The 72,089-nt window shown below is 40.2% G+C and overlaps 1 protein-coding gene across 2 annotated transcripts; it reads left to right on the plus strand.

Annotated features, from left to right (window-relative positions):
- The first annotated feature begins 532 nt into the window (after positions 1-532).
- LOC455885 (zinc finger protein 486) lies at positions 533-33,218 on the plus strand. 2 transcript variants are annotated; one of them, XM_512535.9, is made up of 4 exons: positions 533-765; positions 17,113-17,239; positions 18,739-18,834; positions 29,657-33,218. In XM_512535.9, exons 1-4 carry the CDS (start codon positions 736-738, stop codon positions 30,793-30,795), a joined length of 1,392 nt encoding a protein of 463 aa, XP_512535.5. In that variant the 5' UTR covers positions 533-735; the 3' UTR covers positions 30,796-33,218. The 2 variants fall into 2 exon arrangements, with proteins under 2 accessions (XP_512535.5, XP_024207560.2); XM_024351792.3 differs by lacking the exon at positions 533-765 and adding an exon at positions 2,816-2,967 and having other exon boundaries at positions 29,657-30,895.
- The last annotated feature ends 38,871 nt before the right edge of the window (positions 33,219-72,089 follow it).

Genomic DNA, 72,089 nt, shown 5'->3' on the forward strand with positions numbered 1-72,089 from the left:
CAAGTTATCTGCCCACCTTGGCCTCCCAAAGTGCTGGAATTAGAGGCGTGAGCCACTGCGCCTGGTTCTAAATTATTTCTATTTCCTGTAACAATTTGAAATTACTTAAAGGTTGTTTCAAATTGAAAAAAAGAATGTAGATAAAATATAAAAAGTTAACAAAATTACAAGTGATTATGAAATATATGTGTAAATCTTGAGAGATCAAAAGTGACAAATCTGATTTATATATAAGGTTTTATTAAAATTAGCTTTAGTATTGATAATACACTATTACCAAAGTAAAAGTTGATTTTCTAACAAAAATTTTATGTATTATTAATACGACAGCAAAATACTTCTGTTTACCTTTTGAATACATGCAAAAAAGAGAGAATTTTCCCATGCTCTAGGGTGGGCCTGGCTCAGCTCAGGGAGGAAGCCCTGCCTGAAAACGCTGCAGCTTAGGCTGTTACTCTTTCATCACTCAGCCCAGCATCTGATCACATCCTCTGTCACTCAGGGGCTGAGTGGGCGGGGCCTTAAGCATTATCCAATCAGAGACGCTGGGCTGGAAACCGTCCAATCAGGCAGGCAGCTGGAGCAAAGAGGACGGCTTCCGGGTTTGGCGCGGCCTTTGTCTCTCGCTGCATCTGGAGCTCTAGTTCGCCTCTTCGCTACTCTGTGTCCTCTGCTCCTAGAGGCCCACCCTGTGTGGCCCTGTGTCCTGTAGGTATTGGGAGATCCACAGCCAAGATGCCGGGACCCCTTAGAAGCCTAGAAATGGTGAGAGTGCCCGTTGGACATCCTGAGAGAGGGGAGGGACTGGTTGATGGGAAGTGGCTATGGAGGGACTCAGGCCTCCCCGTAGTCAGCTCCACAATCTGCATCCGGAGTTCTCCTTACCCAGCTCGGCCTCAGTCCCCTTCAGCCATAAGATGGTGGCTGCGCTGACAGCCGGTCCCGGGGAGTCCTGTCTCTTCACTGCGCAGTGACCGTGCCCTGGCCTGGCGCCCTCTCTGTGCAGCAGCTCTGCACCCGCAGCTTCGGGTCTCTCCCAGATGGTGCGGGAACCACGAGAAGGTCATCAGGGGAGAATCTTGACTCGGGGTGCGGGTTCACGATTCGGAAGAGCTTTGGTCCGTGGGGTTCACAGTTTCTCTTTTCTTCTGTTAAAAATTTATGGGGCCGGGCGCGGTGGTTGACGCCTGTAATCCCAGCATTTTGGGAGGCGAAGGCCGGCGGATCACTTGAGGTGAAGGGTTGCTAGGACAACTAAATTCCTCTTCAAAGACTCAACTTCCTGGTCAGAAGTTGTAAAAGTTGTAAAACAACCCTACCCCTTTTTCTCCCTTTTCCTTTTCTCGCAAATCGCGCGTTTATCCTATTTGGAAAAAGTTTGGGTCTAAGCCAACCGGGATCAGCTTAGATTGTGCGGTCTGACCCCAGCCAATAGGGGAAGGACACAAAAACAAAAACTACGTTGGGGTTAAAAACCCCTTCCTGGTCGGGCGCGGTGGCTCACGCCTGTAATCCCAGCATTTTGAGAGGCCTAGGCGGGAGGATCTTGTGGTCAGGAGTTCTAGACCATCCTGGCCAACACGGTGAACCCCATCTCTACTAAAAATACAAAAATTAGCCAGGTGTGGTGGCAGGCGCCTGTAATCCCAGCTACTTGGGAGGCTGAGGCATGAGAATTGGTTGAACCCAGGAGGCGGAGGTTGCAGTGAGCTGAGATCGCGCCATCGTACTTAAGTGTGCGCGACAGAGCAAGACTCCTTCACACACACAAAAAAAGGGCCGGGTGCAGTGGCTCACGCCTGTAATCCCAGCACTTTGGGAAGCCAAGGCAGGCGGATCATCTGAGGTCGGGAGTTCGAGACCGGCCTGACTAACATGGAGAAACCCTGTCTCTATTAAAAATACAAAATTAGCTGGGCATGGTGGCGCATGCCTGTAATCCCAGCTACTCGGGAGGCTGAGGCAGGAGAGTTGCTTGAACCTGGGAGGAGGAGGTTGCGGTGAGCCGAGATCGCGCCATTGCACTCCAGCCTGGGCAACAACAGCGAAACTCCGTCTCAAAAAAAAAAAAAAAAAAAAAAAAAAAAAAAAAAAAAAAGAATCTTAAAATTTTCTTCCTTTATGTAAACACTGAGTAATTTCACTGGATTTTTCAAACACTTAGTTTCAAAAACCAAGTGAATAACACTGACATGGAAATTAAAGCTTGAACCTAGTAATTCCAAGCTAAGGCTAATATGAAGTCTGCAAAAGGAGGAAGGGGTTAAAAAAAAATTTTTTTTTGAGACAGTCTTGCTTTGTGGCCCAGGCTGGAGTGCAGTGGCGCGATCTCGGCTCACTGCAACCTCCGCCTCCGGGGTTCGAGCAATTCTTCTGCCTCAGCCTCCCAAGTAGCTGGGACTACAGGCACTCGCCACCACGCCCGGCTAATTTTTATATTTTTAGTAGAGACGGGGTTTCACCATATTGGCCAGGCTGGTGTCGAACTCCTGACCTTGTGATCCGCCTACCTCAGCCTCCCGAAGTGCTGGGGTTACTACATTTTTTTAATTTTGACATGGAGTTTAGCTCTTATTGCCCAGTCTGGAGTGCAATGGCATAATATCGGCTCACCGCATCCTCTACCTCCTGGGTTCAAGGGATTTTCCTACCTCAGCCTCTGGAGTTACTGGGATTGCAGGCACGCGCCGTCACGCCCGGCTAATTATGTGTGTTTACTAGGGGTTTCTCCATGTTGGTCAGGCTGGTCTCTAACTCCCAACCTCAGGTGATCCATCCGCCTTGGCCTCCCAAAGTGCTGGGATTACATGCTTGCGCCACCGCGCCCGGCCAACAGGTTATTAAAGGCCTAGTTAGTTTTTTCTGGGGAGCCTCGCCTGCAGATGTCCCAGCCTGCTCACCCCACCCATGGAAGGAGCCTTTATCCTGAGAGAAGCTACGGAGCCCTGGAAAGCTGGAGCCCCACAGGTAGTTAAGATTAAGGTGAAAGGAAACTGGGAGGGTCTTACTGATAATAAAGCTATTGTTTTGAGGCACTTTTTAGACTTTTTAAGATAAAAACGTTAGATTTATGTAAAAAAATGAATTAGTATTGGAACAGGAGAAAGTACCAACTAATTATAAGGTCTCTGTGGCTTGCAAAAATGTAGGCAGAAAAGGGCTTTTTTCCTAGGGAGGAGCAAACGAGATTAGAAAAAAGGTGGGAGGGGAATGACAAATGGAGGGTGAAAAAGTCAGATTTTAGCTCAGAGAATGTCTTACCCTGAAATCACCGTGTTCTTAGAAGGGATGTAAAGTGGGGTTGTATTTTTTTTTTTTTTTTTTTTTGAGACAGTCTCATTCCGTCGCCCAGGCTGGAGTGCAGTGGCGCGATCTCGGCTCACTGCAAGCTCCGCCTCCCGGGTTCACGCCATTCTCCTGCCTCAGCCTCCCGAGTAGCTGGGACTACAGGCGCCCGCCACCACGCCTGGCTAATTTGTTTTTTGTATTTTTAGTAGAGACGGGTTTCACCGTGTTAGCCAGGATGGTCTGGATCTCCTGACCTCTGACCTTGTGATCCGCCCACCTCGGCCTCCCAAAGTGCTGGGATTACAGGCGTGAGCCACCGCGCCCGGCCAAAATGGGGTGTATGTTGACTCAGACTGAGGGTAGCTCAAAATTCAGGAGCCTGAGGGAGGGAGATAAATAAAGTTTGATTAAGAAATATTTTATTTTAGGCCAGGCGCGATGGCTCACGCTTGTAATCCTAGCACCTTGTGAGGCTGAGGCAGGCCGAACACCTGAGGTCACAGCCTGGCCAACACGGTGAAAACATGGTGTCTACTAAAAATACAAAAATTAGCCAAGCGTCTTGGCAGGTACATGTAATGCCAGCTACTTGGGAGGCTGAGGCAGGAGAATTGCTTGAACCTGGGAGGTGAAGGTTTCAGTGAGCAGTGAGTCAAGATGGTGCCACTGCACTCCAGCCTGGGCAGCAGAGTGAGACTTCATCACAAGAAAAAAAAAAAAGAAATTTGACCACTGAAGACATATTCAGCTGATTTTTCTAATGAGAAAAAGGAGAAAATGTGCAGAGTGTATGTCTGGCTGTGTGACAGGTAAGAAAAGAGAGCACCATCTAAGTCATAATGGGAAGGGTGTTTCTGTCCATCAGCTTTTTCTGGAGTACACAACAAATGGAGAATTTTATTAATCACAAATGTTTTCCATGATTATCTATGTGTTTCATCTTTCCTCATGTCTTTTCTTTGTTGTATGCATTTCTTCCATTTGGCTTTTCCTGGGCTGTATCTTATATATTAAACCAGTAAACATAACTACAGTGTTTTGTTCAGTTCTATGAATAGCTCTACCAAATTATTGAACTTCAGGGAGGTTTCAGGAGTCCCGAGTTTTCAAACATTAGTTCAAAAGAATAGATGGGCCCATAGGGTTTGTGACTGGCATCTGCAGTGAGGACAATGTTGTGGGACCGAGGGTCTATGCTGACTTTAGGTGCTGTCAGAATTCAAATATTAGGCAATAAGTTTGTGTTGGAGAAATGTTTGATGTTCAGCAAACTCTACAGATATGGTGCCAGTAAAAAGATATTACAGAGGCCTGGCCTGGAACAAAGCTCTGGGTGTTTGGGATTGGGAGGCTCCACTCTCCTGTACACAGGCTGTCACACTGCCCATTGTCCTGTGATTCCAGGTCTTCTCCCAGGGTGACAGAGGACTGAAAACTTAGAGAAAAGGAGCTCTGATTACAGACCCCCTTTTATTGCAGCTATCACCACAGTGTTCCCACCCACTCACAAACACACACACTAGACATTAACGTGTCCACACTCCTCCCAGGACTAGGCATCACCCTCAGAAACTTCACCACGGCATTTTTGATCCTAGTGTTTCTTGTGTTTCTTGTCAAGAACCCACAAGTCTCTACAAGTCTACTGGCATGTCTCCACCCCAGACGCTGAATCTGCAGCAGCAACCTGTTTTCTCCACCATCCTAGGATCTGGGCCACATGTTTATAATTTCATCTGCCTACATGCACAAAGAAATAAATCAGAGTACAGCCCCACCTGGGCCACTATCTGTAGTGAAAATCAGTCCATTCATCTACATTGCACTCTCTCCCACCCAGGAATTATTTTTTTTCTTTTAGCTTTTATTTTTGGTTCGATGTACACATGTGGGTTTGTTATACAGTTAAAATTATGTCATGGGGATTTGGTATGCAGATTATTTTGTCACTGAGGTACTACCCATAGTACCAAACAGGTATGTTTTCTGATCCTCTTAGTCCTCACACCCTCCACCCTCAACTAGGCCTCAGTGTCTGTTGTTCTCCTCTTTGTGTTCATGTGTTCTTATTATTTAGCTCTTAATAACATGCATTTGGTTTTCTGTTTCTACGTTAGTTTCCTTTTTTTTTTTTCCTTTCATTTTGTTTTGTCTTTTGAGCTGGACTTTTGCTCTTGTTGCCCAGGCTGGAGTGCAATGGTGCAACCTCGGCTCACCGCAACCTCAACTTCCTGGTTCAAGTGATTCTCCTGCCTCAGCCTCCCAAGTAGCTGGGATTACAAGCATGCACCACCATGTCTAGCTAATTTTGTACTTTTAGTAGAGACAGGATTTCTCCACGTGGGTCAGGCTGATCATAAAGTCCCAACCTCTGGTGATTACCCGGCCTCAGCCTCCCAAAGTGTTGGGATTACAGGTGTGAGCCACTGCACCTAGCTTTTGCCTACTTTTTTTTTTTTGAGAGAGAGTTTTGCTCTTGTTGCCCAGACTGGATTGCAATAGCGTAATCTTGACCAACTGCAACCTTCACCTTCGAGTGATTCTCCTGCCTCAGCCTCCTGAGTAGCTGGGATTACAGGCACCTGTACCACTCCCAGCTAATTTTTTGTATTTTTAGTAGAAAGGGGGTTTCACCATGTTGGCCAGGCTGGTTTTGAACTCCTGTCCTCAAGTGTTCTGCCTGCCTTGGCTTTCCAAAGTGCTGGGATTACATGCAGGAGCCGCCATGCCCGGCCTGCCTACTTTTTAATGAGGTTGTTTGTTTTTTTCTTGTAAACTTGTTTAAGTTCTTTTTTTTTTTTTTTTGTGAGATGGAGTCTCACTCTGTCGCTTAGACTGGAGTGCAGTGGCACTATCTCGGCTCACTGCAACCTCTGCCTCCTGAGTTCAAGTGATTCTCCTGCCTCAGCCTTCTGAGTAGCTGGGATTACAGACGTGCCACCACCATACCCTGCTAATTTTTGTATTTTTAGTAGAGACGAGGTTTCACCCTGTTGGTCAGGCTGGTCTTGAACTCCTGACCTCGTGATACACCCGCCTTGGCCTCCCAAAGTGCTGGGATTACAGTCATGAGTCACCACGCCCAGCCAAGTTCTTAATAAATTCTGGATATTAGGCCTTTGTCAGAGGCAAAGTTTGTAAATATTTTTGTTTATTTTGTAGATTGTTTACTCTGTTGATAGTTTCCTTTGCTGTAAAGAAGCTCTGAAGTTCAAATAGGTCTCATTTGTCAATTTTTGCTTTTGTTGCAGTTGCTTTTGGTAGCTTCCTCATGAAGTCTTTGCCAGTTTCTGTGTCTAGAATGGTATTTCCTAGGTTATCTTGCAGGGTTTCTCATAATTTTGTTTTACATTTAAGTCTTTAATTTATCTTGAGTTGATTTTTGCATATGGTGTAACGAAGGGGTCCAGCTTTAGTCTTCTAAAAAATGCTAGCTAGTTATTCTAGCACCATTTATTAAAGAGAGAATCCTTCCCACATTTCTCTTGTCAGCTTTGTCAAAAATCTGATGATTATAGGAGGGTGACATTATTTCTGGGCTCTCTATTCTATTTCATTGGTCTTGTGCACTCATGGATTTTATATAACATCTTTCTCTCTTCTGGTTTTAACCCCAATAACATTCTTTCAAGCGCATACAGTATGCAAAACTCAGGTGTCCAAGAGTTCAAAACTCCTTAAAAACTTCCAAAAAAAGGCCAGGTGTGGTGGCTCATGCCTGTAATCCCAGCACTTTTGGAGGCTGAGGTGGGTGGATCACGAGGTCAGGAGATAGAGATCATCCTGGCTAACATGGTGAAACCCGGTCTCTACTAAAAATACAAAAAAAAAATTAGCCAGGCGTGGTGGCGGGCGCCTGTAGTCCCAGCTACTTGGGAGGCTGAGGCAGGAGAATGGCGTGAACACGGGAGGCGGGGCTTGCAGTGAGCTGAGATAGTGCCATTGCACTCCAGCCTGGGTGACAGAGCGAGACTCCGTCTCAAAAAAAAAAAAAACTTACAAAAAATTTTTGCCATTGTCTCATTTCTTAAGGGATTTAGATTATATATAGTTATTTTTCTCTGATTTTTAAAAATATATGTAAATTATATTAATAGCTAAATACCTTTTGTCTTTTTTTCTGACTCCAGATTATCTAGAACTTCAGATTTATTGCTTTGTTTTTGGTTCCAAAAAGTTTATTTTTTAAATTTTTAGTCCTTTAAATAGACACAGATTTATTTAGATAAAAGCTAATTTTAAGGGCACACAGAAGCTTAGCACAAAGATAGGATCAAATTTAGCAATACATAATGGTAAACACTAAAAGATACTATGTTTCTTTGACAGAAACCAGATTATCCAAGGAAATTATCCAATATTTGCAGGCTGAAGTACTTACACTGCAAAAACAAGAACAGTTCAGTGTGTAAACTGAACAGTGGAGTTTGTAGTTGTGCTTGGCTTTCTATTTATTACTTCAGAATAATTAGCATAGTTATGTGTAATGTTTGTAGACAACCTGCATTTATATACATTTAACAGTATTTTGTGTTTCTTTCTTTCTTTCTTCTTTTTTTTTTTTTTTTTTGAGAGAGTCTCTGTTGCCCAGGCTGCAGTGCAGTGGCATGATCTCATCTCACTGCAACTGCTGCCTCCCAGGTTCAAGCGATTCTCCTGCCTCAGCCTTCCGAGTAGCTGGGATTACAGGCATGCATCACCGTTCCTGGCTAAGTTTTTGTATTTATAGTAGAGATGGTTGTCACCATGTTCGCCAGTTTGATCTTGAACTTTTCACCTCAGGTGATCCACCCATTTCAGCTTCCCATAGTGCTAAGATTACAGGTGTGAGCCATAAACAGTATTTTCTACAATAATATGAATATAAAGCCACAATACTTACTTTGAATGAATCACTTAAATGGTTATTTTAATATTGTAATTTATACTTTTGAAATATAGTGTTTTGGCTGAAGTATAGTTTTAATTATTAAAAATGCTACATATATTATGACTAGTGAGTAAACACAATTTTAGTGTCTTTTATTTCATTAAATTGGTATGCTGCTATTACAGGACAAATAAAGACATGTGATGTGGCCACCCAAAAACCATAATAGCTCTTCAGTTTGCTATGTTGCAAGTTCTAATATATTCCACTATATCAACATAGTCAGATTCTATTTCTTCATCAAAAAGTGTTGTTGGAAGTTGTCAGATGTATTTCAATATAGAACCTCCATTCAATGGCTAGGAGATGAGGGAACAGCAGAGATGGGAAAGAAACTTTATAAAATTCTTCTGAAAATCTGCTACCTTTCTTCATAATGCTCATGTTTCTCTTGCTGAGAGTAGCTGTGCGCTTTGGGTGTTTAGAGAGAAATTGCATTTAGGAGAATATTTTCTGGCAGACATGATCAATTTTATATCTAATCTGAGCTTTTTCTTAATATCATTTTAACTTTTTTCTCTCCAGTGCTTTGGGTGTCTGTTTCAGAAGCCCTATTAATTTTTTTTTTTTTTTTTTAATCGATCATTCTTGGGTGTTTCTCGCAGAGGGGGATTTGGCAGGGTCATAGGACAATAGTGGAGGGAAGGTCAGCAGATAAACAAGTGAACAAAGGTCTCTGGTTTTCCTAGGCAGAGGACCCTGCGGCCTTCCGCAGTGTTTGTGTCCCTGGGTACTTGAGATTAGGGAGTGGTGATGACTCTTAACGAGCATGCTGCCTTCAAGCATCTGTTTAACAAAGCACATCTTGCACCGCCCTTAATCCATTTAACCCTGAGTGGACACAGCACATGTTTCAGAGAGCACAGGGTTGGGGGTAAGGTCAGAGATCAACAGGATCCCAAGGCAGAAGAATTTTTCTTAGTATAGAACAAAATGAAAAGTCTCCCATGTCTACTTCTTTCCACACAGACACGGCAACCATCTGATTTCTCAATCTTTTCCCCACCTTTCCCCCCTTTCTATTCCACAAAACCGCCATTGTCATCATGGCCCGTTCTCAATGAGCTGTTGGGTACACCTCCCAGATGGGGCGGTGGCCGGGCAGAGGGGCTCCTCACTTCCCAGTAGGGGCGGCTGGGCAGAGGCGCCCCTCACCTCCCGGATGGGGCGGCTGGCCGGGTGGGGGGCTGACCCCCCCACCTCCCTCCCGGACGGGGCAGCGGGCCGGGAGGGGGGGCTGGCCCCCCCACCTCCCTCCTGGACGGGGTGGCTGCCAGGCGGAGACGCTCCTCACTTCCCAGACGGGGCGGCTGCCAGGCAGAGGGTCTCCTCACCTCCCAGATGGGGTCGCGGCCGGGCAGAGGCGCTCCTCACATCCCAGACGGGGCAGCGGGGCAGAGGCGCTCCCCACATCTCAGACGATGGGCGGCCGGGCAGAGACGCTCCTCGCTTCCTAGATGGGATGGCGGCCGGGAAGAGGCGCTCGTCACTTCCTAGATGGGATGGTGGCCGGGCAGAGACCCTCCTCACTTTCTAGACTGGGCTGCCAGGCAGAGGGGCTCCTCACATCCCAGACGATGGGCGGCCAGGCAGAGACGCTCCTCACTTCCCAGACGGGGTGGCGGCCGGGCAGAGGCTGCAATCTCGGTACTTTGGGAGGCCAAGGCAGGCGGCTGGGAGGTGGAGGTTGTAGCCAGCTGAGATCACGCCACTGCACTCCAGCCTGGGCACCATTGAGCACTGAGTGAACGAGACTCTGTCTGCAATCCCGGCACCTCAGGAGGCCAAGGCTGGCGGATCACTCGCGGTTAGGAGCTGGAGACCAGCCTGGCCAACACAGCGAAACCCCGTCTTCACCAAAAAAACACGAAAACCAGTCAGGCATGGCGGCACGCACCTGCAATTGCAGGCACTGGGCAGGCTGAGGCAGGAGAATCAGGCAGGGAGGTTGCAGTGAGCCGAGATGGCAGCAGTACAGTCCAGCTTCGGCTCGGCATCAGAGGGAGACCGTGGAAAGAGAGGGAGAGGGAGAGGGACAGGGAGGGGGAGAGGCGAAGCCCTATTAATTAATCCCATGATTTCTGATTAAGCTGGGCTGTCAAAGTGAGAACTTTTGGAGCTATCTCTATCTGGACTCATGCTGGAAATTCAGCAGTATTTTTTCCTTGTCACCATTATAAGTAGAAACTGAGGTTGAAACACTGCTCTCATTTTCATTATTGTGAATGTGTAATTCTACCCAGGAGGCCTGCAGCCTCTCCTCCTGCAGCTCAGGCCTCACTCTCTGATGTAACACTAGAGTGCTACTGTGGCAAATGGGGTTCATATAAAATGTGAGCTGTGCTGTTGGCTGTGCCTCAGTGGCAGATGGTAGAGGTCAAGAGAGCATACTAGCAACCAGGAGAAAGCAAGCAGGAGTGCTGTAGCCCACTGCCAGTGAGTACAGAGCCACTCCTCTAAACTGTAACTAGCCAAAATATAGAACCCTATTCAACCATTTTTGTAGCAGAGTGAAATCTTAGCTTCAGCAGGTACCTGACTTCAAGCTGCTAAAATACCTCCTGTTATGAAGATGTGAAAAGTTTATTTGTCATTGAATATAAGCAATTAGCGTACACAGATGGCCTCTTCAATTTCCAGGTAGATTTAAGATGAACGATGTATGACATGGTGCTTTAAATTCTTCTACTTATGGACTAATTATGTTGACCATCTTTCTGTCATTGCAGTCTCTTAAGCAGATAGACTATGATGCATGTCACATTCAAGTTTAATTGTAAAATAAAAACGTTTGTTTTTTGAGACGGAGTTTCACTCTTATTGCCCAGGCTGGAGTGCAATGGTGCGATCTCAGCTCACTAACCCCGCCTCCCAGGTTAAAGTGATTCTCCTGCCTTAGCCTCCCTAGTAGCTGGGATTGCAGGCATGTGCCACCATGCCTGGTTAATTTTTGTATTTTTTAGTAGAGAGGGGGTTTGTCAGTGTTGGCCAGGCTGGTCTCAAACTCCCGACCTCAGGTGATCCGCCCGCCTCGGCCTCCCAAAGTGCTGGGATTACAGGTGTGAGCCACCGCGCCTGGCCAAAGAAAATTGTTCTTCTAATTATTGTTTCCAAACACTGTCTAGAATTACCAGACATGATATAAACACATAAGGTGCCAACCAGAATTTAGCAAGGACTTTCCCTGTCAGGCTTCCAGTCAATTCACACTTGTGCAGCAAAGTGCATGCTGTCCCCTGAATATGCAGGCAGAATTGTGTCTCTATTTGTTATCTATAGTCCTGTACATTCACTTCTAGAGAGGCTAGATCAGATTTTTACAAATTTCATAGGGCAGCAATCAATCATTTTATCTCTTTCAATGACTCCTGTATCTTCAGACTTGAAACAGATTCAGAGACCATGGGGCCCACAAACCCAGTTAGAGTAACATGTGTGCATTGAGTAGACATGTTGACAAGAGAATCTCCACTTTCACCTTCCTCCTCTTGCTAAAATGCTCACAAATGTGCAGGTAACACCTGCTGCTCCTCCTGCCATTCAGGCCCTAAATCTACAGCTCTATATTTTGAATCCAGATCTTGAGATTTGGGAAATAAAAAACTTTTGTCTAAATAAAGCAGGTTATTTTGGTTATCAAACTCAGAGATATGTTAAAATGAAAGTGCAGTTATGTCTTTCTCCCACTTTGAACGATGTATTCATCTATTGAAACTGTTCACTATTGGCACAAGTGACTATAAATTAAACTAATAATGCCACACTGGACACTATCCCATACCCTAAAACATAATGATAGATATCTAATCAATAATCAATGTTATTTAAGTAAATAAATAAAAACTTGACAAACAACTCTGCATCAGCCCACTTTCTGTCCCTGTCTTGTCTTGACATATCTTCCTGTAAATACTACTAATCGAAGTGTAGATTCCAGGCAACTTGAATCTTTGCTCCCAGGTTATAACCCTTAAGCTTGACCCAAATAAACTGTCTACTTATATTCATGTTATGTCACCTTTTTTTAAAATGTAGACTTATTATTTAGAATGTGTTAGAGCAGCCTCTATGAGATCTCTCTTTTGACTGTACTCCACTTGGTGTAACACAAAAGGATGCAGAGCCAAGTTGATCCTACCTAGAATTTGCAGATAAGGTCTGCCCTCTGCCTGGGATTTTTAAAAAAATGCCAGACTTTGGATAGAGAATGTACAGAAAATTAACAAAAGTCATTTTCTGCATTGTAAGTTGTCAAGATAGATATCTTACAGGCCCCATTTGGGAGTGTGGCATTTTGAGATTTTTCACATCTTGTTCATTGACCTGCTACAGTGATGTGAGAGGCTCCAGGAGGAAATAGAATCTGATGGCAGAATCTGTAAGTGTAAATAATCATCTTAGGAGTGAGAGATCAAGGCCACAAAGTATCCAGAGCCATGATCACAACTATAATTACCTGTAAAATGTGATACTGGAGTAGAGTATTTTTGTTTCTTTCTCTTATCCAAGAGCTAGCAAATCAGGACAGATGATCTAGGTTCTGGAGCTCCACCAAGGCAGTTCTGTTTTCTATTCAGAATCAGCCTGAGTTTCTCCAGATGGCTTATCATTGGGCCAACAGCCCTGGTTCACCAGGAATTCCCTCACAATCACCTAGGTGTCTTTGAGGCATTTGAGGATGTCCAGAGCAGAATTGTGTTAGGCTGACAAGAGTGGTTAATTCTGCTTCTGTCTCAGTGTAAGAGAAATGAGTCATCCTGTGTTCATTCATGCCCTCATACAAGAGGTGCCTTTTTTGGTACCCAGATCAGAGTTTCTCCAGTTTCCTGGTACTTGGATGATAAACAAGGAGGAGATCTGGAGACCCAAATAGATAAACTAGTTGCTTCCATTTCATATAGCCATTAAAAAAATACGTGAAGCAGTCATGTTTCCTACAATCCAGAAACTTTTAGTCTAGACCAGCAACTGGATAAATAATTGAATTATGCAACATATGGTTGGCACAATATATAGATGTGTCCAAAACCTTGGGTTTTATTTAGGCCACTTTATGCTGTTACGACTTCTGAATTGTACACCTGAAGGGATATTTATGAATAGAATAATTGTTATTATAATTTTTTTCTTTAGTCAGAATCTCACTGTGTTACCCAGGCATGAGTGCAGTGACATGATCTTGGCTCACCGCAATTTCTGCCATTTGGGTTCAAGCGATTCTCCTGCCTCAGCCTCCAAAGTAGCTGGGATTGCTGGCCCCAGCCACTGTGGTCAGGCTGGTCTTGAACTCCTGACCTCGTGATCCACCCACCTTGGCCTCACCAAGTGTTGGGATTACAGCTGTAAGGCAGCGCACCCAGCTGTATAATTTCTTTTTTTTACCTTCTAAAGTGTACATATTGATTTTCTAATAAAATTACCCTAGAAAACCTTAAGGGATTTGTTTAAATTGTGTATTAGTATATAGTATAAAGTTGACAGGGCAGTGGCTAGAAAAATTAAAATTACAGGAACTCTGGGATTTAAGTTTCTTTTAGGTAAGCTTAGAAAAAACAAAACTGGAAGTACCCCAGTGGCATAGAGAACAGAATTCTACATAAGTCCTCACACTGCCTGAGACCTGATCAGATTCATGCTTTTTGGAGGCTTTATTTAGGTCTGACCCTACCCTGGAGTCTTGCCTCACAGGACTGATTAGTAGAGATCAGAGTTTTGGCTGGTGAATCCTGCTGCCTTTCTAGAGCTGGTGCTCACAATTCCCTGAATCCCAAAAGCAGATGAAAGGGAAAAATAGGCCGGGCGCGGTGGCTCACGCCTGTAATCCCAGCACTTTGGGAGGCCGAGGCGGGCAGATCATGAGGTCAGGAAATCGAGACCATCCTGGCTAACACGGTGAAACCCCACCTCTACTAAAAATACAAAAAATTAGCTGGGTGTGGTGGTGGGCGCCTGTAGTCCCAGCTACTGAGGAGGCTGAGGCAGGAGAATGGCGTGAACCCGGGAGGCGGAGCTTGCAGTGAGCCCAGATCGCGCCACTGCACTCCAGCCTGGGTGGCAGCGAGACTCCATCTCAAAAAACAAAAAAAAAAAGGGAAAAATAAAGTACGTATTTTAGGGTCTTAGTTTTTAAATTTTCTGTTAAAGCCAGTGTTTGCAGAGACATTCTATTTAGCAACTTGTTTTCTATTCTTGCAGATCCAGTAGTTGCTCCACAAGTCACAGAAAAGTAAATATGAACAGAATAAAATTTTCTCTAAATTACATTAAACTCTTCCTTTCTATCACTTTCATCTGTCTATATTTTGCTTTTACAGTGTTTTAAAAAAATTCATGACAGAGAAACAGAAGAAGAAATAAAAATGCCGCACCCTTTACCTAAATCCTAAAGTTTATTAAACACTTAGTACCAGCTTTCAGGGTGTTATGAGAATTAAATCACAGAATGTGTTATGCCCAGCACAGTGTTCTGTATCATTCTCTTGAGCACAAAGTACCTGCTTAATAAACATTGCATTAGTACTTGTGTACATGTTATTTTTTAAATACAGACTTACTCTGACATTGCTGCCTTCAGTTTCCTCTATAAACTTTAAAGAGCCGGCAAAGCATATAAAACTTTAGGGTAGAGATGCGTTGTCCCTATTTGTATCAGAAGTATTTGGTTGTGAAAAGAGTGCTAAATGTAAGGGACCCTGTGCTGTTCCTGCTTTCTCTAACTAATGCTAATAATGAGCCAAGGGGAAGCAACTTCAGCATTGACAGGGGACTTGTTTAAAACACCCATTCATGGACCCTTTTCAAGCCTCCAGAATCACATTACATAAAGTGGAGCCAAAATTACCAAGTGATTTATAAGCCCATTAAAGCTTGAGAGGCAATGCTTAGCTTAGTGATGATCAGCCCAGGCTTCTCATTAGGATCACATGGCCAATTGGCAGAAACCTCTTGTGCCCTCCCCACAGCTTCTGTTTGTTCTGCATGGAAGCACTTATGTTGTTTTAATGAAGGGTCTCATGTGACTCTAAGGTGAGGCCAGAATCAAGTATGAGCACTTCAAAATACAATCATGAGAGTTAAGTTCCACCTTTGCACTAAAGGGTGGTCACAGGGCCTGTTCTGTTTGGGTTTGGTACAGACAGGTCAGTGTGGTGCATAATTCCATTACTGGAAATTGCTGGTGTCTGTGGCAGGGAGGGCACCTGAGGACAGGAAATGAGAAACTTATATTTCTATCTTCATGGAGCAGTTCATTGTTCCCTGAATCTCTTCTGTTTCAAAGGACAGAAATAGGTGGGCTTTTTCTGTCATTTTGCCAGTTGATGTCATGCCAGCAGGTAATCCTGTGCTACTGATACCTTTAAAGGCATGTTCTCAAGATGCAGGTGTAATTTTTCCAGAGAATCTCATCTGAGAAGGAATTCCAGAGGAGGAGGAGGAGAAAAAAAAGTGGCTCTTCTTAAGGTAAACGTGTCTCAGATGAAGAGCTGTGTCCACTCTGCCTCCTGGACCCCCATGAGTTTAGTACTCACAAACCTTTACTTCTCTACTTGTGTTTTCCCTCCCTGAGTTTGGTTTTATTACTTAAAATTCTTATGATAGTCAAGGGTCTCTGAAAAATATTTCTTTCCTATATCCCAGAGCTTTCTCTGCATTCTCTATGTCATAGCTTCTTACATGCCATGCAGAATTCTCAGCAAGAATTTGTAATCTGCAATATTAAAAATGTTCCCTTTGTGGCTGTTGAACATGGAAAGATGTGGATACTCAAGATTTCTGTTGGGGAAAATTGTGGTCCTTAGTATAGATGAAGAACATGTAATGTTGAGGCTTCATCTGTATGTTCCATTAGCTCTATGCAGAACAGGATTAAGAAAATGCTTTTTTTATATGGAATGGCATTTATTATCCAGAAAGTTCTGAAAAAAATTATTAGGAGATACCTGCTCTCTTGGGTGCTAAATGAAGCCTACTTAAAATTACTACTAAAAATTACAGAACATAGGAGTTATCAAAAACTTTGAAGTTAGCATAAAACATGTTTCTTTATGGTTAAATTCAGATTTTATTTACTTTCTTTGGGAGGAATATTTCAACAGTGATGCTGTGTTCTTCTGTGTGAATTAGGACATCATAAAAATTTATCATAGTGCAGTTAATGGTTAATGATTCAGTTGGTGAAATAGCTCTCTGACAGATTTTTTTCACTATAGAGATAATTATTTTTCTATTCATTATTAATTATGTTTATGCAGCTGATATGCATAAACCTCACATTAAATCTGGCAGCTTTCTTTTTTAAACATATTTTTCTTTGGGAAATGAAGGCTCTTATCTTTGTTTACAGGCTAGAAAATCTGAAAAAAACACAGGCTCTTGCACTTACTGCATTTGACAAAATATCGTTTTTGGGACAAAAACATTAACATTATTGGTGAGCTTGTAAGAAATTCAAGAAATCAGACTTTATGCGAGATCTTTTGGAAAAAAAAAATCCTGCATAAGAAGGTCTTCAGCTTATTGTACATGTTAAAATTGGAGAGATGACTTCTAACTCAACATGTCTTTTCTGTCTGAAAAATATTCATAACTGATTCTGTATGATGTAAATATAGCACTCAAAAATGTACATGTTCATGTTCATGCCCTTAATTTTATACTTTATTATCTAGAAAAATATCATTATATGAACTAATGTTGTGGATCTTAGGCTGCTCTTTTTTTTCAGAGATAGAGAATACATTAGAAAATATTTCTGTATTAAAAATTATTTTATTGGATAATTTTAGTCAATCCTATAAGTAAGAATCAGTTCTCTTACTCTCTCATTTCACCTTAAATTAAAAATTCCACCAACGGCGACTTGGTAAAAATGTGTGTGTTTGTGTGTTTTTCAGGAATCATTGCAATTTAGAGATGTGGCTGTAGAATTCTCTCTGGAAGAGTGGCATTGCCTGGACACTGCACAGCGGAATTTATATAGGGATGTGATGTTAGAGAACTACAGACACCTGGTCTTCCTTGGTGAGGATAACTTAAATACATAATTCATAAAAAACCCCAAAAGTTTTATTTCTCTTTTTTGCGGAATGATTTTAGTAATTTATCCTTTGCATAAAAGAGTTCCAGATGTCCTTTTTCCAGAAAATCTTCAGAATTTGTTTATTTAGAAAAGAATTTCTTCAAGATGTTTCATCTTAATCCAAACTTTCCACATTGCTGAGTTGAGCTTTATTCTTCACTCTAAATTAGTGGTAATTTCAGAAATTTAGTGGCATAAAATAGTGTTGCCCTCAGCTGAAAATCTCATTGCCACCATCAGTTTTTGATTCAGTAGTATCAGGTAGTAAATTTAAAAAGCCTTCATGCAGGGCCAGGCGCAGTGGCTCATACCTGTAATTCCAGCACTTTGGGAGGCTGAGATGGGCAGATCACCTGAAGTTGGGAGTTTGAGACCAGCCTGACCAACATGGAGAAACCCCGTCTATACTAAAAATACAAAATTAGTCGTTTATGGTGGCATAGTCCTGTAATCCCAGCTACTCCGGAGGCTGAGGCAGGAGATTCCCCTGAACACAGGAGGCAGAGGTTTTGGTGAGCCGAGACTGAGCCATTGCACTCTAGCCTGGGCAAGAAGAGCAAATACCACTCTAATTTTGATAGGAAGTTTATTGAATCTATAGATCACTTTGGATAATGTGGCAATTTGAAAATCTATTTGGATCTTCTCTTCATAGTTTTTTTATTGTAAAGATTTTTTACCTTCTTAGTAATTTTTTAAAGAAATTTATTATTTAATGGTATAGTAAATAAGATTTTTTCTTTCTCTATTTTATCAGATAGTTTAAGTGTTTGAGACCATACATATACTTGTATGTTAATTTTATGTTTTGCTAATTTGCTGAGTGTATTTGTCAGTTTAGAAAGGTTTTAAGGTATTGTTTATGTTTTTTTTTTTTTTTTGAGATGGAGTCTCGCTCTGTTGCCCAGGCTGGAGTGCAATGGCATGATCTCAGCTCACTGCAACCTCTGCCTCCTGGGTTCAAGCAATTCTCCTGTCTGAGCCTCCTGAGTAGCTGGGACTACTACAGGCGCGTGCCGCTGCACCCAGCTTTTTGTATTTTAGTAGAGATGGGGTTTCACGATGTTGGCCAGGCTGGTCTCAAACTCCTGACCTTGTGATCCACCCATCTTGGACTCCCAGAGTGCTAGGATTAGAGGTGTGAGCCACTGCAACTGGCCCTATTTATGGTTTTTAAAGTACTGCTTATGGTTTTTTAAATATAAGATTGTAGGATCTATAAACAGCAACTTTTTACTTATTTTACTCCATCTCCAAAAAAAAAAAAAAAAGAAACCTTAAAGTTGAAAGTATTTTCTAAATATTTAGAAATTTGTTATGAATTAGTATTTTGGTATTAATTTACTAGAATATTTTATTACATTCTTTCTGCTGAGCACATTACTAGCTTGTAATTGAGAAATATAAGCAAGATTAATGCTATTTATTTTTAATGAAACAGGTATTATTGTCTCTAAGCCAGACCTGATCACCTGTCTGGAACAAGGAATAAAACCTCTGACTATGAAGAGACATGAGATGATTGCCAAACCCCCAGGTAGGTGCGAATGAAAATGAACACAACAGACAATGCAGATAAGAGGTCCCAAGGTCAAAAAGAAAGCCAGTCCTTAAAATGTGATCTGGGAAGCTGTGTTCCAAAGGAAATAGTTCCTAGGCAGCTGTTTTATTTATTTATTTATTTATTTAATTTTTCTCTCACAAAGGGACATCTGTCTCATGCTTTTAAATTCTCTAAGGATTCTACTATTCTTTCGGTGAGCTTCCTTCAAGTTCACAGTGAGAGCGAAATTCCTCTTTATGGCATATAAGTGATTGCACAATCTGGCTGCTTTTCCGTTGCCTTGGGGACACACAGATATCTGCGTGATTTTGAGAAACTAAAACCCTTTTTTAAGTTGTCTTTTTGCTTCAGATCTGAAATGTGTGACAGTATTAGTTTTTGTTGCATTTTTTGTTCATTTTTTCTGCACAGTCCATTCTGTTTTTATTACTATATAGTCTTGAAATATAGTTTGAAATTATAAGTATGATATCCTTCTGCTTTGATCTTTTTCCTCAAGATTGCTTTGGCTATCAAAGTTATCTTAGTATCACATAACTTTTAGAAATGTATTTTCCATTACTATGAAAAAAATACCACTGCAATTTTGATAGGAAGTTTATTGAATCTATAGATCACTCTGGTTAATATGGCAATTTTAAAATTTATTTGGATCTTCTCTAATATTTTCATAGGTTTTTTTTTTTTTTTTTTTTTTTTTTGAGAAGGAGTCTTGCTCTGTTGCCCAGGCTGGAGTGCAGTGGTGTGATCTTGGTTCACTGCAAACTCTGCCTTCTGGGTTCAAGCAATTCTCTGCCTCAGCCTCCTGTGTAGCTGAGATTACAGGTGCATACAACCATGCCTGGCTAATTTTTTTTGTATTTTTTGTAGAGAGGGGTTTCACCATGTTGGCCAGGCTGGTCTTGAACTCCTGACCTTGTGATCCACCCACCTCAGCCTCCCAAAGTGCTGGGATTACAGGCATGAGCCACCCCACCCGGCCCATAGTTTTTTTATTGTAAAGATTTTTTTACCTCCTTGGTTTTTTTCTAAGAAGTTTATTACTTAATGCTATAGTAAATAAGATTTTTTTCTTCCTCTATTTTATCAGATAGTTTGTTTTAAGTGTATGAGACCATACATACACTTGTATGTTAATTTTATATTTTGCTAATTTACTGAGTGTATTTATCACTTTAGACAGGTTTTAATGTACTATTTATTGATTTTTAAATACAAGATTATACGATCTACAAACAGCGACTTTTTACTTATTTTTCTTTAATTTCAACGGTTTTTTTTATTTCTTTGACTAATTCTTCTGCCACATGCTTCCAGTGCTACATTAAAATAGAAGCATTGACAATGGGCACAATATAGTTTTGTATTGGTGCCTAAATTTGATGGAGCAAACACCTCTTCAAGTTTTTTTTTGTTTGTTTGTTTGTTTGTTTTTTTTTGAAAGAGTCTCACTCTGTTGCCCAGGCTGCAGTGCAGTGGTGCAGTCTCAGCTCACTGCAACCTCCACCTCCTGGGTTCACGCCATTCTCCTGCCTCAGCCTCCCGAGTAGCTGGGACTACAGGTGCCCACCACCACACCCGGCTAATTTTTTTTTAATTTTTATTAGAGACAGGGTTTCACCGTGTTAGCCAGGATGGTCTCGATCTCCTAGCCTCGTGATCCATCTGCCTCGGCCTCCCAAAGTGCTGGGATTACAGGTGTGAGCCACCGCGCCCGGCCTTCAAGTTTTTATAAACTGATTTTAGAAGGTAAAGATCTTTTGTTGGGCCCTTAGGGTGATGAGATGCCCTCTGAATTTGTAGTGGAGAGGGGGTGTAGCTTGGTGACAAGGCTGCTGGGTCTGCACTAGGGTCCACCTTTAGTTGGCTTGTTACAGGGGCTTGGGTAGTTGTAATTCTCATTTTATTTTTGGACAGACTGCATATCCTTCAGGGCTTTGCTCCGTAGTTAAGACACTAGGTATGTTTTTGTAGTCAGGTCTGCATATGGTGGGCCTTATATCTGGATATTGATGAGTATGGCTTTTATTGAGTATCAGAGAGCATTCCCTCAGATAACTGTGGGTTTCTATATAGGCAGAACTGACCATAAACTATCTTGTTTAAGTGAGTAGTCATGGAGATAGTCTTTTTTTTCACCATGTGTTTAATGATGAATATATATTTCCTTTTGTGAGAGAAATACTTGTTTGATTTGAAGGTAATTTTCAAAAAGATTTATAATTCTGGATTTTTTTTCAGTTTTTCTTTAAAAAAATTGTTTTAAAAACACATAACATAAAATTTACCATCTTAATTCAAGTGTACATTTTCAGGGCCAGGCATGGTTGTGGCTCCCGTCTGTAATCCCAGGATTTTGGGAGGCCAACACAGGAGGATCCCTGGAGCCCAAAAGTTTGAGACCAGCCTGGGAAAGATATGGAGACCCCTCTTTATAAAAATAATTTAATAATTGCCAGGCATGGTGGTATGCAGCTGTGGTACCTGCTACTTGGGAGATTGAGGGGGAGTCAAAATTGTGCCACTACACTCCAGCTTGAATGACAGAGTGAGACCCTGTCTCCAAAAAAACAAAAAAAAAAGCTGTTCATTTCAGGCATGTTAAGTATATTCTCATTGTTATGTAAAATACTTCTAGACACTTTACATCTTGTAAAACTAAAACTCAATACCCATTAAATAACAACTGCTCATTTTACCCTCTCTCACCCTCGACAGACAAACCTTCCACTTTCTGTTTTATGATTTGACTACTTAAGATATCCATAATTTTGTTACTGGATTAATTCATGTGACATAATATTCTCAATGTTCATCTTAAAATGTGACAAGATTGTTCTTTTTAAGATGGAATAATATTCCATTGTATGTATATGTTACATATTTTGATGTGTTTATAAATCAAGAGACATCTGGGTTGCTTCAACCTTTTGGCTTTTGTGAATACTGGTGCAATAAACATGGATTTTCAAATATGTCTTCCAGGTCCTGTGTTGCTTTTCTTTTTTTCTAGAGATGGATTCTCACTCTGTCACCCAGGCTGAAGTGCAGTGGTGTGATATCAGCTCACTGAAACCTCTGCCTCCTGGGTTCAAGCAATTCTGCTTCAGCCTCCCAAGTAGCTGTGATTACAGGTGCCCACCAACACACCCAGCTAATTTTTTGTATTTTTAGTATTATGGGGTTTATTATGTTGGCCAGGCTGGTCTCAAACTCCTGATCTCAGGTAATCACCCACCTTGGCCTCCCAAAGTGCTAGGATTACAGGCTTGAGCACCTGGGCCTGGCCTGTGTTACGTATTTTGTAAATAGATATAATAAGTGAGGAACATTTATAACATTTTAAAATAATGGCTGCATCTTTGTTTTCCAGCAAGAAGCAACATGGGTTTCATTTTTATTGCAACATCAACAGATTGGGTGTTTTTAAAAAAATTTACAGTGGCCATTCTAATGGATATGAGGTGATTTTGTTTGTCATTGTGTTTTTTTAATTTCTCTACAAATCAGTAATTTTGTGCATTCTTTCAAATGCTTTTTCCCATTTGTGTAGTTTTTTGATGAAAATTTTTTTGTTCATTTTTAAATCAAGTTATTCAACTTTATTGATTAGTTTTAAGAGTTTTTATTTATTTTGAACATTAACTTCCTTCACATGAAATCTGCAAATGTTTTCATCCATTTTCTAAGGGATGTTGCCACTTTTGAATTTTCTTTCGATGTACAGAAATTTTGATGTCTAGTGTAGTTAAACTTTTCTTGTATTTGTTGCTTATGCATTTAATGTCGTATTTAAGAAAATGGTGGCAAGACCAATGTAATGTCCTTTTCCTGTATTTTTTCTAATAGATTTGTTAGTTTCTTTATGTCTAAGTATTTTGTTTAAAATATATTTTTGTATCGTTCAAGGAAATAACCCAATTTTATTTTATCAGTGTTGATATTCAGTTTTCAACATCATTTTTTGAAGATATTACTTTTCTCTATTTTGTACTCATAGCAACTTTTTGAAAGACCATTGGATCGTATATAGAAGGGTTCATTTCTGAGCTCTCTATTCTGGTCTTTCACCTGTTTATCTTTGTGTCAGTATCACATTGTTTATGTTACTGTAGCCTTTAACTGTAGGTTGTATTGACATCTGTGAAGAATAAAATTTTTTAACCCCTGAGCAAGAATATGTTGAATCAGAGTGTTTTATATTCACATATTTTTGAATTTGCCAATTTACCTTTTGCTTTTAATTCCTAGTGTCATTCAGCTTTTGTTAGAAAACACACAATGTATAATTTTAGTGTTTTTAAATTGATTTGTTTTTTTTTAAGACAACATCTTACCAACACCAAGGCTGTAGTGCTGTGGCATAATTTTGGCTCACTATAGCCTCAGCCTCCTGGGCTCAAGTGATCCTTTCACCTCTGTTTTCTGACCAGCTTGGACTACAGACATGTACTACCATGTCTGCCTAATTGTTTGCTTGTTTGCAGTGTTAGGATCTCATTATGTTGTCCAGGCTGGTCTCAAACTTTTGGCCCTAATGGATCCTCTTACCTAGGTCTCCCAAAGTGTTAGGATTATAGGCAAGAGCCACTGCACCCAGTCAGTACTTGTGTCTGTGAAGCCTAGTTGGTCTATAATATGGTTTCCATGTTCATGTTCTCCAGACCTCATGCTGCAAAATAAATCTTCCATGTTGGATGTGGGACCTGGTGGGACATGTTTGTGTCATGGAGGCAAATTTCTCATGAATGGCATGGTACATCCTCTTGGTAACCAAAACTTTACACTCTATTAATTCAAATGAGAGCTGGTTCATTAAAAGAACCTGGATCCTTCACCTCACACTTGCTCTGTTTCATTAACATATAGTATGTCCAATTACTCTTTACCTTCCACCATGATTGTAAGTTTCCTGAGATCCTCACCAGAAGCAGATGCTAGCACACACTTCTTATAGTCTGTCAAACTGTGAGCCACATAAATTATTTTTCTTTAAAAATTATGCACTTGGCTGGGCACGGTGGCTCATGCCTGTAATCCCTGCACTTTGGGAGGCCGAGGCAGGTGGATCATGAGGTCAGGAGATCGAGACCATCCTGGCTAACATGGTGAAACCCCGTCTCTACCAAAAATACAAAAAGCCAGGCGTGCTGGTGGGCACCTGTAGTCCCAGCTACTTGGGAGGCTGAGGCAGGAGAGTGGCGTGAATCTGGGAGGCGGAGCTTGCAGTGAGCTGAGATTGCTCTACTGCACTCCAGCCTGGGCGACAGCGAGATTGCTTCAAAAAAAAAAAAAAAAAAATTATGCACTCGGCTGGGGGCGGTGGCTCACACCTGTAATCCCAGCATTTTGGGAGGCCCAGGTGGGTGGATCACGAGGTCAGGAGATCGAGACTATCCTGGCTAAGACGGTGAAACCCCGTCTCTATTAAAAATATAAAAAAATTAGCCGGGCATGGTGGTGGGCGCCTGTAGTCCCAGCTACTCGGGAGGCTGAGGCAGGAGAATGGCATGAACCTGGGAGGCGGAGCTTGTAGTGAGCTGAGATTGCGCCACTGTACTCCAGCCTGGGCAACAGAGCAGGACTCTGTCTCAAAAACAAAGAAAAAAAGAAAAAGAAATTATGCAGTCTCAAGTATTCCTCTGTATGCAAAATAATATGGTCTATAATGTTGCATAAGTTGTCTGTTTCTCATTTTTTCTCTGAATTTTCTATTTATTATTGCAAATGGGGTCTTGATGTCTACAGTTTTTATGTTGCTATGTATGTCTTGCTTCACTTTTGTCAATATTTGTTTTATATATTTTGGAGCCCTGATGTTATACACACATATACATATAGATAGATAAATAATATAGTTACCGATTCCTGGTAAATTAACTCACTTTACCATAATATAATATCATTCTTTGTCTAATGGTAGTACTTGACCTATAGCATATTATGTCTAATATAATTATGACCACCTCACTCAATTGTGGTTACTATTTTTATGATATACACATTTTTTTCCTTCTGTTACTTTCAGCCTATTTGACTCAATGCTACAATGAGTCTCTTGTAGGCAGCATACTGTATGCTTTTAAATAAACCACTGAGGCATTCTATAGCTTTTTCTTCATATGTATATATTTATTTATGTATTTATTTTGAGACGGAGTTTCACTTTTGTTGCCCAAGCTGGAGTGCAATGGCGTGAGCTCACTGCAACCTCTGCCTCCCAAGTTCAAGCGATTCTTCTTTGTCAGCCTCCCAAGTAGCTGGGATTACAGGCACCTGTCACCATGCCCAGCTAATTTTTTTGTATTTTAGGTAGAGATGGGATTCCACCATGATGGCCAGGCTTGTCTTAAACTCCTGACCTCAGGTGATCTGCCCGCCTCTGCCTCCCAAAGTGCTGGGATTACAGGCATCAGCCACCACGCCTGGCCTCATTTAACTTTGAGATAGGGTCTCACTCTGTCAACCAGGCTGATTTGCATGATTCACTGATGCCAGAACCTCCAAAACTCAGATGATCCTCTCATTTTAGCCTCTCAAACAGCTGGGTTACAAGTATGTGTCATCATAGCCATCTATGTTTTTTGTATTTTTTGTAGAGACAGAGTTTTGCCATGTTGCCCAGGCTGGTCTTGAACTCATGGGATCAAGTGATGAGCCTACCTTGGCCTTCCAAAGTCCTAAGATTACATTTGATTTTATTAAGTAGTATAATTAATTTATATTTACAATGAATAAAGAAATGAAGTTGTCATTAGCAGTTAGATTGTTATTGTTTTATGTGTTTCTAGTAGTTATATTTTTCTCATCTCCTGTTTTACTTTCTTAATTTTCATTTTATTTTGTACTGGCATGCTTTCATTACTTTTTATCTTCTTTTGCATACTTTCTATAAATATTATCTTTGTAATCATCTTGAAAACTGGAGATTACATACATCTTAAAGTTAAAACAATATGTTTCAATCTCGTAACTTCAATTGAATACAAAAACTATGCCTCTATATTTTATGGTTTGTTACTGATATAAAAATTATTTTGTATGGTGTATCTATTAACAGATTTATGCAGATTTACATATTTCTTATATTTTATTAAAAAACTTTAAAGTTTTTATGTACCATCTTTTTTTTTTTTTTTGAAACTGAGTCTCACTCTATTGCCCATGATGGAGTGCAGTGGTGTAATCTTGGCTCACTGTAACCTCCACCAGGCACGGCGGCTCATGCCTGTGTTCTCAGCACTTTGGGAGGCCGAGGTGGGTGAATCAGAAGGTCAGGAGTTCGAGAGCAGCCTGGCAAACATGGTGAAACGCTGTCTCTACTAAAAAATACAAACATTATCCGGGCATGCTGGCAGGTGCCTATAATCCCAGCTCCTCAGGAGGCTGAAGCAGGAGAATTGCTTGAACCTAGAAGGCGGACGTTGCAGTGAGCCAAGGTCACACCACTGTACTCCAGCCTGGACAACAGAGCGAAACTCCGTCTCAAAAAATAAAAAAAAAGTATGTCTTTTGATTGGAAAGATGATTATATATATATTTAAATCGTTTTCTGCAATAGAAAAACACTTATTTTTATTAATTGTTTTATTTGATTCTTCTATCTTTTTCACTCATTTTCTGTCTTTTTTGTGTTTTTTAAATTTTTTGTATTGATATGCTTTCAGTTTCTTATTTTCTTTTGTGTATCTATACAGCTATTATCTTAGTGGTAACATGGGGGATTACATAAAACCTAAAAGATCCAACAATATATTTGAATGTGGTAAAAAAATTAACTTCAGTTATATACTGAAATCATTACATTTGCCTTCAACTTTGTTACTGATTTTGCTAATTATATTTTTTATGTTGTATATTTATTAACAGATGTTAACAATAATTTCTATACTTTTATCTTTTAAATTTAGAGAGTAATTAAAAATGTTTTCTGTACCATTATGATAATGTTAAGAAATTCCATTTTTGTGTATGTGGATATCTTTTCCAGAAAGTTATGTATTTTCATAGATTATCTGTTGTTTTCTTGCATTATGTTATTTTCAGTGGAAGAAACTCCTTTTAGCATCTTTGATGTGTATGGTGTATGCAGTGCCAATATACTTTCTCAGGATTTGGTTATTTTGGAAGCACTTGTTTTATTTGGTAGTACAATTTTGCTGATGGCATTATTGCATTTGACAGCTTTTTAAAAAAATTATTATAACTTTAGCAATATCACAGTTTTTTTCTGACGTGCAAGAATGTTTTAAATAAATTGACTGGTGCCGGTTGTGGTGGCTCACGTCTATAATCCCAGCACTTTGGGAGACTGAGGCGGGCAGACCACCTGAGGTCAGAAGTTTGAGACCAGCCAGGCTAACATGGTGAAACCCTGTTTGTACTGAAAATACAAAAAAGTAGCCAGGCATGGTGGCGCATGCCTGTAATCCCAGCTACTCAGGACGCTGAGGCAGGAGAATCCCTTGAACCCGGGAGGCGGAGGTTGCAGTGAGCCAAGATTGCATCATTGCACTCCAGCTTGGGCAACAAGATTGAAACTCTGTCTAAAAAAAAAAAAATTCTCTGGTTATCTCATGAGACTATGCTTATAAATGGAACATCATTTTTATCTTGCAGCACCCAAAATTCTATTCTTATATGTGATTTTTGAAATTTTGCTTATATATGTGTTTGTTATAAATATATTTGTGTGTATCTAAGTTTGTTCATTCAGCTTTTTCATGTTTACATCATATTTTCTTTTAATAAATTTTTCAGTTTTTTATATTTTTTATATCCACAATTTTCGGTTTTTTGGTATTTTAGTATTTCTTTTTATTCTCATTTTTCTGATCTTCAGTAGTTGTCTGGGTTTCTGTTTTTTTCTTATACAGAGTCTTTTTCTGTCACCGAGGCTGGAGTGCAGTGGCGTGATCTCAGCCAGGCTGATCTTGAACTGCTGACCTCAAATGATCCACCCACCTCAGCCTCCTAAAGTGCTGGGTTTACAGGCATCAGCCACCGCACCCAACCTTTTTAATTTTATTTTTGAGACAGTGTTGCTCTGTTTCCCAGGCCGCAGTACAGTGGTACAATCTCCACTCACTGCAACGTTTCCCGCCCGGATTCAAGCAATTCTCCTGTGTCAGCCTTACAAGTAGCTGGGATTACAGGCACATGTCACCATGCCCAGCTAATTTTTGTATTTTTAGTAGATACAGGGTTTCACCATGTTGGCCAGGCTGGTCTCAAACTTCTGACCTCATGTATTTTCCCACTTTGATCTTCCAGTGTGTTGGGATTACAGGAATGAGCCACCAACAGTGGGATGTTCAATTCATTTGGAATTTTAAAAATTACTTTGTATACTTTTTATGGTTGCTTTTGAAAAGTTTATAATTTTTTTGATGGGGCCATGTTCTAATATTTGGTATACATTATAATCTTTGATAGAGATTTGGAAATTAACAAAAAGCTATCTGTTACAATCTTTATAATATAGCTTTGTCCTGGCGTAGTATGAAATCAATTGTCTTGGCTAGAGATTCTGGGAATTTTTCAAACATGTTTTTAGGATGAGTCTTGTCTAAAATTTTGTGTTTATTGTTTAGTTAAATCAGCTTATTCGTATTTCTTCTTAATAGTCAGTAATCACTTGCTATACCCATTCCCTGTTTGCAGTTTCTCTGCTTCTCTATAATTTACCTTTAGACTCAGCAAACTCAAACTGTCATTCCAATGTATATCACCATTTTTTTTTAGCATTTTATGTCATGGGACACATTATCTGGTGTCTAAAAAAGCCCCTAGAAGACAGAAATAAAGACGTATGTGCCAATGTTTCTTGTTTTTTAAAAAGGAAACCAGGAGTTGGCAATTTACATTTTTGTGTGTATGTGTGAGACAGAGTCTCATTCTGTTACCTAGTCTCAAGTGCAGTGGCATGATCTTGGCTCACTACATTCTCTGCCTCCACAGTTGAAGCAATTCTCCTGCCTCAGCCTCCCAAATAGGATTACAGGTAACTGTAACCACGCCTGGCTAATTTGTTTGTATTTTAGTAGAGATGGGGTTTTACCATGTTGGTCAGGCTGGTCTCCAACTCCTGACCTCAGGTGATCCTCATGCTTTGCCCTCACAAATTTCTGGAATTACAGGCATGAGCTATCATGCCTTGTTGGCAATTTACTTTAAAAAAAAATTTTTTTTTTTGAGATGAAGTCTCGCTCTGTCGCCCAGGCCGGAGTGCAGTGGTGCAATCTTGGCTTACTGCAACCTCCGTCTCCTGGGTTCAAGAAATTCTCATGCCTCAGCCTCCTGAGCAGTTGGAATTACAGCGGCCCATGACCATGACTGGCTAACTTTTTGTAATTTTAGTAGAGATGGGATTTCACCATCTTGGCCAGGATGGCCTTGAACTCCTGACCTCAAGTGATTCACCCACCTCAGCCTCTGAAAGTGCTGGTATTACAGGCATGAGCCACTGCACTAGGTTGGCAATTTACTTTTAAAGGCACAATGTTATACTGGAGAGCAGGAAGAGCTGTTGCATATAAGTAACAGACTTTTCTTTATCTTCTATGTGACTGCATTGTGCTCACCTAGGGACTTTCACACACTTAAAAGTCATTTATAAATTTTTTACAAATGTATTTTGGTCAGTATGTTTTTGTTACCTTTATATGTCCATGAAGAAATTACAGCTTGTGGCATTTTGCTATATGTAGTTTGTATAATTTTATAGGTTAGATTTGTAAAGTATATTTATCTGAGTCTAGCAATTGAAGTAATGTGTTTTTATTGTTTCTTTCAGTTATGTGTTCTCATTTTGCCCAAGACCTTTGGCCAGAGCAGAAAATAAAAGATTCTTACCAAAAAGTGATAGTGAGAAAATTTGAAAAATGTGGACATGGCAATTTACACTTTAAAAAAGGCTGTGAAAGTGTGGATGAGTGTAAGTTACACAAAAGAGATTATAATGGACTTAACCAATGTTTGACAACTACCCAGAGCAAAATATTTCAATGTGGTAAATATGTGAAAGTCTTTCATCAATTTTCAAATTCAAAGAGACATAAAAGAAGACATACTGAAAAAAAACCTTTGAAATATATAGAAGGTGACAAAGCTTTTAACCAGTCCTCAACCCATACTACACATAAAAAAATTGATACTGGAGAGAAACCATACAAATGTGAAGAATGTGGCAAAGCCTTCAACCAGTCCTCACACCTTACTACACATAAGATAACTCATACTAGAGAGCAACCCTACAAATGTGAAGAATGTGGCAAAGTCTTTAAGTACTTCTCTAGCTTTACTACACATAAGAAAATTCATACTGGAGAGAAACCCTACATTTGTGAAGAATGTGGCAAAGCCTTTATGTACCCCTATACCCTTACTACACATAAGATAATCCATACTGGAGAGCAACCCTACAAATGTAAAGAATGTGACAAAGCTTTTAACCATCCTGCAACTCTTTCTTCACATAAGAAAATTCATACTGGAGAGAAACCATACAAGTGTGATAAATGTGGCAAAGCCTTTATTTCATCCTCGATCCTTAGTAAACATGAGAAGATTCATACGGGAGAGAAACCCTACAAATGTGAAGAATGTGGCAAAGCCTTCACCCGTTCCTCACACCTTACTATGCATAAGATAATTCATACTGGAGAGAAACCATACAAATGTGAAGAATGTGGCAAAGCCTTTACATGGTCTGCAGGCCTCCATAAACATAGGAGAACTCATACTGGAGAGAAACCCTACAAATGTGAAGAATGTGGCAAAGCGTATACTACATCCTCAAATCTAACTGAACATAAGACAACTCATACTGGAGAGAAACCTTACAAATGTAAAGAATGTGGCAAAGCTTTTAACTGGTCCTCAGACCTTAATAAACATAAGAGAATTCATATTGGACAGAAACCAAGAACGTGACAAAGGATTATTTTGTTATTATTATTATTTTTTTGAGAGGCAATTTTGCTGTTGTTTCCCAGGCTGGAGTGCAATGGCATAATTTTGACTCACCACAACCTCCACCTTCTGGGTTCAAGTAACTCTCCTTAGTAGCTAGGATTACAGGGCTGCACCACCACACCTGGCTAATTTTGTATTTTTAGTAGAGATGGGGTTTCTCCATGTTGGTCAGGCTGGTGTCAATCTCCTAACCTCAGGTGGTTTGCCTGCTTTGGCCTCCCGAAGTGTTGGGGTTACAGGCATGAGCCACTGTGCCTGGCTGACAAAGCTTTTTAAGGAAGTTCTCAACCCTTATTACACATAATTCATACTGGACAGAAACCCTACAAGTGTGATGAATGTGGCAAGCCTGTAACAAGTTCTCAATTCTTTTATTTTTATTTATTTATTTATTTATTTATTTTTTGAGATGCAGTTTCACTCTTGTGACCCGGGCTGGAGTGCAATGGCACGATCTGGGCTTACTGTGACCTCTGCCTCCTGGGTTCAAGCCACTCTCCTGCCTCAGCCTCCCGAGTAGCTGGGATTACAGGTGCCACCACCATTCCCAGCTAATTTTTGTATTTTTAGTAGAGATGGGCTTTTGCCATATTTGCCAGGCTGGTCTTAAACTCCTGACCTCAGGTGATCCACTCGCCTCAGCTTCCTAAAGTGCTGGGATGACAGGCATGAGCCTCAATTCCCAGCCACAAGCTCTTAATTCTTAAGAGACATGGCGATAATTCATGGTGAAGAGGACCTTTACAAACCTGAAAGATGCGACAGTGCTTTTCCCAACACCTCCAACTTTTCTATGCATAAAAAAAATTATACTACACCATAGAAATGTATGAAATGTGACAAAGCCTTTATATGGTTGCCACACTTTATTGTAGGTAAGGTAATTCATACTTCCAAAATACCTACAAGTATGAAGAATGTGGCAAAACTTTTAATCAGTGCTTACACCATATTTCACAGGAAAGCTATTATCCTTGAGAAAAATTGTACAAATATAAAGAATATGGAAAAGCCATTAATGCCCATGACATCTTACTCAACAGAAGAAGGTTCATAGTTAATAAAAATAAAAGAGCAATTACTGTGAAAAAAATCTTTCAGAAAATATAAGCCTTTAAGGTGAAGAAGAGTATTGATTCTGAAGACAAGCATTACAAATATAAAGAGGTTTGTAGTACCTTTGCTTGTATTACAGATCTTATTGCCCGCATTTTGTATTAGAAGGAAACCCTAAAGCGGTTGCCAAGCTTTGTGCAACATCAGGGAATGTATATTGAAGAAGATTCCTGCAAATATAATGAGTTTGGAAACACTTCTTAGATAAATTATTTGTGGCTGGGCACAGTGGCTCATGCCTGTAATCCCAGCACTTTGGGAGGCCAAGGTGGGAGGATCACCTGATATTGGGAGTTTGAGATCAGACTGACCAAAACGGAGAAACCCAGTCTCTACTGAAAATATAAAATTAGCCATGCGTGGTGGCACATGCCTGTAATCCCAGCTACTCAGGAGGCTTGAACCCTGGAGGCAGAGGTTGTGGTGAGTCGAGATTATTACACTCCAGCCTGGGCAATAAGAGCGAAACTGTCTCCAGGAAAAAAAAAAAAAAAAAATTTATTTGTGTATAACTTTAAAAGCAGATTTTTGGAAGCATTGTAATTACATTAAAAGTATACTTGTTCCAGCTGCGTGTGGTGGCTCATGCCTGTAATCCCAACACTTTGGGAGGCCAAGGCAGGTGGATCATGAGGTCAGGAGTTCAAGACCATCTTGGCCAAGATGGTGAAACCCTGTCTGTACTAAAAATACAAAAATTAGCCATGCATGGTGGCGGGCGCGTATAATCCCAGCTGCTTGGGAGGCTCAGGCAGAGAATTGGAATTGCTTGAACCTGGGAGGCGGAGGTTGCAGTGAGCCGAGGTTGCACCATTGTCCAGCCTGGGCAACAGAGCAAGACTCCATCTCAAAAAAAAAAGTATATTTGTTTCCTTAAAAAAATTTTTCTGAAAAGTGGATAATGATGTAATACAGCTTTCAAATTACTTTATGCTGTTATTTTATTCTTACTGTATTCACATGTGAAAGCATGTGATCAATTTTTGCTGCATCAGAGATATTAGAGATAGTTTTTTATTAATTGGGCATTTATGGCCTTTTCTATAAAAGTAAGGACATTAAAATATAAGATGCATGATGAAAATATAAGTGGAGAGGCTCTTTGTAGTTAACCTATATGAAGTAATGTATAAGGTAGGTGTTCAGAGTAATACTTTTCTACATTATAGTGCAAGAAATAATTATAGATAAAAGTATATTAAACTAAATTCATATATTTTACTTATTGTACTTTTATGTAATAAAATGCAGTACATTTAAAAATTGTTAGATTATGTGTGAATTTAATTTTATGTTTTTTACCATGTTAAGACTATTGTGCATTTAATGAAGCATTATTATGCCACTAACCTATCCCACCTTACTCAAAGGTGTAGGTAAAAGATGGTAGCAGTATACTATTTGGTACATAATGGAATAATGTCTCTAGTAATCACTTTGCCAGTGGCTTTAAACAGCAAATGAATTTAAGAATATTGTTCCCATAGGTTAAATTTTTATTCTCTTTTCTTACTGAAATCTATTATTAGTATTTGTGAGTATATAGTATATATATTTATGCTTTATATGGCATATTTTGATTCAGGCCTACAATATTTAGTAACTACATTAGGGTAAATAAAGTATCTATCACCTCTAGCATTTATCCTTTGTATTAAAAACAGTGTAATTAATTATATACTTTTAGTTATTTTAAAATGTACAATAAATTGTTATTGACTACAGGGTTATTTTTATGATCATAATAAAAATTATACAGAAATATAAATAAAATACAGCCAGGCCCAGTGGCTCATGCCTGTAATCCCAGTACTTTGGGAGGACAAGGCAGGTGGATTGCCTGCGGTCAGGAGTTCAAGACTAGCCTGGCCAACGTGGTGAAACCTCCTCTACTAAAAATACAAAATATAGTTGGGCATTGTGGCGCATGTTTGGAGGCTGAGGCAGGAGATTCACTTGTAACTGGGAGCTGGAGGTTGCAGTGAGCTGAGATTGCACCACTTCACTCCAGCCTGGGCGACAGACTCAATCTCAAGAAAAAAAGAAACAGAAATCATACATATACTGAAAACTTATTAATAAATGTTTGTTATATGGTTTTCTTTGAACATGTGGTCTTTGCCTGCAAATGTAGACTTTTAGTGTTAATTTACATCAGTTAAATATACACATATTACTCTGAAGATAAACCTTAGGTGTAAGAAACTTATGGAGTGTGTTTGTGTGAGCATGAGATTGTACGTATTTTCAGAAGAAAAGAACAATTATTGGAACAAAACAAATTATTTTAATAAGGTGGCTAATAAAAACTAAGCTCCTTGAGAATGCTGAAAGCAAATCTATGCTTTCTGCTTTGTCTTGAATTTATTAATATAAAATTTTATGGCTTATGTTTCAAATTTTTTTCAGAATCTGTCTATTAAAGTACAGGCAGCTTTGTCTCCAGAAACAACGCTCTTGAGTACAACAATAAAAGCCCTCTTCAAACAGAAAACAAATAATCATAGTTAACACTTATTTTAATGGAAATTCAACCAAAATTAAATAATTAGATATATTTTTATTGTCCTATGTGTGTGTGAATGTATAAAATGGTGCATAAAGGAAAAATATGCCAGAAAAAAATGTTAATATTTGTAATGAATAAAACTGGAAATTAGTTCATTATTTGCAGGTGATATCTTTGTTTATGTAGATAACAAAAGCAGCAGAAAACTTTCACGGAGTCTCTCTCTGTTGCCCAGGGTGGGGTGGAGTGCAGTGGTGCGATCTTGGCTCACTGCAAGCTCCGCATCCCGGGTTCACGCTGTTCTCCTGCCTCAGCCTTCCGAGTAGCTGGGACTACAGGCGCCCGCCACCACGCCCAGCTAATTTTTTGTATTTTTAGTAGAGACGGGGTTTCGCCGTGTTAGCCAGGATGGTCTTGATCTCCTGACCTCATGATCCACCCGCCTTGGCCTCCCAAAGTGCTGGGATTACAGGCGTGAGCCACTGCACCCGGCCAAAACCTTTTTTTTTTTCCCAAAAAATTATAAATAGAAGATTCTAAAGAGAAGTTTTTAATAAATAAGCATTTAAAAGAAACTAGGGTTACTTGTTATGTTTAAAATATATGCTATTCTCACACAAAATGAAACTGCTGAAATCCAAATTTAGAAGCAAAGAATAGACTTAAATTGTTAAACATAGAAAATATAAATATATACTTTGAAGAATAGGATTAGGCACTTTGATACGTGAAAGAAAATATTAGGAAATAAACTATTTTATTCTTCAGATATAGGCTGAAGAAAGTAGATGAAAACCCTGTAATTCCTTTTTGCCTGCAGCAAACTTAAATTTATAAGTAATTATTTTGGTAAATATGGAGTGCCTACTAATTATGTAATTTACTTCATGCATAACATGCAAATTCTAGCATATTGTCATAAATAAATCTAAAATTACAGACAAATTTGAAATAGAAAATAGTCAAAATGTAGAGGGAGAGTGACATCAGTTAAGATGAAAGGTTAAAAGTTCCCTAGTTTTATATCCCCTTACAGCAAAAAACATCAGCCATCCCTGACAAAAATGCCTTTATTGGCTGGGCACAGTGGCTGATGCCTTTAATCCCAGCACTTTGGGAGGCTGAGACGGGCAGATCAGGAGGTCAGGAGTTTGAGACCAGCATGGCAAACATGGTGAAACCCTGTCTCTACAAAAATACCAAAAAAATAGGCAGTCATGGTGGCACACGTCTGTAATCCTAGCTACTCAGGAGGCTGAGGCAGGAGAATTGTTTAAACCCGGGAGGCAGAGGTTGCAGGGAGGTGAGATGGCACCACTGCACTCCAGCCTGAATGAGAGAGTGTCTCAGAGAAATAAATGCCTTTATTAGAAAACCAGGCATTATGGCTCACACTTGTAATGACAGCTACATGGTACATTAATGATGGAGAACAGCTTCAGGCCAGGATTTCGAGACCAGCCTGGGTTATGTAGCAAGATGTCATCTCCAAAATAAGTGCCTCTATGAGATGTGAGATCCAGGGAGGGAGTTGTGAAACTGTTAAAGCTTAAGGTTGAGAAGTGTTCTATTCAGAAGGCAGGCCCTCATTCAGGTGGAAAACTATATGACCCCTGTTCTAGGCTGCAGACCAGGATAGGGTTCACCCAACTTGGTCCCACTAAGAATTCTGAACTTACCGTGTAATCATCCGAAACTCCTCCAGCCACAGTCTGGCAGAGGTCTTGCCATTCCAGAGACCTGGAGGAAGGTGCCCATTCACGGCCATCTAGGCAGGCCTGCAGACCTTGGCCTTTACAGGGTTCCCTGAAGTGGTTCAGTGACTCAGTTTCAGTTACCTGAGCCACAGTTCATGGCCAGTTCTGCCTACATAGAAAGCTACAGAGTTACTTGAAAAAAATAATCTCTGGTACTCACTGAAAGCCATACTCATCTACATCCTGATACAAGGCCCACCATATGCAGAACCAACTTCAAAAACATTCCTTATGTCTGCCATATGGAGCAAAGTCCTGAAAGATTTGCAGTCTGTCCAAAAATAAACTGGGAATTACAATTACCCAAGCCCCTGTAACAAGCCAACTAAAGATGGACCCTAGAGCAGTCCTAGCAGCCTTGTGACCAAGCTGCAACCCCTATTCACTACAAATTCAGAGCGTGTCTCATCATCCTAAGGGACCAACAAAAGAAGATCTTTATCTTCTAAAATCAGTGTAAGAAACCTTGAAGAGGTGTTTGCTCCATCAACTTCAGACACCAATACAAAACTATACTGTGCCCATTGTCAATGCTTCTATTTTAATCTAGCACCGGAAGTATGTGGCAGAAGAATTAGTCAAAAAAAATTTTAATCCATTGAAATTAAAGAAAAATGAGTAAAAAGTTGCTGTTTGCAGATTATACAATTTTATATTTAAAAAACTAAGCAGTATATTAAAGCCTGTCTAATAAATGCACTCAGTAAATTAGCAAAATATAAAAGTAACATAGAAGTATATGTATGGTTTCTTTCACTTAAAACAAACTATCTGATAAAATACAGAAAGAGGCTGGGTGCGGTGGCTCATGGCTGCAATACCAGCATTTTGGGAGGCCGAGGAAGGTGGATCATCTGATGTCAGGAGTTTGAGACAAGCGTGGCCAAAAAGGTGAAACCCTGTCTCTACTAAAAATATAAAAATTAGCTGGATGTTGTGGTGGGCACCGGCAATCTCTGCTAATTGGTAGGCTGAGGCAAGAGAATTGCTTGAAACCAGGAGGTGGAGGTTGCAGTGAGCCCAGATTGTGCCACTGCATTCCAGCCTGGGTGACAGTTCGAGACTCCATCTCAAAAGGAAAAAAAAAAAAAAAATAGAGGAAGAAAAAAATCTTATTTACTATAACATTAAATAATAAATTTCTGAGAAAAAAATTAACCAAGGAGGTAAAAAGTCTTTACAATTAAAAAATCAGTAAAAAATTAGAGAAGATCCAAATAAATTTTAAAATATTTTATGTCTATGGATTGAAAGAATAAATATTAAAGCACCATGTTATCCAAAGTGATCTATAGATTGAAGAAACTTCTTATCTAAATTGCAGTTGTATTTTTTCACAGTAATGGAAAATACAATTCTAAAATTTTCATGAAATTAAAATAAACTTTGAATAGCCAAAGCAATCATGAGGAAAAGGAACAAAGCAGAAGGATATCATACTTATAATTTCAAATTATATCTCAAGACTATATAGTAATAACAGAGTGGACTGTGCAGAAAAATGAACAGAAAAATGCAACAGAAATAACTACTCTCACACATTTCAAATCTGATGCGAAAAAAACCTTAAAAAATAGTTTTAGTTTCTTAAAATCATGCATATATTTGTGAGTCCCAAAAACAATGAAAAAGAAGCCAGATTGTGCAGTCTCTTATATGTCATGAAGAGGAATTTGGCTTTCAGTGTAAACCTGAAGGAAGCTCACCGAAAGAAAAGTAGAATCCTTAGAGAATTTACAAGCATAAGGCAGGGCTGGGCATGGTGGCTCACATCTGTAATTCCAGCACTTTGGGAGGCCGAGGCGGATAAGTCACCTGTTTTCAGGAGTTCAAGACCAGCCTCACCAACATGGAGAAATCCCTTCTGTACTAAAAATACATTAGCCAGGCATGGTAGCGCATGCCTGTAATTCCAGCTACTGGGAAGGCTGAGGCAGGAGAATCGCTTGAACCCGGGAGGCAGAGGTTGTGGTGAGCCAAGATCATACCATTGCACTCCAGCCTGGTTAACGAGCAAAACTTCATCCCAGAACAACAACAAAAAAAGCATAAGACAGAAGATACCCCTTTGAGAGAGCAAAATTAAAAAACAAAAAACAGCTGCCCAGGAACTATTTCCTTTGGAACACAGCTTCTCTAATCACATTTTAAGGACTGGCTTTCTCTTTGACCTTGGGACCTCTTAACTGTGTCATCTGTTGTATTCATTTTCACTCGCACCTACCTGAGGGTTGGGCAATCATCTCATGTCTCTTCATAGTCAAAGGTTTTTCTCCTTGCTCCAGACAGGTGATCAGGTCTGGCTTAGAGACAACAATACCTGTTTCGTTAAGAATAAATAACATGAATCTTGCTCATATTCTCCAATTACAAGCTAGTAACAGGCTAAGCAGACAGGATGTGATAAAATATTGTAGTAAGTTAATACCAAAATACATATTTATACAGAAATTTCTAAATATTTAGAAAATACTTTCAATTTGTAGGTTTCTTAATTCTACTTACTACCTGGTACTACTGAATCAAAAATTGGTGGTGGCAATTAGATTTTCAGGTAGGGCCAACAATATTTTATGCCACTAAATTTCTGGAATTACCACTAATTTAGAGTGAAAAATACAGCTCATCTCAGGAATGTGGAAAGTTTGGATTAAGATAAAACATATTGAAGAAATTCTTTTCTAAATTAGCAAATTCTGAAGATTTTCCAAATAAATGGGATGTGAAACTCTGTTTTTTCTTTTTTTTTTGAGACAAAGTCTCGCTCTGTTTCCCAGGCTGGAGTGCAGTGGTGTGATCTTGGCTGACTGCAACGTCCGCCTCTCTGGTTCAAGCAATTCTCTGCCTCAGCCTACTGATTAGTTAAATTACAGGCTCCCTCCACAATGCCTGGCTAATTTTTTGTATTTTAGCAGACATATGGTTTCACTATCTTGGCCAGACTGGTCTTGAACTCCTGACCTCGTGATCCACCCGACTCAGCCTCCCAAAGTGATGGGATTACAGGCGTGAGCCACCGTGCCTGATCCTGAAACTCTTTTATGCAAATAATAAATTACTAAAAATCATTCTACAAAAAAAGAGAAAGAATATACCCTTGTGGGATATGATGAGGTTTCTCTTCAAATAATCTGATCAATCTTTTATTCTTTAATTCATAGTACCCCCCACCATTTTTCCTCCTTTTTTTCCCTTTTTGCCTTTGTTAGATACCCAGGCACACCACAGTACCAGAAGTTATCACTACCAGCTCACATTCCTTTCCTTATTTGGAAAGAGGACTAGCTTTCTAGCTCATTACAGACACCCCTTCCCCTTTCTTTCCATTTTCTTTTACATGCTCACCTTATCTAAAAAAAAAAAAAAAAAAAAAAAAAAGTCAAATGTTTAGCCAACCGGGATTAGCGACCCGACCCCAGCCAATGGGGAAAAGGTAGAGGAGTACGACTTGTGTCAGGAATAAAGTCTCTCATGCCCCTTTGTTCAGGTGTGCTCTCATGGCAACCGGACAAGGAGGCATCCTTCTGGGCAGAAGTAAAATTGCTTTGCTAAGAATCCTTTGTTTGAGTGTTCAATTTCCTTAGGGTTTTGAGCATTATTCCTAACAGTTCTGGCGCCCAACTTTGCGGCTCAAATATTCTCCTTTAGAAAGGGGGCCTTTGGTCACCCCACCCAGGGGGGATGCATCCTACTGTCTAGTTACAGTGGCCCTAGGGTGAGGGAGATCAAGACACACCCGTTGTGATTAATAAATGTGGATTCTCAGCAAAGCAGTTAAGAGAGGCTTGCAAGACCACGGCAATAAGAGGACTAGGTAATTCTTGTGCACAGAATAAGGTAGGAGACTTCATGAAGGCGACAAAATATATCCTGGGTGGATGGGATAATTTGGAGGTTGAGAGTGTGTGAATGGGACTAAGTACTGTGGTTGTGTGGAGTGAGTGAGTCTTCTCTGCGGTCTCGTGCTATCAACTAGAGGTGGGAGCAAACAGAGTAGACAAAGAGGAACGGGGAGGGTAGAAATCCCAGACAGGTTGGATTGGGGCCTTTTCCCCAAAGCCTCAGTAAGCCTCCAGGAAGGGGGAGGGTAGAAATCTCTAACAGGAGTGGTTGGGCCCCCCCACCCACCAAATAATCCCTAAGATGGGGAATGTTTCAAGCAAGACAGGAAAATTAAAGTGTCTCCAGAGTGATGAAATTCCTTCTGATAAGTATTGGAAAGATAATGAGAACCAAGTATAAACGAAAATAGCAGATGACAAAATATTGTTGTTTTATTTGGGCTTGAGAACCCATCCTTAAACCCTCACTTTTCTGGCCAAAATTTGGGTCTAATGAGGAGCGGATTTGTCAGCTCTTAATGGAACATGTTAATGATAACAGCCCTGTCTCCCAGGAAGAGATCAATTACGCCCTCTGCTGGCATCAGGGACCAGTTCTTCTTTACCCTTTAGACTCCGGAGGGAGAAAGTCAGAAGCCAACCCTTCTAAAAGGGAAGAAGTTCCCATGCCTAGACAACCCACACCTAACACGTGGGATCCTCTAAATCATCTTCCTTCGTTCAGCACCCCTAATTCCGACCCTCTGGTTCGCGTCTCAGGTCCCTCCCCAGTTTGCCTCACTCTTCCGGCTGCCCCTAATCCCGTCCCTCTAGTTGCGGTTTCAGGTTACTCTACTCCCCAGCCACTTCAGGTTACGCCCAGCCTGTGCCATCCCTCCGGCTGTGCTTCAAGTTACTCCCCAGCCGCTTCAGGCCACACCGCAGCCTGTGCCGTCCCTCAGGTTGCGGTTTCAGGTTACGCCCCAGCCTGTGCCGCCCTTCCGGCTGTGGTTGCGGGTTACTTGCCAGACGCTTCAGGCAGTGCCCCAGCCTGTTCTATTCCCCCAGCTGCTGCTGTGGATCCATCCTCTGCTTGTGGTACTTCTGCTCATATTGCCCTCCCTCCTTATAATCCCAACTATGAATTACCATCTTGTCAGCCTGCCCCCTCCCAACCTATTTAATATCCCTCTTTAAAGGGGCTTCAACGTGAAATAGAGCAATGTAAAAAAGATATTCAAAACTTTCCATTTCCCTCCACACCCGAAGAGCCAGATCCAACTTTCTTTCCTTTAAGAGAGGTACCACGAGGCGGGGGGGCTATTGGCTTTGTAAATGCTCCCTCGACTAGTTCAGAGGTCTGGAATTTAAAAAAAGGAGCTTAAGCCATTACTGGATGACCCTTACGGAGTAGCAGATCAAATTGATCAATTTTTAGGGCCTCAGATACGCACTTGGGCGGAGTTGATGTCCATCTTGGGCACCCTCTTTTCAGGGAACGAATGAAGTATAGAGGGCTGCTATGGCGGTTTGGGAACGTGAGCACCCACCCGGTCAAAATGTTCCTCCTGTGGACCATAAATTTCCCACCCACGACCCTCAGTGGGGCAATAACAATGCAAATCACTGAGAAAACGTGCAAGATCTAAGGGAGATGATAATAAAAAGAATTTGAGAATCAGTACCCCGAACTCAGAATCTTTCTAAAGCATTTGATATTCAACAGGAAAAAGATGAGGGACCTGCTAAGTTCTTAGATACATTGAGGGAGCAAATGAGACAATATGCAGGTCTTGATCTGGAAAATCTCCTTGGACAGGGAATGTTAAAACTTCACTTTGTTACTAAAAGTTGGCCAGAAATGTCAAGAAAACTACAAAAAATAGAAAATTGGGAGGACCGTCCCCTGAGTGAACTGCTTAGGGAGGCTCAAAAGGTATATGTCAGAAGAGAAGAGGAAAAACAAAAACAAAAGACAAAACTTGTGTTATCTACCTTCCAGCAGATGGCTTCAAATCCATATATCTCTCAGCAGGGCTTCCAAGGTGCCAGAGATGATAAGGGGCCTAGACCCGTCTTAAGAGGACCCAAGCCTCCATCTGGAGGGCCAAGGTCCTCAACTAATAAGCCCCCTAAGGAGTATAGAGGGGCAAGGGCAGAGAATGCTAAGACTGAGAAGGGAGAAGGACAAGATAGATGTTACCAATGTGGAAAAACACGCCACTTCAAGAAGGAGTGTCCTGAACTAGACAGAGAGAGAGAAACTCTCACACTCATGACTTTTGAGGAACAATAGGAGAGTCAGGGGCCCCACTTCTTTTGAGTCCCACCAGGAGCCCTTGATAAATTTGAAGGTGGGACCTAAATGTGAATTTATCACCTTTCTAGTCGATTCAGGGGCTTCATGCTCCTCTGTTTGCTTCCCTCCACCTGGTCTCACCTGCTCTTCAGAAGAACTTTTAGTCTCTGGGGTAAAAGAAGAAGGATTTAAGCAAAAAATTTTAGAAAGCACAGAAGTCAGATATCAAGGTTGATTTACCCATATTCAATTTTTATTAATTCCTGAAGTGGGAACTAATTTATTAGGAAGGGACTTAATGTTAAGGCTAGGCATAGGCCTTCAAGTGGGCCCTAAAGGAGTCCTCACTTCACTACATTTATTCATTGCTTTGGATGAGAAATAATATTCATCCCGATGTCTGGTCAAAGGAAGGAAATAGAGGGAAACTCCAAACCCCTCCAATACGTATCAAACTAAAAACCCCTGGGGAAATAGTGAGAAAGCAATACCCCATTCTTTTAGAGGGCAGAGTAGGGCTGAAGCCTGTAATTGAGGGTCTCGTTAAAGATGGGCTTCTTGAACCCTGTGTGTCTCCTTACAATACCCCAATCCTGCCTGTCAAGAAATCAGATGGATCATATCAATTGGTGCAAGACCTTAGAGCTATTAATCAAATAGTCCAGATCACTCACCCCATCGTTCCTAACCTTACACCATTCTTAGCAAAATTCCATATGATCATCAATGGTTTACAATGATAGATTTGAAGGACGCCTTCTGGGCATGCCCCTTGTCTGATGATAGCTGAGATATATTTGCTTTTGAGTGGGAAGACCCCTATTTGGGGCAGAGACAACAATATTGATGGACAGTCTTGCCCCAGGGTTTCATAGACTCCCCCAACCTCTTTGTTCAGATCCTAGAATAAGTACTAGAAAAAGTCACAGTCCCTAAACAAATATGTCTGCTTCAGTACGTGGATGACCTTCTTATATCTGGTAAAGACATAAAAGAGGTAGGTGACTTCTCTACACACATTCCCAATCACTTGCAGTGTGAGGGGTTGCTGGTCTCAAAAGGGAAAATTCAGTATGTAGAACCTGAAGCTAAATACTTAGGCTGCCTAATCAGTGCAGGTAAATGAAAAACAGGACCTGAAAGAGAATTGTTTCCCTACCCTTGCCTCAAACTAAATAAGAACTCAGGAAATTTTTAGGACGAATTGGATATTGTCATTTATGGATTTGACTCATATGCATGAAAGAGTAAACTTCTATATGAGAAACTTGCCCAGTGGAAGGCTGATAATTTCTTGTAGACTTCCCAAGAAATCCAGCAAATTGAGGAATTGAAAGGGACACTCATAGCCACCCCGTTCTAGCTCTACCGTCCCTAGAAAAGCCATTTCACCTTTTCATTAATGTAAATAATGGGGTAGCCCTAGGAATGCTAACCCAAGAACATGGAGGCTGCCAACAGCCCGTGGCCTTCTTGTCAAAGGTCTTAGACCCACTCACTCATAGGTGGCCCCAGGGTATCCAATCCATCGCAGCTACAGCAGTATTACTCAAAGAAAGTAGGAAGGTAACCTTTGGAGGAAAGTTAACAGTAAGCCTGCCCCACCAAGTTAGAACTATAATAAATCAGAAAGCAGGGAGGTGGATCACTGACTCAATAATTTTAAAATATGCGGCTATTTTACTGGAAAAAGATGATTTAATATTAATTGAGAATATCGTACCTAGATTTAGACTAATAGAAAATATTAGTCTACTACTACTGATAATTCACTTAATCCAGCAAGATTTTTAACAGAGGATCCAAACTTAAAACGAGAGCATGTATGTTTAGATCTGATTGACTACCATACAAAAGTTCGACCAGACTTAGGAGAAACTCCCTTCAAGACAGGTTGGCACTTATTCATAGATGGGTCTTCCCAGGTGATTGAGAGGAAAAGACATAACAGGTATTCAGTGATTGATGGAGAGACGCTTGAAGAAGTAGAATCAGGAAGGCTGCCTAAAGATTGGTCTGCCCAAACATGTGAACTGTTTGCACTCAGCCAAGCTTTAGGACATTTACAAAGCCAAGGGTATACTGACTGTAAGTATGCTTTTGCCAGGAAGGAACTATCTATACTGACTGTAAGTATGCCTTTGGGGTGGCACACACATTTGGGAAAATTTGGATGAAGAGGGGTCTTATCAATAGTAGAGGCCAAGATTTAGTTCATAGCTAATTGCTTGTGTCCTCAACAATCTCCAATTGCCAGAAGAGATAGCTATTGTGCATGTCGCAGGGCACCAAAGGGACTTTGGTGTCTGTAGTTCTCTAATATCACATCCCTATATAAATTCCACTGTGCAGTGTCCAGGCAATGCCATTCCTCCAGAGAGAATTCTATGGCCACATCTCTAAATTGCAATGGTTCCTGAAACACACACACACACACACACACACACACACACACACACACATATATTTTTACCAAGTCGCCATTGGTAGAATTTTTAATTTGATTTAAGGTGAAATGAGAGAGTAAAGGGAAGTGATTCTGACTTATAGGACTAAAATTATCCAATAAAATAATTTTCAACACAGAAATATTCTCTAATATATTCTCTAACTCTAAGAAAAAAAGAGGAGCATAACATCCACAACATCATTTCATATATTTTTCCATATAATAAAGTATAAAATTAAGGGCATGAACATGTACATTTTTGAGTGCTATATTTACATCATACAGAATGAGTCGTGAATATTTTTCAGATGGAAAAGACATGTTGAGTTAGAAGGCACCTCTCAAATTTTGTTTTGAGATGGAATTTCAATCTAGTTGCCTAGGCTGAAGTGCAGTGATGTGATCTTGGCTCACCGCAACCTCTGCCTCCCGGGTTCGAGCGAATCTCCTGCCACAGCCTCCCGAGTAGCTGAGATTACAGGCATGCACCAACATCCCTGGATAATTTTGTATTTTTAGTAGAGATGGGGTTTTCTCTATGTTGGCCAGGCTGGTCTCGATCTCCCGAACTCACGTGATCTGCCCGCCTCAGCCTCCCAAAGTGCTGGGATTACAGGCATGAGCCACTGCACTTGGCTGATTTTTTTAATTTCTAAGAAGCTCACCAGTAATGCCAATGTTTTTGGCCCAAGAAGGATATTTTGTCAAACATCCAGTAAGTGGAAGAGCCTGTGTTTTTCCCAGATTTTTTAGCCTGTAAGCAAAGATAAAAGCCTTCATTTTCCAAAGAGAAATATGTAGAAAAAAATAAGAAAAAAGGACAGCCACCAGATTAAATGTGATGCTTTATGCACATCAGCTGCATAAACATACTTAATAATGAAGAGAAAAATAATTAACCCTATGGTGAAAAAAATCTGTCAGAGAGCTAATTCAGCAAGTGAATCATTAACCATTAACTGCACGAGGACAAATTTTTACGATGTGCTAATGCACACAGGAGAACACAGAATCACTGTTGAAATATACTTCCCAAAAAAACTAAATTACAGTCTGAATTTAACCATAAAGAAACATGAGTTTTATGCAAACTTCAACATCCAGATAACTCCTATGTTCTGTAATTTTTACTAGTAATTTTAAATAGGCTTCATTTAGCACCCTAGAAAACAGGTATCTCCTGATAAGTTTTTTCAGAACTTTCTGGGTAATAAATGCCATCCCATTTTAATGAGCATTTTCTTAATCCTGTTCTGCATAGAGCTAATGGAACACACAGATGGAGCCTCAACATTACATGTTCTCCATCTTTACTAAAGACCACACTTTTCCCCAATAGAAATCTTCAGTATCCACATCTTTCCATGTTCAATAGCCACAAAAGGAACATTTTTAATATTGCAGATCATAAATCCTTGCTGAGAATCCTGCGTGACATATAAGAAGCTATGATGTAGAGAATGCAGAGATGGCTCTGGAATATAGGAAAGAAATATTTTTCAGAGACCCTTGACTATCATAAGAATTTTAACAAGTAGTTAAATCAAACTTATTAGGGAGGAAAAATACAAGTAGAAAAGTAAAGGTTTGCAAGTACTAAACGCATGGCAGTCCAGGAGGCAGAGTGGACACAGGTCTTCATCTGACACAGGTTTACCTGAAGAAAAGCCTTTTTTTTTCTTTTTCCCCTTCTCTGGAATTCCTTCTCAGATGAGATTTTCTGGACAAATTAAACCTGCATCTGAAGGATATGCTTTTAAAGGTGTTTACCTGCTAGCATGACATCAACTAGCAGAAAAAGACAGAAAAAGTCCACCCATTTCTGTCCTTTAAAACAGAAGAGGTTCAGGAAAAATGAGATGCTCCATGAAGATGAAAGTATAAGTTTCTCCTTTCCAGTCCTCAGGTGCCCTCCCCTGCCACAGATACTAGCAATTTCTGCTACCTTAATGGAAATATGCACCACACTGACCTGTCCCTACTAAACCCAAACAGAACTGGCCCTGTGACCACCCTTTAGTCCAAAGGTGGAGCTTAACTCTCATGAATGTATTTTGAGGGCCTCATACCTGATTCTGGCCTAACCTTAGAGTCACATGAGGCCCTTCATTAAAATGTGATAGATGCTTCCACCAAGAATGATAAACAGAAGCCATGGGGAGGGCACAAGAGATTTCTGCAAATTGGCCATTTGATCCTAATGGGAAGCCTGGGCTGATAACCACTAAGTTAAGCATTGCCTCTCAAGCTTTAATGAGATTATAAATCACGTGGTAATTTTGGCCCCACTTAATGTAATGTGATTCTGCAGGTTTGAAAAGGGTCCAAAAGTGAGTGTTTTAAACAAGTCCCCTGTCAATGCAGTTGTTTCTCCCCCTTGGAGCATTATTAACATTAGAGAAAGCAGGCACAGCACAGGGTCCCTTACACTTAGCACTCTTGTCACAACCAAATACTTCTGGTACAAATAAAGACAACCCATCTCCCTCCTAAAGTTTTATAGTCTTTGCTTTCTCCTTAGAGTTTACAGAGGAAACAAAAGTCAGCAATGTCTGAATAAGTCTGTATTTAAAAAACAACATGTAAACATGTATTAATGCAATGTTTATTAAGCAGGTACTATGTGCTCAAGGGTAAGATACAGAGCACTGTGCTGGTCATCCCTCATTATGTAATTTAATTCTCATAACACCCTGGGAGCTGGTACTAAGGGTTTAATAATTTTTAGGATTTAGATAAAGGGCCCAGCATTTTTATCTCTTCTGTTTCTCTGTCATCAAATTTTTAAAAAAACTGTAAATAGTAAAGCTAAATATAGGCAGATGAAAGAGATATAGAAAGGAAGAGTTTAATGTAGCTCAGAGAAAATTTTATTCTGTTTATATTCACTTTTTTGTGACTTGTGGAGCAACTACTGGATCTGCAGGAATAGAAAACAAGTTGCTAAAGAGAATGTCTCTGCAACCACTAGTTTTAATGGAAAATTTAAAAACTGGCTGGGTGCAGTGGCTCACGCCTGTAATCCCAGCACTTTGGGAGGCCAAGGCAGGTGGATCACCTGAGGTCGGGAGTTCGAGACCAGCCTGACCAACATGGAGAAACCCCATCTCTACTAAAAATACAAAATTAGCCAGGCATGGTGGTGCATGCCTGTAATCCCAGCTACTCAAGAGGCTGAGGCAGGAGAATCACTGGAACCTGGGAGGTGGAGGATGCAGTGAGCCGAGATCGTGCCACTGCACTCCAGCCTGGGCAACAAGAGCAAAACTTCATCTCAATAAATAAATAAATAAATAAATAAATAAATAAATAAATAAAATTTAAAAACTAAGGCTCTACAATATATACTTTATTTTTCCCATTTATCTGCTTTTGGGTTTCAGGAAATTGTCAGTAGCAGCTCTAGAAATGCTGCAGGATTCACCAGCCAAAATTCTGATAACTTCTAATCAGTTCTGTGAGGCAAGACTCCAGGGCAGGGTCAGACCTAAATAAGGCCTCCAAAAAGGGTGAATCTGAACAGGTCTGGGACAAGGTGAGGACCCTATAGAATTCTGTTCTCTATGCCACTGGGGTACTAACAGTTTTGTTTTTTCTAAGCTTGCCTGAAAGAAGCCTAAATCCCAGAGTTTCTGTTATTTTCATTTTTTCTAGCCACTGCCCTGTCAACTGTATACTATATACTAATATGCAAATTTAACAAATCCCTTCAGGTTTTGTAGTGTAATTTTATTAGAAAATAAATACTGTGCACTTAACAACATAAAAGAAATAGATTTTATATGGCCGGGTGCTGTGGCTCATGCCCATAATCCCAGCACTTTGGGTGGCCGAGGTGGGTGGAACACGAGGTCAGGAGTTTGAGACCAGCCTGATGAAGATGGTGAAACCACGTCTCCACTAAAAATACAAAAATTAACCAGGTGCAGTGGCAGGCCCCTGTAATCCTAGCTACTTGAGGGACAGAGGCAGGAGAATCACTTGAACCTGGGTGGCAGAGGTTGCAGTGAGCCAAGGTTGCACCACTGCACTCCAGCCTTGGTGACAGAGTAAGACTCCATCTCAAAAATAAAAAAGAAATTATAATAACAATTTTTCTGTTCATAAATATCCCTTCAGGTGTAGACATGAGAAGTTACAACAATATAAAGAAATAGCCTAAATAAAGCCTAAGATTTTGGGCATATCTATTTATTGTACCAACCATATGATGCATAATTCAATTATTTATCTGGGTGCTAGTCCAGACTAAAAGTTTCTAGATGGTAAGAACCATGACTGCTTCATGGATTTTTTTAAATGGCCATATGAAATGGAAGCAACTAGTTTATCTATTTGGGTCTCCGGATTTTCTCCTTTTGTATCATCCAAGTACCAGGAAACTGGAGAATCTCTCATCTGGGTACCAACCAAAGACACCTCTTGTATGAGGGGATGAACTAACAGGATGACTCATTTCTCTCACACTGAGACAGAAGGAGAATTAACCATTCTTGTCAGCCTGACATAATTCCGCTCAGGACATCCTCAAATGCCTCAAAGGCACCTAGATGATTGTGAGAGGATTCTCGGTGACCAGGGGCTAATGTCCCAATGATAAGCCAGGCTGGAGAGACTCAGGCTGATTCTAAATAGAAAATGGAACTGTCCTGGTGGAGCTCCAGAACCTAGATGACCTATTCTAATTTGCTAGCTCCATGGTATAAAATATTTTTTTGGAACTTCTTAAATTTTTTCAACTCTTGGACATCTGAATTTTGCATACTGTATGCACTTGAAAGAATGTTTATGGGTGAAAATGCAGAAGAGGGAAATATGTCATAAAAAATCCACGAATGAACAATACCTATACAACAGAATAGAGAGCCCAGAAATAATGCCACCCTCCTACAACCATTAGATTTTTGCCAAAGCTGACAAGAGGAATGTGGGAAGAATTCTCTATTTCATAAATGGAGTTGGAATAACTACCTAGCACTATGCAGAAGACCGAAACTGGACCTCTTCATTACACCATATACAAAAATCAACTCAAAATAAATTAAAGACTTAAACGTAAAACTTAAAATTATAAGAAACCCTGCAAGATAACCTAAGAAATACCATTGTAGACATAGAAACTGGGAAAACCTTCATGATGAGCCTATCAAAAGCAATTGCCACAAAAGCAAAAATTGACAAAAGGGACCTATTTAAACTAAAGAGCTTCTTCACAGCAAAGGAAACTATCAACAGAGTAAACAGACAACATACAGAATAAAGAAAATATTTGCAAACATTGCCTCTGACAGAGGACTAATATCCAGAATTTATTAACAGCTCAAACAAGTTTACAAGAAAAAAAAAATAACCTCATTAAAAGTAGAAAAGAAAAACATGAACATATTCTTTTCAAAAGAAGACAAATGTGCAGTTAACAAGCATGTGAAAAAAATGCTCATTGCTAATTATTAGAGAAATTAAAAGAAAAACCACAATAAGATACCGCATCACACCCATCAGAATGGCTATTTTTAAAAAGTCAAAAAATAATAGATGCTGGCAAGGTTGCAGAGAAAAGGGAATGCTTATACTCTGCTGGTGGGAGTGTAAATTAGTTCAACAACTGTAAAAAGCAGTGTGGCGGTTCCTCACAGAACTAGAAACAGAATTATCATTTGACCCAGCAACCTCATAATTGGGTATATACCCAAAGAAATATAAATTATTATATTACAAAGACACATCTATATGCATGTTCACTGCAGCACTATTCACAATAGCAAAGACACGGACAGGCACTAAATGCCTATCACTGGTAGACAAGATAAAGAAAATATGGTATGGTCAGATGTTGTGGCTCATGCCTGTAATCCCAGCACTTTGGGAGGCCATTGCAGGTGGGTTGCCTGAGCTTAGAAGTTTGAGACCAGCCTGGGCAACATGACAAAATCTTGTCTCCCCGGAAAAAAAAAATATATATATAATTGCCCAGGTATGGTAATGCACGCATGTAGTCCCAGCTACAAGGGAAGATGAAGTAGGAGAGAATTGCTTGAGCCTGGGAGATTGTGGCTAAAGTAAGCCAATATCATGCCCTGGCACTGTAGCGTAGGCAATAAGCCTGTCTCCAAAAGTAAAATAAAATAAAAGATTTAGTAAAAACAAAATATGGTATATAAACATTACAAAATACTGGGTAGCTATTTAAAAAAAATCATGTCCTTTGCAATAACATAGATGAATCTGGAGACCACTGTTCTTAGAAAATGAATGCAGAGGCTGGACATGGTGGCTCATGCCTGTAATCCCAACACTTTGGGAGGCCGAGGTGGGCGAACCACCTGAGGTTGGGAGTTTGAGACTAGCCTGACCAACATGGATTAACCCTGTCTCTACTAAAAATACAAAATTAGCTAGGCATGGTGGTGCCTGCCTGTAACCCCAGCTACTGGGGAGGCTGAGGCAGGAGAACCGCTTGAACCCAAGATACGAATGTTTTGATGAGCCAAGATGTTACCATGGCTCTCCAGCCTGGACAACAAGAGCAAAACTCCTTTTCAAACAAACAAACAAACAAACAAACAAACAAAAAACAACAAAAAAGAAAACTAATGCAGAAACACAAAACCAAACGCATGTTATAATTTATAAATAAGAGCTAAGAAGTAAGAACACAGAACACAAAGAGAAGAACAGACACAGGCCTAGTTGAGGCTGGAGGGTAGAAGGACTCAGAAGATCAGAAAACATAACTGTTTGGTGCTATGGGTAGTACCTCAGTGACAAAATAATCTGCACACCAAATCCCCATGACACAATTTTAGCTGTATAACAAACCCACATGTGTACCCGGAGCCAAAAATAAAAGCTAAAAGAAAAAAAAATCCCCAGGTGAGAGAGTGCAATGTCAGTGAATGGACAGATTTTTGCTACAGATAGTTGACCAGGTGGGGCTGTACTCTGATTTATTTCTGTGTGCATGCAGGCAGATGAGATTATGAAAAGGAGGGCCAGAACCCTAGGCTGGTGGAGAAAACAGGTTGCTGCTGCAGATTCGATATCCGGGGATGGGGATATGCAAGGAAACTTGTAGATACTTTTGGCTTTTTGGCTAGAAGTGCTTGGACCAAAAATGTCATGGTGAAGTCACTGAGGGTGGTGCCTAGTTCTGGGAGGAGTGTGGACATGTCAATGTCTAGTGTGTGTGTTTGGGAGTAAGTGGGAATCCTGTGGTGGCAGCTGCAAGAAAAGGGGATGTGTCATCAGAGCTCCTTTCCTGTAAGTTTTCAGTCCTCTGTCACCCTGGGAGAAGACCTGGAATCACAGGACGATGGGCAGTGTGACAATCTGTGTACAGGAGAGCAGAATCTCCCATTCCCAAACACCCAGAGTTTTATTCCAGGCCAGGCCTCCATGATATCTTTTTTCTGGCACCAAATCTGTAGCGTTTGCTGAACATCAAACAATTCTCCAACACCAACTCATTGTATAACATTTGATTTCTAACACTACCCAGAGTCAGCACAGACCCTGATTCAGGGCTCAGTCCCACAACATTGTTCTCACTGCAGATGCCAGTCATAAATCCCATGGGCCCATCTACGGTTCTGAGCTACTGTTTAAAAACTGGGGACTCCCATAACTTCCCTGAAGCTCAGTAATTTGGTAGAGCTACTCACAGAACTCAGCAAAACACTGTAGTTATGCTTACTGGTTTAATATATAAGATGCAGTCCAGGAAAAGCCAAGTGGAAGAAATGCATAGAACAAAGAAAAGAGATGAGGAAAGATGAAACACATAGATAATTATGAAAAATATTTGTGATTAATAAAATTCTCCTTCCTTTGTGTGCTTCAGGAACAGTTTATGGAAAGAAACACTCTTCCCATTATGATTAAGATGATGCTCCCTTTTCTTGCCTATCACACAGCCAGACATACACTCTGCACATTTTCTCCTTTTTCTCATTAAAAAAAAAAAAAAAAAAAAAACCAGCTGAATTTGCCTTCAGCGGTCAAAATCAATTATGATTTTTTTTTTTTGAGATGGAGTGTCACTCTGTCACCCAGGCTGGAGTGTAGTGGGGCCATCTCGGCTCACTGCAGCTTTCACCTCCAGGGCTCAAGCAATTTTCCTACCTCAGCCTCCCAAGTATCTGGGATTACAGGCACCTGCCACAACGCCCAGCTAATTTTTGTATTTTTAGTAGACACAGGGTTTCACCATGTTGGCCAGGCTGGTCTTGAACTCCTGATCTCTGGTGATCTGCCTGCCTCAGCCTCCCAAAGTGCTGGGATTACAGACTTGAGCCACCACACCCAGCCTAAAATAAAATATTTCTTAATCAAACTTTACTTAAGTTTATCTTCTCTCAGGCTCCTGAAATTCAAGCTACCCTCAGTCTGAGTCAACATACAACCCCATTTTATGTCCCTCCTAAGAACATGCTGATTTCAGGGTAAGCCATTCTTTGATCTAAAATCTGACTTTTTCACCCTCCATTTGCTGTTCCTCTCCCACCTCCTTTCTAATCTTGTTTGCTCTTCCCTAGAAAAGAAAGCCCTTTTCTGCCTATATTTTTGCAAGCCATAAAGATATTATAGTTATTTGGTGCTTCCTTTTGTTGCAATACTTTTTTGGAATTGGTTTTTTACCTGCCTCTTGAGAATATTTCCTTAAGGGTGTCAGTACCACATGTTTACCTGCGAGCATGACATCAACTGGCAGAAAAGACAGAAAAAGTCCACCCATTTCTGTCCCTTAAAGCAGAAGGTATTTGGGAACAATGTGCTGCTCCATAAAGATAAAAATATGTTTCTTCTTTCCTGTCCTCAGGTGCCCTCCCCTGCCACAGACACCAGCAATTTCTGCTACAGAACCTGCAGAGAAAAAGAGAAGAAATTAAAATGCTGGGCCCTTTTTCTAAATTCTGGAAATTAATATTAAATCCTTAGTACCAGCTCCCAGGGTGTTATGAGGATTAAATTATATAATGTGTTATGCCCAGCAGAGTTCTCTGTATCATAATCTTGAGCACATAGTACCTGCTTCATACAGTAATACAAATATGCACCACTCTGACCTGTCCATACCAAGCCAAAACAGAACAGGCCCTGTGGATACCCTTTAGTCCAAAGGTGGAACTTAATTCTCATGAATATATTTTGAAGGCCTCATACCTGATTCTGGCCTCACCTTAGAGTCACATGAGGCCCTTCATTAAAACAACATGGATGTTTTCAACCAGAATAATAAACAGAAGCTGTGGTGAGGGCACAAGAGATTTCTGCATATTGGCCATGTGATCCTAATGAGAAGCCTGGGCTGATAACCACTAAGCTAAGCATTGCCTCTCAAGCTTTAATGAGCTTATAATTCACTTGGTAATTCTGGCCACACTTTAAGTAATGTGATTCTGCAGGTTTGAAAAGGGTCTGCGAATCAGTGTTTTAAACAAGTCCCCTGTCAATGCTGATGCTACTCCTCCTTGGCTCATTATTAGCATTAGTTAGAAAAGTAGGCAAACCACAGGGTCCCTTACACTTAGCACTGTTGTCACAATCAGATACCTCTGGTACAAATAAGGACAACTCATCTCCATCCTAAAGTTTTATATTCTTTGCTGGCTCTTTAAAGTTTACAGAAGAAACAGAAGGCAGCAATGCCTGAATAAGTCTGCATTAAAAAAACAACATGTACACATGTACTAATGCAATGTTTATTAAGCATGTACTATGTGCTCAAGAGTATGATACAGAGCACTGTGCTGGGCATAACACATTATGTAATTTAATTCTCATAACACCCTGGAGCTGGTATTAAGGATTTAATAATTACCACGATTTAGAAAAAGGGCCAAGCATTTTAATTTCTTGTTTTTCTGTCATCAAAAATTTTTAAAAATTGTAGAGAATAAAAGCTAAGTATAGACAGATGAATGAGACATAAAAAGGAAGAGTTTAGTTTAGAGAAAATTTTATTCTGTTTGTATTTACTTTTTTTTTGACTTATGGAGCAACTACTGGATCTGCGGGAATAAAAAACAAGTTGCTAAATAGAATGTCTCTGCATCCAATGGTTTTCATAGAAAATTTAAAAACGGCCGGGCACGGTGGCTCATGCTTGTAATCCCAGCACTTTGGGAGGCCGAGGCGGGCGGATCACGAGGTCAGGAGATCGAGACCATCCTGGCTAACGCGGTGAAACCCCGTCACTACTAAAAATACAAAAAATTAGCTGGGCGTGGTGGCGAGCGCCTGTAGTCCCAGCTACTCCGAGGCTGAGGCGGGAGAATGGCGTGAACCCAGGAGGCAGAGCTTGCAGTGAGCCGAGATCACGCCACTGCACTCCAGCCTGGGCGACAGAGTGAGACTCCGTCTCAAAAAAAAAAAAAAAAAAAAAAAAAAAAAAGAAAATTTAAAAATGAAGACCCTCAAATACATACTTTATTTTTTTGTATTTATCTGCTTTTGGATTTCAGGAAATTGTGAGCAGCAGCTCTAGAAATACTGCAGGATTCACCAGCCAAAACTGATCTCTGCCAATCAGTTCTGTGAGGCAAGACTCCAGGGTAGGTCTGGACCTACATAAGGCCTCCAAAAAAGGTGAATCTGAACAGGTCTGGGGCAGAGTGAGGATCCTTTGTAGAATTCTGTTCTCTATGCCACTGGGATACTTCCAGTTTTGTTTTTCTAAGCCTACCTAAAAGAAACTTAAATCCCAGAGTTTCTGTAATTTTAATATTTTCTAGCCACGGCCCTGTCAACTTTATACTATATACTAATATGCAATTTAAACAAATCCCTTCAGGTTTCCTAGGGTAATTTTATTGGAAAAAATATGTACAGTTAGCAAGGTAAAAGAAATAGAAACTATACGGCTGGGTGCAGTGGCTAAGTCCCACAATTCCAGCACTTTGAAAGGCTGAGGTGGGTGGATCATGAGGGCAGGAGTTCAAGACCAGCCTGACCAAGATGGTGAAACCTTGCCTCTACTAAAAATACAAAAATTAGCTGGGCATCGTGGCTGTGGCCAGTAATCTCAGCTACTTGGGAGGCTGAGGCAGGAGAATGGCTTGAACCCGAGTGGCAGCAATTACAGTAAGCCAAGATCGTGCCACTGCAATCCAGCCTGGGGAACTGAGATTCTGTCTAAAAAAAAAACAACGAAACTATAATAATTGTTCTGTTCATAAATATAGCTTCAGGTGTAGATATCAGAAGTCACAACAGCATAAAGTGGCATAAATAAAGCCCAAGATTTTGGACACGTCTATATATTCCACCAACCATATGATGCATAATTCAATTATTCATGAAGTTGCTAGTCTAGACTAAAAGTTTCTGGATTGTAGAAACCATGACTGCTTCATGTATTTTTTTAATGGCCATATAAAATGGAAGTAATGAGTTTATCTACTTGGGTCTCCAGGTCTCCTTCTTGTTTATCATCCAAGTACCAGAAAACTAGATAAACTCTCATCTGAGTACCAACCAAAGTTACCTCTTGTATGAGAGGATGAACAAAAACACAGGATGACTGATTTCTCTTACACTGAGACAGAAGCAAAATTAATCACTCTTGTCAACCTGACACAACTCTGCTCTGGATATTCCCAAATGCCTCAAAGACACCTAGGTGATTGTGAGAGAATTCCCAGTGACCATGGGCTGATGTCTCAATAAGCCAGGCTGGAGAGACTCAATGATAAGCCAGGCTGGAGAGACTCAGGTTGACTCTAAGTAGAAAATGGAACTGCCTTGGTGGAGCTCAAGAACCTGGATCACCCATTCTGATTTGCTAGCATTTGGGTAAGAGAAAGAATGAAAATACTCTACTCCAGTATCACATTTTACAGGTAAATGTAATTGTGCACATGGCTCTGGATATTTTGTGGCCTTGATGTCTCACTCCTAAGATGTTTATTTACACTTACAGATCCTACCATCAGATTCTATTTCCTCCTGGACACTCTTACAGTCCGACCCTTTTTTGTAAACCCCAGGCAGAAGCCATACCTTATCTGCAGATTCTAGGTAGGACCCACCTGGTTCTGCATCCTTTGGTGTTACAGCAAGTGGAGTACAATCAGAGAAGAGATCCCCTAATAGAGGCTGCTCTAGCACTTTCTAAGTATTAAGCCTACATGAAAAAAAAAAAAAAAAAAAGCTGACACAACATGAATGTAAGTAGACAGTTTATTTGGGTGAAGTTTAAGGATTATAACCTGGGAGCAAAGACTCAAGTTGCCTAGAATCTACACTTTCATTAACAGCAGTTGCAAGAGGAGTTGTGAAGACAAAAACAAAGGCACAGAGAGTGGGCTGATAGAGTTGTCAGAAATTTTTTATTTAAAGAGGTAACATTGGTTATTGATAAGACATATATCATTATGGTTTAGGGTATGAGATATAGTGTCCAATGCGGTATTATCAGTTTAATATACATCTACTTGTGGCAATAGTGAACAGTTTCAAGAGATGAATACCTATTTCAAAGGAGGAGAAAGGCATAACTGCACTTTCATTTCAATGTCTGAGTTTGATAACCAAAAGGACTTGCATTTTTAGATAAAAATTTTCTATTTCCCAAATCTCAAGACCTGGATACAAAATGTAGAGCTGCAGATTTAGGGCCCGAATGGCTGGAGTAGCAGCAGGTGTTACCTGCACATTTGGGAACATTTTACCAAGAGAAAAAAGGGGAAAGTGAAGATTCCCATGTCTGAATGTGTACTCAATGAACACGTTACTCTGATTAGGTTTGTGGGCCCCATGGTCTCTGAATCAGTTTCAGGTCTGAAGATACAAGAGTCATTGAGATAAAACGATTGATTGTTGCCCTGTGAAGTTGGTAGAAATTTGGTTTAGTCTCTCTAGAAGTGACTGTAGAGGACTATAGATACCAAATAGGCAGAAACACAGTTCTGCCTGCATATTTAGGGGACAGCATGCACTTTGTTGCACGAGTGTGAGTTGACTGGAAGTCTGAGAGGGAAAGTCCCCTCTAGAGTAAATTCCGGTTGGCACCTTATGTGTTTATATCATGTCTGGTAATTATAGACAGTGTTTGGAAAAAACAAAAGAATTTTCTCCAGCCCCAGAAAAACTCCACAATAGAACAGAAAGAAAACTGTTTTATGTGACATGCATCATAGTCAATCTGCTTAAGAGACTGCAGAGACAGAAAGATGGTCACCAAAATTAGTCCACAAGTAGAAGAATTTCCAGGACCATGTCATACATAGTTCATCCTAAATTCACATGGAGATTGAAGAGGCCATCTGTATATGCTAATTGTTTATATTCCATAACAAAAAAACTTTTCACACCTTCATAACAGGAGGTAGTTTAGCAGCTTGAAGACAGGTACTTGCTGAAGGTAGGTTTTCACTCTGCTACAAAAATGGTTGAAAAGCATTCTATCCTTTTGGCTATTTACATTTTACAGCAGTGGCTCTGGGTTCCATGGCATTGGGCTACAGCACTTGCTTGCTTTTTCCTGGTTGCTAGTGTCCTCTTGACCTCTCTCATCTGCCACTGAGGGACAGCCTTGAGCACAGCTCAGTTTATGTGAACCACATTTCCCACAGCAGCACTCTAGTGTCACATCAGAGAGGAAAGCCTGAGCTGCAGGAGAGCCTGCAGGCCTTGTGAGTAGAATTGCACTTTCACAATAATGGGAATGTGACCAGTGTTTCAGCCCGTTTTTAATTATCATGGTGACATGGAAAAAAAATCGGATGAATTTCCAGCATGAGTCCAGATAGAGATATCTCCAAAAGTTCTCACTGTGACAGCCTACCTCATTCAGACACCATGGGATACTAATAGGGCTTCTGAAACAGACACCCAAAGTATTGGAGAGAAAAACAGATCTCCATCTGAGCAAGATAATTTTGAGAAAAAAGTTAAAAAGATCTTAAGAAAAAGCTCAGTTTAGATATAAGATTGATCAAGTCAGCCAGAAAATATTCCCCTAAAAGCAATTTCTCTCTAACCACCCAAAGTGCACAATTACTCTCAGCATGAGAAACATGAGCATTATGAAGAAAGGGGGCAGAATTTCAGAAGAATTTTATAAAGCTTTTTTTCCCATCTCTGCTGCTCTCTCATCTCCTAGTCATTGAATGGGGGTTCTATATTGAAATATACCTGACAACTTCCAACAACACTTTTTGATGCAGAAATAGAATCTGACTGTGTTCACATTGTGGAGTATATTAGAACTTCCAACATAGTTAACTGAAGAGCTATCATGGTTTTTGGGTGGCCACATCAACTGTCTTTTTTTCATTTGTAATAGCAGCATTCCAATTGAGTGAAATAAAAGATACTAAAATTGTGTTTACTTATAATTATCCCTATTGAATAAAGTAATAAACATGTCAAACTAGTATTGACTGTAACAATTTGGTAGTAAATTTTTTGGGGTATTAGATTAAATATCTAAGTATAAATAATTTTAATAAACTAGTAGTAATGTATATGGCATTAAAAAAAATTTAACTATACTTCAGTTAAAAGTTTATATTTCAAAAGTGTAAATAACAATATTAAAATAACAATTTAAGTGATTCATTCAAAGTAAGTATTGTGGCTTTATATTCATACTATTGTAAAAAATACTGTTTATGGCTCATGCCTATAATCCCAGCACTTTGGGAGACTGAGGTGTGTGGATCACCTGAGGTCAAGAGTTCACAATCAAGCTGGCCAACACGGTGATACCCCATCTCTACTAAAAATACAAAAACGCAGCCAGGCATGGTGGGGTGTGCCTGTAATCCCAGCTACTCAGGAGGCTGAGGCAGGAGAAATCACTTGAGCCTGGGTCCCAGTGGTTGCAGTGAGCAGAACATGCCCCTACACTCCAGCCTGGGCAAGAGTGAGACTCTGTCTCAAAGAAAAATTAAAAAAAAGAAAAAGAAAATACTGTTTAATGTATATGAATATATTGTTATGTGTAGTGTCTGCAAACACTACACATAACTATGCTAATTGTTCTGAAGTCATCAATAGAAAGCCAAGTACAACTACAGACTCTACTGTTCAGTTTATGCACTGAACTCTTTTTGTTTTTGCTGTGTTAAGTACTTCAGCCTGCAAATGTTGGATAATTACCTTGGATAATAAGGTTACTTTCAAAGAAACTTAGTATCTTTTAGTGTTTCTCATTCCGTATAGCTAAATTTACTCCTATGTTTCTGCTAAGCTTCTGTGTGCTCTTAAAATGAACTTTTATCTAAACACATTTGTGTTTACTTTAAAGGACTAAAAATGGGCCAGGCATGGTGGTTCATGCCTGTAATCCCAGCACTTTGGGAGGCTGAGGCGGGCAGATCACTTGAGTTTGGGAGTTCGAGACCAGCCCGAGGAATATGGAGAAACCCCGTTTCTACTAAAAATACAAAATTAGTTGGGTGTGGTGGCACATGACTGTAATCCCAACTACTCGGGAGGCTGAGGCCAGAGAATCCCTTGAACCTGGGAGGTGGAGGTTTTGGTGAGTCAAGATCATGCCATTGCACTCCAGCCTGGGCAACAAAACAAACTCCATCCAAAAAAAAAAAAAAAAAAAAGTCCTAAAAAGGAGAAAAACAAACTTTTTAAAATTAGAAATAAACCAATAAATCAGATGTACTGGAAAAGATAATCTAAAGTAAAAAAAAAAAAAAAAAAAAAAGACAACAGTTTATTTAACTGTTAATATGGTTTACAGATATTTCAAGAAAGCAGAGAAAAATATCTACACATAATCTAAATCCCTTAAGGAAAAAGAGAATAAGAAAAATTTTTTGGAACTTTTTAAAAAGTCTTTGAACTCTTGGTAATCTAAGTTTTGCAAACTGGATGCACTTGAAAGAATGTTAGCCTGGGTGTGGTGGCTAACACCTGTAATCCCAGCACTTTGGGAGGTTGAGGCAAGCAGATCACCTGAGGTTGGGAGTTGGAGACCAGCCTGACCAGCAAGGAGAAACCCTGTCTCTACTAAAAATACAAAATTGGCCGGGCATGATAGCCCATGCCTGTAATCTCAACTACACGGGAGGCTGAGGCAGGAGAATTGCCTCAACTCAGGAGGTGGAGGTTGTGGTGAGCCAAGATCATGCCATTGCACTTCAGCCTGGCAATAGCGAAACTCTCTCTCCAAAAAAAAAAAAAAATGTTTATAGGGGGGAAAAGCAGAAGAGAGAAAGATGTTATAAAAAATTCATGAGTGCACAAGACCAATGCAACAGAACAGAGAGCCCAGAAATAATGCCACCCTCTTGCAACCATCAGATTTTTGACAAAGCTGACAAAAGAAATGTGGGGAAAATTCTCTATTTAATAAATGGTGCTGGAATAACTAACTAGTAATGTGTAGAACACTTAAACTGAACCCCTTAATTACACCACATACAAAAATCAACTCAAGAAAAATTAAAGACTTAAATGTAAAACATAAAATTATAAGAAACCCTGCAAGATAACATAAAAGCTACCATTCTAGACATAGAAACCTGCAAACACTTCATGATGAAGCTACCAAAAGCAATTGCAACAAAAGCAAAAGCTGACAAATGGGACCCATTTAAACTAAAGAGATTCTTCACAGCAAAGGAAACTATCAACAGAGTAAGCAGACAACCTACAGAATAAAAGAAAATATTTGCAAACTTTGCCTCTGACAAAGGTCTAATATCCAGAATTAATGGGAACTTAAACAAGTTTACAAGAAAAAACCAAACATCATTAAAAAGTAGGCAAAAAACATGAACAGATGCTTTTCAAAGGAAGACATACATGTGGCTAACAAGCATATGAAAAACAAAGCTCAATGGTAACCATTAAAGAAATTAAAAAGAAGCCAGGCACAGTGTCTCACACCTGTAATCCCAGCACATTGGGAGGCTTAAGCAGGCAGATCACAAGGTGAGGAGTTCAAGCCTGTCCAATATGGTGAAACCTTGTCTCTAATAAAAATACAAAAATTAGCCTGGCATGGTGGTGGGCACCTGCAGTCCCAGCTAGTCAGGAGGCTGATAGAGGAGAATCGCTTAAACCTGGGAGGTGGAGGTTGCAATGAGCTGAGATCGTGCCACTGCACTCCAGCCTGGGTGACAGAGCCAGGCTCCATCTCAAAAAAATAAACAAATAAATTAAAAGAAAAACCACAATGAGATACCACTTCACATCAGTTAGAATGGCTATTTTTAAAAAGTCAAAAAATAACAGATGCTACCAAGGTTGCAGAGAAAAGAGAATGCTTATACTCTGCTGGTGGGAGTGTAAATTAGTTTAACTGTAAAAAGCAGTGTGGCAATTCCTCACAGAACTGAAAACAGAATTATCATTTGACTCAGGAACCTGATAATTGGGTATATACCAAAAGAAATATAAATTATTATAAAGACGCATCCATATGCATGCTATGCATGTTCATTGCAGCACTATTCACAGTAGCAAAGACATGGACAGGCCCTAAATGCCCATCAATAAAGAAAATATGGTATGGTCAGAAGCGGTGGCTCAAGCCTTCAATCCCAGAGCTTTGGTAGGCCGAGGCAGGTGGACTGCCTGAGTTTAGAAGTTTGAGACCAGCCTGAAAAAAATAGCAAAATCTTGTCTACATGGAAAATACAAAAAGAAAAAGTGGCCAGCCATAGTAACGCACACGTGTAGTCCCAGCTACTTGAGAAGATGAGGTAAGGGAGAATTGCTTGAGCTGGGAGGCTGAGACTAAAGTAAGCCAAAATCACACCATGGTAATCTAGCCTGGGCAATAAGTGAGACCCTGCATCCAAAGATAAAATAAAATAAAAGATTTAGTAAACAAAATATGGCACATAATCATGGAATACTCCATGGCCATTAAAAAAAATCATGTCCTCTGCAATAACATCAATGAAACCCATTAAAAAAAAATCAGCTCTGATCTTAGTTTTTTCTTGCCTTCTGCTAGCTTTTGAATGTGTTTGCTTTTGTGTCTCTAGTTCTTTTAATTGTGATGTTAGGGTGTCAATTTTAGATCTTTCCTGCTTTCTCTTGTGGACATTTAGTGCTATATATTTCCCTCTACATACTGCTTTAAATGTGTCCCAGAGATTCTGGTATGTTCTGTCTTTGTTCTCATTGGTTTCAAAGAACATCTTTATTACTGCCTTCATTTCATTATGTACCCAGTAGTCATTCAGGAGCAGGTTGTTCAGTTTCCATGTAGTTGAGCTGTTTTGAGTGAGATTCTTAATCCTGAGTTCTAGTTTGATTGCACTGTGGTCTGAGAGATAGTTTGTTATACTTTCTGTTCTTTTACACTTGCTGAGGAGAGCTTTACTTCCAATTATGTGGTCAATTTTGGAATAAGTGCAATATGGTGCTGAGAATGTATATTCTGTTGATTTGGGGTGGAGAGTTCTGTAGATGTCTATTAGGTCTGGTTGGTGCAGAGCTGAGTTCAATTCCTGGATATCCTTGTTAACTTTCTGTCTCATTGATCTGTCTAATGTTGACAGTGAGGTGTTAAAGTCTCCCATTATCATTGTGTGCGAGTCTTAGTCTCTTTGTAGGTCTCTAAGGGCTTTCTTTATTAATCTGGGTGCTCTTGTATTGGGTGCATATATATTTAGTATAGTTAGCTCTTCTTGTTGAATTGATGCCTTTACCATTATGTCATGGCCTTCTTTGTCTTTTATGATCTTTGTTGGTTTAAAGTCTTGTTTTTCTCAGAGACTAGGATTGCAACCCCTGCTTTTTTTTTTTTTTGTTTTCCATTTGTTTCAGAGATCTTCCTCCATCCCTTTATTTTCAGCCTATGTGTGTCTCTGCACATGAGATGGATCTCCTGAATACAGCACACTGGTGGGTCTTGACTCTTTTTTTTTTTTTGAGATGGAGTCTCTGTTGCCCAGGCTGGAGTACAGTGGCATGATCTTGGCTCACTGCAAGCTCTGCCTCCCGGGTTCATGCCATTCTCCTGCCTCAGCCTCCCAAGTGGCTGGGACTACAGGTGCCCGCCACCATGCCTGGCTAATTTTTTGTATTTTTACTAGAGATGGGGTTTCACTGTGTTAGCCAGGATAGTCTCGATCTCCTGACCTCGTGATCTGCCCACTTCAGCCTCACAAAGTGGTGGGATTACAGGTGTGAGCCACTGCACCTGCCAGGGTCTGGGCCCTTTATCCAATTTGCCAGTCTGTGTCTTTTAATTGGAGCATTTAGCCCATTTACATTTAAGGTTAATATTGTTATGTGTGAATTTGGTCCTGTCATTATGATGTTAGCTAGTTATTTTACTTGTTAGTTGATGCAGTTTCTTCCTAACATTGATGGTGTTTATGATTTGGCATGTTTTTGCAGTGACTGGTACCAGTTGTTCCTCTCCATGTTTAGTGCTTCCTTCAGGAGCTCTTGTAAGGCAGGCCTGGTGGTGACAAAATCTCTCAGGATTTGTTTGTCTGTAAAGGATTTTATTTCTCCTTCACTGATGAAGCTTAGGTTGGCTGGATATGAAATTCTGGGTTGAAAATTCTTTTCTTTAAGAATGTTGAATATTGGCCCCCACTCTCTTCTAGCTTGTAGAGTTTCTGCCGAGAGATCCACTGTTAGTCTGATGGGCTTCCCTTTGTGGGTAACCTGACCTTTCTCTCTGGCTGCCCTTAACATTTTTTCCTTCATTTCAACTTTGGTGAATCTGACAATTATGTGTCTTGGAGTTGCTCTTCTCGAAGAGTATCTTTGTGGTGTTCTCTGTATTTCCTGAATTTGAATGTTGGCCTGCCTTGCTAGGTTGGGGAAGTTCTCCTGGATAATATCCTGCAGAGTGTTTTCCAACTTGGTTCTATTCTCCCCATCACTTTCAGGTACACCAATCAGACGTAGATTTGGTCTTTTCACATAGTCCCATATTTCTTGGAGGCTTTGTTCATTTCTTTTTATTCTTTTATCTCTAAACTTCTCTTCTCGCTTCATTTCATTCATTTTAACAATCACTGATACTTTTTCTTCCTGTTGATCACATTGGCTACTCAAGCTTCTGCATTCATCACGTAGTTTTTGGGCCATGGTTTTCAGCTCTATGAGGTCATTTAAGGTCTTCTCTACACTGTCTATTATAGTTAGCCATTCATCTAATCTTTTTTCAAGGTTTCCAGCTTCTTTATGATGGATTCGAACATCCTCCTTTAGCTCGGAGAAGTTTGTTTTTACTGATTGTCTGAAGAACTGAAGGAGAGAGAGAGACACAAAAAAACCTTCAAAAAATCAATGAATCCAGGAGCTGGTTTTTTGAAAAGATCAACAAAATAATAGACTGCTAGCCAAAGTAATAAGAAAAGAGAGAAGAATCAAATAGATGCAATAAAAAACGACAAAGGGGATATCACCACTGATCCCACAGAAATACAAACTACCATCAGAGAATACTATAAACATCTCTACACAAATAAACTAGAAAATCTAGAAGAAATGGATAAATTCCTGGACACATACCCCCTCCCAAGACTAAACCAGGAAGAAGTTGAATCCCTGAATAGACCAATAACAGGCTCTGAAACTGAGGAAATAATTACTAGCCCACCAATCAAAAAAAGTCCAGGACCAGACAGATTCACAGCTGAATTCTACCAGAGGTACAAAGAGGAGCTGGTACCATTCCTTCTGAAACTACTTCGATCAATAGAGAAAGAAGGAATCCTCCCAAACTCATTTTATGAGGCTAGCATCATCCTGATAACCAAAGCCTGGCAGAGACACAACAAAAACAGAGAATTTTAGACCAATATCCCTGATGAACATCGATGCAAAAATCCTCAATAAAATATTGGCAAACTGAATCCAGCAGCGCATCAAAAAGCTTATCCACCATGATCAAATTGGCTTTATCCCTGGGATGCAAGGCTGGTTCAACATACGCAAATCAATAAACGTAATCCATCATGTAAACAGAACCAAAGACAAAAACCACATGATTATCAATAGATGCAGAAAAGGCCTTTGACAAAATTCAACAGCATTTCATGCTAAAAACTCTCAAACTAGGTATTGATGGGACGTATCTCAAAATAATAAGAGCTACAAACCACTGCTCAATGAAATAAAAGAGGACACAAACAAATGGAAGAACATTCTATGCTTATGGATAGGAAGAATCAATATCATGAAAATGGCCATACTCCTCAAGGTAATTTATAGATTCAATGCCATCCCCATCAAGCTACCAATGACTTTCTTCACAGAATTGGAAAAAACTACTTTAAAGTTCATATGGAACCAAAACAGAGCCCACATTGCCAAGACAATCCTAAGCCAAAAGAACAAAGCTGGAGGCATCACCATATTTGACTTCAAACTATACTACAAGGCTACAGTAATCAAAACAGCCTGGTGTTGGTACCAAAAGAGATATAGACCAATGGAACAGAACAGAGCCCTCAGAAATAATACCACACATCTACAACTATCTGATCTTTGACAAACCTGACAAAAACAAGAAATGGGGAAAGGATTCCCGATTTAATAAATGATGCTGGGAAAACTAGATAGCCATATGTAGAAAGCTGGAACTGGATCCCTTCCTTACACCTTATACAAAAATTAATTCAAGATGGATTAAAGACTTAAATGTTAGACCTAAAACCATAAAAACCCTAGAAGAAAATCTAGGCAATACCATTCAGGACATAGGCATGGACAAGGACTTCATGACTAAAACACCAAAAGCAATGGCAACAAAAGCCAAAATTGACAAATGGGATCTAATTAAACTAAAGAGCTTCTGCACAGCAAAAGAAACTACCATCAGAGTGAACAGGTAACCTACAGAATGGGAGAAAATTTTTACAATCTACCCATCTGACAAAGGGCTAATATCCAGAATCTACAGAGAACTTAAAACAGATTTACAAGAAAAAAATCAAACAACCCTAACAAAAAGTCGGCAAAGGATATGAACAGACACTTCTCAAAAGAAGACATTTATGCAGCCAACAGACACATGAAAAAATGCTCATCATCACTAGCCATCAGAGAAATGCAAATCAAAACCACAATGAGATACCATCTCACACGAGTTAGAATGGCTATCATTAAAAAGTCAGGAAACAACAGGTGCTGGAGAGGATGTGGAGAACTAGGAACACTTTTACACTGTTCGTGGGACTGTAAACTAGTTCAAACATTGTGGAAGACAGTGTGGTGATTCCCCAAGGATCTAGAACTAGAAATACCATTTGACCCAGCCATTCCATTACTGAGTATATACCCAAAGGATTATAAATCATGCTGCTATAAAGACACATGCACACGTATGTTTATTGTGGCACTATTCACAATAGCAAAGACTTGGAACCAACCCAAGTGTCCATCAATGATAGACAGGATTAAGAAAATGTGGCACATATACACTATGCAGCCATAAAAAAGGATGAGTTCGTGTCCTTTGTAGGGACATGGATGAAGCTAGAAACCATCATTCTGAGCAAACTATCACAGAAAACCAAACACCGCATGTTCTCACTCATAGGTGGGAATTGAACAATGAGAACACTTGGACACAGGGTGGGGAACATCACACACCAGGGCCTGTCATGGGTGTGTGATGGAGCAGAGAGGGATAGACTTAGGAGATATACCTCATATGAATAATGAGTTAATGGGTGCAGCACATCAACATGGCACATGTATACATATGTAACAAACCAGCATGTTGTGCACATGCACCTAGAACTTAAAGTATAATAATAATAATAATAAATTAATAAGTAAAAAAAAAAATGAGGTCTTTGCAATAACATCAAGGCACGGTGGCTCACGCCTGTAATCCCAGCACTTTGGAAGAATGAGATGGGTGGATCACCTAAGGTTGGGAGTTTCAGACCATCCTGACCAACATGGAGAAACCAAATCTCTACTAAAAATACAAAATTAGCCAGGCGTTGTGGTGCGTGCCTGTAATCCCAGCTACTCGGAAGGCTGAGGCAGGAGAATCCCTTGAACCTAAGAGGCGGAAGTTGTGGTTAGCGGAGATCACGCTGTTGCACTCAAGCCTGGGCAACAAGAGTGAAACTCTGTCTCAAAAAACAAAAACAAAAACAAAAAACAAACCAAACCAAAAAGAAAACTAATGCAGAAAAAGAAAACCAAATGCTTGTTATTATTTATAAGAGGTAAATAATAATAACACATGAACACAAACAACAGACACTGAGGACTAGTTTAGGGTGGACCCTGCAAGGACTCAGAGGATCAGAAAACATACCTGTTTGGTGCTATGGGTAGTACCTCAGGGACAAAATAATCTGCACACCAAACCCCCGTGACACAATTTTAGCTGTATAAGAAACCCACATGTGTACCCCGAAACAAAAATTAAAGCTAAAAGAAAAAAAAAAAATCCCAGGGTGGGAGAGTGCAACGTAGGTGAAAGGACTGATTTTTGCTACAGATAGTGGTCCCAGTGGGGCTGTACTGATTTATTTCTGTGTGCATGCATGCAGACGAGATTATGAACAGGTGGTCCAGAACCCTAGTTTGGTAGAGAAAACAGGTTGCTGCAGCAGATTTACAGTCTGAGGGGATGTACCAGGAGACTTGTTTTTTGGCAAAAAACACTTGGATCAAAAACGCCATGGTGAAGTTCCTGAGGGGGGTGCCTAGTCCTGGGAGGAGTGTGGACACATCAATATCTAGTGTGTGTGTTTGTGAGTGGGTGGGAATCCTGTGGTAGCAGCTGTGTGAAAAGGGGGTCTGTCATCAGAGCTCCTTTCCTCTAAGTTTTCAGGCCTCTGTCACCCTCGGAGAAGACCTGGAATCACAGGACAATGGGCAGTGTGACTGCCTGTGTACAGGAGAGCAGTCTCTCATTCCCAAACACCCAGAGTTTTATTCCAGGCAAGGACTCTGTCATATCTTATTTCTGGCACTAAATCTGTAGTTTGCTGAACATCAAAAAATTCTCCAACAATTTATTGTCTAACATTTGAATTCTGACACTACCCACAGTCAGAACAGACTCTGATTCAGGGCTCGGGTCCCAACATTGTCCTCACTGCAGATGCCAATCACAAACCCCATGGGCCCATGTATGCTTCTGAGCTAATGTTTAATATTTGGGGCTGCCATGACCTCCCTGAAGTCGAATAATTTTGTATAGCCACTCACAGTACTCAGCGAAACACTGTAGTTATGTTCACCAGTTTCATATATAAGATGCAGCCCAGGAAAAGCCAAATGGAAGAAATGCATAGAACAAAGAAAAGTGATGGGGAACGATGAAATGCATAGATAATGCTGGAAAATATTTGTGATTAATACAATTCTCCATCCTATATGTGCTCCAAGAACAGTTTATGGAAAGAAACACTCTTCCCATTACAACTTAGACGGTGCTCCCTTTTCTTACCTGTCACAGAGCCAGACACACACTCTGCACATTTTCTCCTTTTTCTCATTAAAAAAAATCAGCTGAATTTGTCTTCAGTGGTAAAAATAAAATATTTCTGTCTTTTTCTTGAGCCGGAATCTCGCTCTGTCACCCATGCAGAAGTGCAGTGGTGTGATCTTGGCTCACTGCAACATCTGCATCCCGGGTTCAAGAAATTCTCCTGCCTCAGCCTCCCGAGTAGCTGGGATTATAGGCACCCACCACCATGCCCGGCTAATTTTTGTATTTTAAGTAGAAACAGGGTTTCAACATGTTGCCTAGGCTGGTCTCAAACTTGTGACCTCTGGTGATCTGCATGCCTTGGCCTCCTGAAATGCTGGGATTACAGGTGAGCCACCATGCCAGGCTTAAAATAAAATATCTCCTTTTTTTTTTGAGTTGGAGTATTGCTCTGTTGCCCAGGCTGGAGTGCAATGGCATGATCTCAGCTCAATGCAAACTCTGCATCCCAGGTTCAAGCTATTCTCCTGCCTTAGCCTCCTGAGTAGCTGGCATTACAGGCACGTGCCCCCGCCGCAGGTGGCTAATTTTTGTATTTTTAGCAGAGACAAGGTTTCACCATCTCAGGCTGGTCTCCCACTCCTGACCTTGTGATCTGGAATTACAGACATAAGCCACCACACCCAGCCTAAAAGTAAATACTTCTTAAACTTTACTTAAGCTTATCTCCCTCCCTCAGGCTCCTGAACTTTGAGCTACCCTCAGTCTGAGTCAACATACAACCCCATTTTATGTCCCTCCTAAGAATATGCTGATTTCAGGGTAAGACATTCTCTTTTCTATAATCTGACTTTTTCACCCTCCATTTGCCATTCCTCTCCCACCTCCTTTCTAATCTTGTTTGCTCCTCCCTAGAAAAGAAAGCTCTTTTCTGCCTACATCTATGCAAGCCGTAAAGATCTTATAGTTAGTTGGTACTTCCTCCTGTTGCAATACATTTTTGAAATTCATTTTTTTTACATAAATCTAACATTTGTATTACACAAAGTGTAGAAGGTGCCTCAAAACAATAACAACTTCATCATCATTAGTAAGACCGTCCCCCAGTTTCCTTTCATTTTAACCTTAACTGCATCTGCCTGTGGGGCCCCAGCTTTCCAGGGCTCTGCAGCTTCTCTGAGGATAAAGGCTCCTTCCATGGCTGGGGTGAGCAGGCTGAAACATCTGCAGGAAAGGTTCCCCAAGAATAACTAACTGGGCCTTTAATAACCTCCTGTTGCAGGCTTAATATTAGCCTTAGCTTGGAGTCACAAGGTTCAAGCTTTAATTTCCATGTGAGAGTTATTTACTTGGTTTTTGAAACTGTTCAAAAAATCCAGGGAAATTACTCAAACACTGTGTTTATATAAGGGATGGAAATTTTAAGGTGCTTACTTTTTTTTTTTTTTGAGATGGAGTCTTGCCCTGTCACCCAGGCTGGAGTGCCATGGTATGATCTCAGCTCACTGCAACCTCTGCTTCCCGGGTTCAAGTCATTCTCCTCCCTCAGCCGCCCAAGCAGCTGAAACTACAAAGTATGCGCCACCATACCCTATTAATTTTTGTATTTTTAGTAGAGATGGAATTTCACTATGTTGGGAAGGCTGGTGTGGAACTCCTGACCTCAAGTGATCTACCTGCCTCGGCCTCCCAAAATGCTGGGATTACAGGCATGAGTCACTGCACCTGGCTAAAGTGCTTGCATTTTATACCTTCATAAGAAAAGCAAATATACCTACTTCTTTCAGACAATATATGTATTATCTTATTATTTCTATTAAAAATAATGTAGTAACAAATTAGTCATATGGGAACACTTGTAGAAGGTACCATGTTTCATCATATATAATTTAGCATTAAATTCAGAAATGAAGACAACAGGATATAGACATGAGATATTTATTCACTGTCACAAATTTACCCAGCAAAAGGAGGTACTGATGTTTTGATGAATTTATGTAACTCATCAATTATCTACAACATTTTCCTGTGGAAATATATTCATTGTCTACAGCCAAAATGAAAGAGAGATTTTTCTTATTTTTTCCCTTGGTAGCTAGCATTCTTAAAGTTAAGGCTTGGAATTCTGTTTGAAATCACTCAGCCATAAAAAACACACCTGAGAAAATTCCTAAACTCACTCTGGGAAAGAAAAAGATAAATGAGAATGATTAACAAATGGAATATATGATTAGATATTAATTTTTTGAAACTCATCTTTTATTTTCTCTGTAAATATTTTCTTACCTTTCAAGCCCTACTAATAAAATGCAAATTTTAGTTAAAAAAACATGTCAGCTGGGTGCAGTGGCTCACGCCTGTAATCCCAGCACTTTGGGAGGCCAAGGCAGGTGGATCACTTAAGACTAGAAGTTTGGGACCAGCCTAGTCCATCTCTACTAAAAATACAAAAACTAGCTGGGCCTAGTGGTGCGCACCTGTAGTCCTAGCTACTTGGGAGGCTGAGGCCATGAGAATCAATTGAACCCAGGAGGTGGAGGTTGCAGTGAGCCGAGATTGAGCCATTGCATTCCAGCCTGTGCAACAGATTGAGACTGTCTCAAAAAAGGAAAAAAAAAAAAAAGGGAGGTCAAAATAAGTGAACAAATCGTTTCAAGGTACAGGTCGAATCACCCACCCCATCCTGCTCATTTACGTGCTCAATAACCACCCTCCCAGGAGACACTGCGATATGCCCCAGTGAGTCCTCCAGGTGCATTTTACTTCCTAAATTTTTACGCCATCTCACTGGGGTCAGTTTTTTTTGTCTTTTGGAGTGTTTTAGTTTTTAGTACTGCTAGAGTGTCACTAGACACTCTAGCAGACATAGCCATGGTGGGTATCTTGGTTTATTCCCAGAAAGTACTAAAACTCAGGCCCAGAAAAAAAAAAACTGAAGGATAGCTGCGGACATAT

This window comes from Pan troglodytes, chromosome 20 (genome assembly GCF_028858775.2).
Source record: "Pan troglodytes isolate AG18354 chromosome 20, NHGRI_mPanTro3-v2.0_pri, whole genome shotgun sequence".
Taxonomy (NCBI): Eukaryota; Metazoa; Chordata; class Mammalia; order Primates; family Hominidae; genus Pan; species Pan troglodytes.

Excerpts from the sequence above, each read along its gene's own strand:
- LOC455885 (XM_024351792.3), top strand. The coding sequence starts at position 2,908 with ATGGAAGGAGCCTTTATCCTGAGAGAAGCTACGGAGCCCTGGAAAGCT. Across the intron at positions 2,968-17,112 it reads GGAAAGCTGGAGCCCCACAG|GAATCATTGCAATTTAGAGA; the intron begins GTAGTTAAGATT and ends TGTGTTTTTCAG. Across the intron at positions 17,240-18,738 it reads CAGACACCTGGTCTTCCTTG|GTATTATTGTCTCTAAGCCA; the intron begins GTGAGGATAACT and ends TTAATGAAACAG.